We start from the raw sequence: 70331 nt of genomic DNA, 5'->3' as shown, positions 1-70331 counted from the left end.
AAAAGAGAGCGGGGTGAAGGGTATTTAGGAACTAACAGAAAGAGAATGGTTGAAAGCACGCTATCATTCGGCCTGCTGGGGGATCTATAGCAAAGCCTTGACTTAAGACAGACAGACAGCACTAAAGCAGTGTTACACAACAGACCACATGTACAGGCCTGGATGACAGGTGAGAGACTGAGGCAATGAATGTGATAACACAACGAGGATGAGGAAAAGCAGAGGGAAAGATGTGGAACATGAAAGGATAGGAGACAGAAAGAGGGGGAAGCAAATGGCAGTAAGACAGAAGAGCTAACAGAGGGAGGAGGGGATTTCAAGAAATGCACCAAATTATCCAGTTTATCACTCATGATGATACTTCAGCATAAAAGAAGCTGAAATGCAGAAAGATAGTGAAGGTGTCAGGCAAGAGAAAGAAACGCCATGATTTATAACACCTACATCTCTGTCTGTTTGTAAATGTGCTGGGGATTATTAACTACTGTTTATCCTCTTCTCAAACCAAATAACTGCCTGGGTATTAACTGTTGTTTGTGTGGAGTGGAAGAGAATGGAAAGCAATAGAGAGGGGGGATAGTTTGATTTGTATTTGACAGTATAAGTCAATAAAATGTTGTAATTCTTCTTTTGTAATTTTGTAAAAGGAAACGATAGATAGGTTGGAAGTGACAGTGGCTGATAAGGATGAGTGGAGCTAACATAGCTAACACACTCTGGAGTTTTGGAATGGGTTTTGTCTTTCGAGGGAAAGATGTCTTATAAAACTCAAGGTATTCTGTTGTTGTGACATCTCAGGCAAACTGCAAATTCAAGATGAGCAAACTAACATCATGAGCTCTTACAGAGACCCTAACTCGCTTCGACAAATTTCTCTCCATCTCTCCTACACAAAGCACTAGTTACGTCACTCGGTATGTGATTCTGACCATTTATTTCTCTCAACATGGAAGATGTATGTAGATTTCTCTCAAAAGGAAATCATTATATCCATTTCTCTACAAAAACACAGTGTCAAAGCCTCGTTCTCACTGCTAAAGAGGCAAACTGTTAAGGTCATCTCCTTCTCTGAGCAGGGAACTGTGGGTCTCTGTTTCAACAGGGAACTAGATGCCATTCTCCCCTTTTCTCTCCCTCAACAAAAGCTGCATGTCAATATCTCACTCTGTCACTGTTCGCCAGTCTGGAAATAGAGAGAGAATGGTGATGGCACCATTTAGAGCCAAGTGTGAATACACTCTGACATAAGGCCTGACAATAGAACAGGCTGTCTCTGTTTGCAAGAGACCTAAGATTAGATGGCGCAAGAGGAATTCCCTGCTGGAGAGATTAGTTCCATTGATGCTGCTTTCCACAGGGTATTGAGACAGACAGTGTGTGTGTGTGTGTGTGTGTGTGTGTGTGTGTGTGTGTGTGTGTGTGTGTGTGTGTGAGAGAGAGAGGACTCAATATGAGCAGTGGATGTTGGACAAGTTGCAGACAGCCAAGTCAAATCTCTTTCCGTATCTTTTACCCTCTGTCCGGTGTCGCTCTAGTCTCTGCACCTTCCCACCACTATTCCCGTCCGTCAAGTGGTGGGCACAATATGACACCTGTTTAATTCAATGTAATCCAGTACCTGCCTCAAAACAGTAAAGCCGGTCAGCCATCCTCTTATCAACTGCAATCTCCAGGTCCAATATTCTGGCCGACCACAACAACAAGCCACAGACACAGTCAGAGATATGAACCAAACCTTGCACTGATTTTTTAGCTCTAACAGAGGAAAACAGCCCATGGAGGTTCGACACTTTGAACTGAACTAAACTGATTTTTGTATGGTTCAAAACTGTATTTAATCCAAGAGAAAGCCTAATCTGTGTAGCAAAACTGACCTTGTTTGATTTCATCAAAATGATCAAACATATCAGCCTAATGTGAGAGCCACAGTCACATACCTAAGCTGTATATCCCAAATGGATCCTGTCATCCCTGTGCCGCAAGTATCCATTAATAATGTTACTATGCAAGTTGTCAACGTTTGTCTGGAGCAAAGGATTTCAAATCCATTTGTTGTATTTGGAGATTAAAGGTTCTAATCTCAATGGCACAAGCCTCAAATATGGAGCTCCAAAATAAATCTGTAGAGTGCTTCCCCAAAATAACACATTTATCATTTATACAAATAGCCACAAAACCACTGATAGCACAAGACAAGCAAGGTCATTACAGAGAGGGTGATACATGTCCTCGAGCAACACAATGGCATTAAATATATGTCCTCAATTCTCTATATTTCACAAATTTTAAATGACTTTAATTGGTTTAGTGATTTCTGAATACAATTCTATAGGTAATGACAGTGGCATTTGGTATTAAATAACTGCTACTGAATTAATGATATCCAATTGATGAATGACTCAAAATATGTCTCTCTTCCTGGCGCTCTAATCTCTTAATCTTGTAGCCTGATCTCCTGCTTGTGTTGGTAGTCTGTTTCAACCGGACTAACTGGTCAGATAACATATTTTAGTGCTGTCTAGGCATGCAGTGACCCCCCTCAACCCTGATGACCAAGTGCCCCAACCCTAAGGTGAACATGTTCAGACAATATAGGTGCTCAACCTTTAACGTATACGTGTATGACTATTTTCAAATGTAATGTCCTCCTCTTCTTGTTGTCATACATTTTTAGCTTTGCTGCATTGTTCTGCATTTCATCACAAGCTTTTAACATATACTTCTAGGTATTTAACTGCAAATGTATCTTTTAAAGTAATGACCATTAATCAGTAGAACCTGTGTTTCCACAAGACCAGTGGTTCTCTCCCTGTGATTTCTATAACTAAACATTTCCCTTCTGCACACTGACTTTCAGTTTACGTAGAGAACTCATTAGGAGGTCAGAGGTGAACAGCCACTTACCCTTCAGTTTCTCCACCACACTCTGCCCGGCTCTCTCCGCCACCCGCCCATCCTCCCTCTGGTAATGGTCATCCAAGAACTGGGCAGTAGCTTCCGACAGGTGGACCTTGCCCGCCACACCGAGCTGCTCCATCAAGTTAGCCAGATTGACATCATTTGACCACACATCAAACTTGAAGCGTTTCATTCCCAGGATCCCACACAGCACGGTGCCCGTATGGACGCCAACACGCATGCTGACGGTCTCACACGTCTCCTGGCAGAACTGCTCGATGGCCTGGATCATGCCCAAGCCCATCTCTACACAGCAGTAGGCGTGGTCCGGTCTAGGCTCGGGGCAGCCAGCTACACAGTAGTAGCAATCTCCCAGGGTGCTGATCTTCTCACAACAGGTTAGTTCACAGAGCCGGTCGAAACGTCCAAACAGATCATTGAGAAGGCCCACCAAGGCTGGCGCAGACTTATTGGCAGACATTCTGGTGAAACCCACGATGTCCGCAAAGAGGATGCTGACAGGCTCCATGCGTTTCATATTGAAAGGCCGGAAGATGATCTGCCCACGGGGGATGGAGGTCTTCTTGCGTTTGTGATAGTTGTGAGGGTGACTCTTGGGGTTTGTGGCACTTTGGGCTTGTGAAGCTCCACCACTTCCTCCTCCACCCACTGAGACAGCTGAGGCAGAGCAGGCACCAGAGGAATAACGCTTGCCAGAGTTCTCACCACCACCCTCATCATCACCTTGCTTCATCAGCTCATCTGCAACTCGCCGTGGCATGACCGAGTGGATCATACGCTCCTTCAAGGCCTTCTCCACCTCTAAGTCTTTGCCATGCATGATAGCCTGGCCCACTTTGAGGAAGGTGCTGCGGGACCGCACCTCAGACATGATGAACAGGTGGATGCCAATGACATGGGCACACAAGTGGAGCAGAGCTTTGGCCGGGCCCAGCCAGCGGAGGGTGTCTCCTTCCCAATCAGAACTTGAACCCACTAACCCTGTCCCCCATCCAGTAGTGTCATAACTCCTTTGAAGCAATGGCAGCCATTCTAATGCCTCAAATAATATAGAATACAGGAGCCCCAGCATCACCGAGGCATACAGACGAACATGGAGGACGCTGTATAACAACAACAAAACCTCCATGCAAAGAGAAAAGGTGCCCACAGGGGAGATGCAAGGGGTTGGAGGTGATGCTACTTTGTCTGGTGAGGGATATGAGGCATTCCCACCGCCAGCCCACTCCAGCTCAGAGTAGCCAGCAGTCTGTATCTGTGGAGCTAAGGTGATGGCGAAGGTGACCGCGATCAGGAGCAAGGAGGTTTGGTTGTACAGCCATGTGTAGGGCTGGGTAAAGGTGAACAAAAAAAGGAGCACCAGAAGGACTAAAAAGGAGGCAGTGGGGGCTAGGAAGGTCATGGAGTTGCAGCGGTCACTATTAACCCCAAAGTATACTCCCCAGAGTACAGCTGCCACTGCAAGGTAGAACAGAACATAACGGAAGCGCCGCTGTGTCTGAGGAAAGCACCTCTCTTGGCATGCCTCTTCTAGGATGGGGGAGTCAAACTTGGGGTCCCAGCATTGGGCAGCAGAGCGTTCAAACAGCGGCGGCGCCTTCCTATGCACCCTCGAAGAAGAGGTCGCAGCCGGTCTGGAGTCTGCTGAGCTGCAGCTGGAGGAGATACTGTATTTGTGGAGGTTGGGGTTCATTTTACTCACAGCCCCGTAGCCTCCAGCTCCTCCTGCTCCACTGTTGGCAGCCCTCAGTGGCTCATGTTGATGCACGTGTGGCGCGCTGTTGGTAATCCGCACGGTCACGGCGCCATCCCCGCTGGAGTCGCAGCTCACTTCCGTGCCATGCATGAGAAGCTGCCGGTGATGTTGCAGAGTGGCCATATTGACTGGTGTGACGAGGAAACGAAGGGGGGGGTGCTGGAGAGGTTTTAAATATTAATAATATCTTCTGGTGGCGCTCAGGCAATTAGACGCGGTGCGTGGGCGCCGTGTGTGCACATGTGGCGCGGAGAGGAGGCGGAGGCGGCGGCGGCGGGAGAGTGACAGACAGAGAGGGAGAGAGAGCAAAGGTGTTTGTTGAAATAATCACACTGCATGAATGGTGAGCACGGCACAGACGTCTTTGCTACGCACACAGCAGTCTGCACTCTCACTCACACAAGACGCGCCGTTCCAGTTTCTTGAGCAGTTCATTATCCGACCCCGGGTTTGCGTCAGTACTCACATTACATGTATCCTTCTCCAAAGGGGATCTGGGTTTGAGCCCGGCTGTCTCTCCAGCTGCGGTAAAAACACTGTCATCAGTCTTTCTGCCTCCTGAATTGAACATCCTTCTCGGAAAGGATAGTGATGCAACGGGGTTTTTTTATGCCTTCATCAAGTCAATCCTGACGTTACATGACTGGAAATGACCTCCTCTGGGTGTGCGCAATATCTCGATACTGCTGACATTAGAAAGTCAGACAGCGTCAGGAAGAAACGGACAGATTTGTCGTTGTTTGCGTGGAAAAACAGCGTTCAGGTCCAGGGCTTCATTGTATGAGCAGACACAGATGCAGGCTGTCAACAGCTGGCGTTGTGCACAGCAAGTGGCTACAAAAGTTCCACTGTCCCTCTTATCTCCACTACACGCGTGACAAATGGCCCATCTACACTTCCTGTCCCCTGTTAAAAACACCCAAAGAATCTCGTTATGAACAGCTAAGTAGTGCTAAAATAAAAATGTGTTAACAATCCTGCCATCATAAAGCATTCAAACGAGTTCCACAAAACTGATAATCTATCAGTCCTCACTTAAAATACAACATTCCCGTTTACTTTACATGCTGTGAACGTTTCACTTGCTGTGGGCTGTAACTGTTAATCCCGTTAATTAAAAAAGTGGCTGATCTGTAATTAAGGCGGCTTTACCTTCCACTACATCCCCTCTCATGCATGGCTCAGTGTGCTAAGGATTTGTATTTCTTATCCCCATACATTGTCCTCCCATCTTTATTCCAGCGGGCCCTTGAAAATATTCCAGACTGAGTTATTTTGGAGCCCTGTCCAGTCCAAGATCCAGATCATAAGAGGCCTGACAGGCAGGCCTATTCCCACGGATCCAGCCCCGTCCTTTCCTGAACTCCCTCTCCGGATCTCTACCGTTTATTCCCCCTCTGCCTTCCAAAGAGGGGGTCGGGGAGGGGTATGCGCTATTCAAAGACGCGTAATCCGAAAAGAGAAGCGCAGAAAATACCATCCGCTGGCTCAAATTAGTGTAGGTTTGCCTCAGCTGGGAGTGTCTGCAACTTGTTGCGCGCAGTTGGCAAAATATACAGCTATGAGGAACAGCCTCGGTCGGAACAGGCTGCTCTATAAATAGTGATGATCAAAACTCCTGCAATAACAACACCAACGGCGTGTAGCACAACACATGAAGGCTTTTCTCCAACTTATTCTGCGGATCAGCAGCAGCGCTTAATACAAAAATAAACGTACTTAAAAATCACGTCGTAAAAGGCGTGCAGCACGTCAGCGATAGGCCCCCTCTCGTTTCCAAAAGCTCCCAAACTTTTTTTTTTCCCAGGCCGTATTTCCTGCGTTTGGAGAGGAGACCCAGTTAGGAGTCTCTGGTTATTTGGAGCTGAGGCTGGATTTCCTCCCCTCGCATTCCCCCCAGAGCTAAGAAGTAGACAATCCCCAGAGCAACAAAGGAAACCTCTCGGAAAGCTCCTCGGTGGGATTATCAAAAACCGCCCCACAACCGGGACTATCTCCTTATCTCGACCAGGTCCTTCGGTCTGGATAGCTCTAGTTTTCGCTGGCATGCATGTGTCCAACAAACACAACACTGTGCGCTCTGGCTGTGGTGCGTCCTCTTCCGTCCGCCGCTCGTTGCCTCCCTCCCCCCCCCCTGATATAGCTCTCTGCTGGAGTTGGGGGCTAAATAAGAACAGACCTACAGCGGGAGCTTTGCGGCTGGTTTTCCGTCTTATCCGGGCGAACGTGATATCTCCACTCCTGTAGCCGCCACCATCTTCGCTGTGGCTGGGTCGGAAATCCTCCCCCAGCTGTTGTGGCGGTACGGGTTGGTGGGACCAGCCTGTCAAGCAAGCCACAGTTAAAAAAAACAAAAAAACACGGTTTCCGGTCTTGCCTTCCAATGAGATAAATGAGATAGTTAAATATTTTCATGCGTGGAAAGACATTCTTGCACAGTGTGAATACAGGAGAGCTTTAAAAAGGTAAAAGAAGCACCATTCATGAGGATCTGTCAGTTAAACCCCCCACAGGTGAAGCCAAACAGGGGATCAATAAACAAATACATTCGAAATAATAAAATATCTACATCAGCGGCGACAATGAGGGCAGGTGTGTCCGCCCAGGTAAGTATTTAATATCGCTCTTAAAAGGCTAACGTCAGCTAAAGGTCCAAGTGACGTCACATAACGCTAAGTCACGTTACCAGGACGATAACGTTACATAGCAACAACTCTTTTGCAAACTAACGGTAGCCTTACCCCCCCAAAAAAGTGAACTGTGTATTTAACAAACTGGTACCGAAGTGAAACACACTTTAATTTGAAGGCACACTCCGGCCTCCGGTGTCTCCCGGTTGTGTCTGCCCGCCTTGACAGACTGCAGCTCGGCTACGTTCAAGTCACATGTCAGCAACCGTCGTGACAGTGTCTTCTGTTAAAACCGTCACCACTGATGCTTTCTGTCTGAATTTCGTTGCTACTGTAAATGATTATCACACCCAAGAAGCACTAGTGAGTCAACCGATTATTAATAATTACTCTGACAGCCACAGGCCAGATGTGGAGCTGTGCTGCCATGACAGTCACAGAAGTTCTGATAAAACATGGTTTGTTGTTGAATTTGTTTAAAATATAATTCCGTGAAGCTGTGTCTAGTGTACACTTGTGTACTCACTAGTAGAGGCAATACTCTTTCAAGTAACCTGCTGTCTAAAACTTGAAATAAACTCTATTTTTAAGGTAATAGTTCATACATGTCAGTCTTTCCTATTTGCTGTAATGCAGCATCACAATACACTGGAAGGGGCATGTTTATTAGCTAAACTTTGGTGTATTAACATTAACTTTCAGCAGTACGGACCGGCTAGTTTGATATAACTGCCTCCAATAAATATAGGTTTGGCCTAAAGCAGTGAAGCAGGGCAATATGACATCACATGACCTGAATTACTCAAAAAAGTTCATTGTTAATGTATTTTCAAAATGTCATATGAAAAGTAATCCTTTACTCCACTTGCTGTTTCACCTGTTGTGATTACACCTCCCAAAATTGGCAAATGATACCACAACATAGCTCAGTTTGTCTGTCTGTGCCTGACTGAGGGAAGCAAATGTTGTTACCTACATCTGTCTTGCACTGAAGCATCCACAAAATATCAAGTATGCAGCTGAGGTGTGTTTTGTTTGGGTCTTGATTTGTTTTTCTGAGGTGATCTGGATCCCTCCTAACTCAGTTATGAGAGTGTTGAAGCTGTGCATGCGATCCATATCCATACCCTTGAGATGTAGACCAGTCTGATATGTAGGAAAAATATGGACTCTAATACAGTACTTTTTATTTGCATGTCTAATATTTCTGGAAGTGAGACTATTTTTAATTGTATTAGTTACCAGTGAAAGTGCTCTAAGTGTATTTGCCATGGGGTCAGGTTTGGTGGAAAATCTGTTGTAATTCTTTATCTCATACCAAAAGACAGATGGAAAAAGCACTTGCAACCAGGGAACAAATGTCATATGAAAGGAACTTGTCAGTTTGGAAAAAGTTTAATCTCCAAGGCAAAGTATAGTGGAGAAGGAAATACCATGACAAAGAAAGGGGGAGGGTTTACTCTGCTGTGACCTGTTACACAATAAGAATTATCCAGCGCAAATCGTGCAGAGGAAACACGAAAGTATTGTTATTTACTTCTAAGGTATGTTGACTAACAAATATTTAAGGTGATATATGCCTAATGGACCAGTGTAGCACCAGCGTTTCTATGGCCCACATCGTATTTTTAGCTGGAGACAGTGAAATGATTGTGATTGTGAACGACGGGTGAATAGCAAGAAGATAAAGAAGGTAACACAGAGTCATAGTGCTGAATCAGTATGTGTGTGTGTGTGTGTCGTCCTCCTTTAAAGAGGCAATAATGTTTAAACTTTGAATGCAATAAACCAAGTGAGTGTGTGTGTGTGTGCACATGGTATGTGGGTGGCGTGTGCATGTGTACGTGCTTATGTTCGAGAGCTTACAAGAGAGGCCTGTTTGTGTAGTTGATAAAGCTGCACTGATAACTGTGTTAACATTGTGCCTAAAACTGTCAGCTCAGCAAACACAGATTATACACAGAATATGAGCGTGCAGCATTTATTACATATGCACAGGTGCGTTCATGCCGTGCGGCGCCTGAGTGTTTGTGTCATCCTGGTGTGGTTGATGTGATATTTTACTGACCGCCGTGGTCGTACTTTTGAAAGCCCCTGTGCAATATTAGCATTTTTTTAGCTCTATGAATGGCAATATTTTTTTTTTAATGTATCTTTTTCAGAATATATTCATAATGTACATATGGATGTTTTTTTAAAGCAAAGTTTGAATTACTGTTCATTTTATTACTGATTTCAATATCTTATTGATTCCTTTCAAAGCAGTGAAAGGCTTGGCTACTACTTGCTCTATACATGCTTGTTAATCAGACTGAATTGCCATTTTTGTTTCACTGTATTGATCTCATTGAAATCTCAGAGGTCTGGAATCAGACTACCTGTATACCACTGAACCTTCATCCCCATGTGATCACACGTGGTTTTACATCAGCGGAAATATTTTAACTGTGTAAATCGGAAGGCTGGAATGAATTGAGCGCAGTTAAAGCAAAACATATATACAGATACATTTGTTTTAATATACATTGTAAAACCTAACAGTATGACATTGTAATCATATCAATACACAATCCAGTACATTTACTTCATTTGATACTTTAAAGTAGTGGGTCCTTGTCTCTGTTGAGTTGACACATTGGTGGGTATCTGATTTCTATGGGATCAGTCCAAAGAGTGTTTATGTTGTTCATGTGCAATGCCAAACTAACTTGAGACGGACCACCGCTGTCAAATACTGTTGGGTTTCACACACACACACACACACATACACTCCTCTTGGCAAACAAAAGGAATTAATTGAATGAATTCACACCAAAATTACTGATACAGAGATTATAACAAGATTGAATCATGGCATGAAGAATAATCATATGCTATGTAAAGGAACTGTGGCCCTTTTTTGATAAAATACGAGTTTAAAAGTATGGATTGGTATAGATAGATAAAACTGTTTTCTCCTTTTGTCTGTATTAAAAGTGAAACTTTGGCAGCTGATATGAAGAAATAAAGTTTCTTTCTACCATGCACTCTGCCATTTAGTCAGTCTGATAAACACATTGAATGGAGGCGCCTCCTGGTGGCTGTTTTTAGTCACTGCAGGAGATAATTAACCACCAGCTATAAAACAAAAACAGCACTTTTATTTGATTGTTAATGGGGTTTTGGGCTGATGTGTGCTCACCCAGCTGTCACACATTTAATCACGTTTGGAGTCCATACAATGCTGTTATGTATGAAAAAGTTAGCCTGCTCTATTATACTCTGAAGGTGCGGTTTCTCCAAGCCAGAGCTGTGTGTCGTGAGGAAGAGAGCTGGTGCTTGTAGCTAGTGTTTGGCCCACATTTCCCTGCATTTTGCAGCTAAACAACCAAATGATATGAATTATGTATTGTTTCAGTGGAAGAGATTTCATCTGTAGTGTCTTTGTAGCCGTACAAAGGAAACCAAGCCTGCAGATTTTCTTTTTTTTTGTTTACTCAAAAGAAATCATTCAAAAGAATGACAATTACAAACAGACCTAAAAGAACAGATTACATTTGTAAAAGAAATGCCCATGTGGTATGCAGCCGTGTTGAGGTAAAACTAGCAACTGTTCAGAGGGCTGAAAAGGCCACGCTGGCATTAAATACAAGCTTATATGAACAGAAAGCTATAATTAAATGATGGAGTTTTGGGGAGAATACAACAGTTGCATTCAGTTAATTCAGTCTCAGTGCAGCACTGAGAAATGTTAAAATAAGAATTGTTGCTATAGTGAACGTATCGTTCAATACAGACAAAAAATGGCCGTACAGTATACAGTATACAGTATGCAGTATACAGTATACAGTATACAGTATGCAGTACAGTGACTAAACATGGTTGAATCACTGCTAAATAAAACACTACGAGAGCACCCTTGTTTCTATTTTATTGTCCCACCATTGAAAATATGCGCCCTGATAACGACCTACACTGCTTTAACCGTAAAAACACAGCACTGCAGTTTGACTGAATCTTCAGACTTTGCAAACAACACGGAAGACAAACGTGCGGCAGCATTCACTGCATCACTGGAGGTGTACATTCACTGCCAGCATCTCTCTCTGAAGAAACAAAAAACTTGAATAAATAAAATGTACAAACTTGAAAACAGTGAGAAACAAGAAAACAGTCATTCTCAGATTTCATTAACATGAAAGGTTAGATAGGAAGTCTGTTTCTCCTGCGGACATTCATCACATTTTGCAGACGTAAATGGCTTCAGATGGAGTTGACTACAAGCCTCTTTTTCTATATTTTTTACTCTTTAGTAAAAACCTTAGTCCAAAATGTTCACTTGTCATTGTTTGTTTCGACCTACCTACATACCAGAAGGGTGTCAGACAGGACAGTACCAGAGATTTGTTATACAGCCATAGAAAACTATTTGTAAATTACAACAATGTGAACTGTCCCAGTGTAGTAGAGGACACCCTTTTGGTACGCTATGCAGGTAAAAACAAGCACTAAGAAGTCTTCTGACCCAGGTCAGTTTGGTACATCTTTTGCACATAGCCAGTCCTGAAGGTCACAGCAGTTGGGGATTATTTCAGGAAACCCATCTGCCTCCTCTGTTCCTCCTCCTGCACCCCTCTCCTCTGTTTTACTGCCTCCTCCAGCGATTCTTGGTTTTCTCCTCACACCCGGGACCCTCACAGGTGCCAGGGAGTGGAGGCGGAGGAGTTGGTGCAGCCTTCGCCGGGGCAGGCGTGTCCGCGGCCTTGCTGACGCTGCTGAGCAGAGCCGGGAGCTCGTGCGAGATGGCCCTCTCCATCTTCTCCAGCAGGCAGCCGCCTGTCCAGCTGCAGTGGTAGGAGAGCTGCTTGAAGCTGGAAACCGGGTTCACGCCGAAGAAATCCTGGTAGGCCTCCTTGTTGGGCAGGTCGAACTTGCTGACGTTGGTTTTGGCCAGAATAGATTTGAAGATGTAGTATTTGTCCGGGTCGTTGACGATGTCCTGGAACACCTCGTAGGGGTCGCTAAACCAGCCCAGCTTGTCATGGTAGGTCTGGAGGTAGCGGTCCACCAGCAGGGCGTGGATGCGCACACGGATGCCATGCTGGCGGATGAACGCGATCTTGTTCTCTATCTGATTCTCAATCACCTGCAGGGGAGAAGAGACAGAGAGAGAAAAGATGAACAGAAAGACACATAGAGAGGACTGGTGTTTCCACGACACTGAAAAGGCCACAATTATGAGGGACTTGAGAACCATCTTCACATCAAGTGCTACTTACACAAAGATAAATCTCAGAGATGTGTACTGCATGAGTTTTAGCCACAATTAGGCCTCTGTTTAGTATCTAAAAAACCCATTATTGTCAATCTGAATGTAGCTGATCTTTAAACAAGACAAGAGGTCACACCTGGTTGAGGTCCTCCAGGAGAGAGGTCTCCTCCTTCATGAAGAGCCCTCGGCTGGTGTCTGCAGTATATTCCTGAGGCCAGAAGGAACTGACGTACACCCGGGGAGGCTCTGTGGCGTTGATCAGGGGCGCCATGCTCCAGAACAGGGCTCCGTAGACCCTCATCAGGTCCTGGGTGGAAAGACTGTCGGCCTTGTTGAGGATGAGGCGAATCTGGGACTCGCGGCCCTTCATCTGCTTGAAGAGCATCTCCAGCTCTCCACCCACGTCCAGCTTAGTGGGGTCGAACACCAGGAAGATAAGATCGGCTCGATCGATGAACCACTGGCACACCTCATTGTAGGGGTAACCTGAGGGAGAGGAGGCAGGAGACACAATACATGACAGGACTAACGCTTTAGCTCGGGGAGACGTCCCGAAGCAGCCGGATCGCCGCATTGTTATTTGAACATTTCACATTATTGTGGTTGTGGTGTGTGTTTGTGTGTGTTTACAAGTGACTACAGGCTTATTAGACTGCCTGCCTGCCTGTGTGTGTGTGTGTATACTGTGTGTTGTGGTAGTCTAATGATACTGATGTCTGTTTGATGCTGCTGATCTCAGTCATTGATTGATTGATTGATCTTCCAGCTGCATACTGTCTGCATAAGCCTGGATTTAATGGGAGTGAATCATCCTGCCAAAAAGAGCAGCTATTGCATTTTCATTTTGTGGGTTAGTGTCTTAGTATCTTAGTGTCACAGATAATGAATACAGCCAGTATTCATTATCTGTGACACTAAGATTCTCCATTTAAGCTTTGATGTAAAAACGGTCACCTCTCTCCTGCTGCTTGCGGTTTTCGATGATGCCGGGCGTGTCGACGAAGGTGACCCTCTCCAGCAGCTTGTGAGGCATCTCGATGCCCACCAGACGCTCCAGGAAGCCTTGGCCGAACTTCTCCAGGGGCGAGAAGGACCGTGAGCTGTCTGCTGCCATGACGATGCCCTCTATGGTCCGAGACTTCTCACCGTGCATTATGACTGTGTACTCTGAGGTGGTGGGCTCAGCACCTGATGGAGGGACATATTAATTCAGCTTATAATTAACTACCTAACACGTAGATGTAATAGATCATTATTTTTATTAATTCTAGATTAAAAAGCACGATGTTTCTTGCTCATTCAGTCCAATAAGCCTTTAAAGCGACACTGTGTGTTACTTTGGAAACATATTATGTCTCTTACAAATGCCAAAGTTGAATTAATTAACAATAAAACACACCTGTGTTCAATTACGCCTTGTCTGGTATGACCTGGAACTTATGGTGGCTAATACGAGCTAATGTTAGCGAACTAACTAGATAGATATTGCCGTGTAACTGACATTACTGCATCACTTTGTTGACTTCAAGACTCTCAGACCAGAAGACATGTTTATTATTTCCTATGTGTGGTCCATCGCTTTCAGTCAGCTCACCACATGATAATGTCTTTAAAGTCATGGAAATATTGGGAAAAAAGGAAAATTTAATAATTTTGCGAAAGTTACATTTAAGTGAAAGCACAGTACGTGGTGAGTCTCGTGGTGAATAAACATGAAATGGGAGATAGTGAGCAACCTTATACTATATTTGTAATATATGGATATAATTATGAATCTTCATCACTACTCTGGTGATCAAGCTGTGTCACAAACAAACAGGTTTAATGGGAGCGAACCTGTGTAGAGTCCCTGTGAGGTGCCGTGAAGACCCAGCAGGTAGTTGATCATGGAGGACTTGCCGACACTCCACGGTCCCAGGAACAAAACCATGGGCTTAGAGGTGACCTCACCGTCTGCACAGTTTGTGACAAAGACAGACAGAGAAGGAGATGGCTTGAGAGAGAAACAGAAAATTAGCTTGAGAGCCACGTTGAGCTGCAATATCACCTTGTATCATACTGTTGAATACAAGCCTCCTAATTCATTACACTTAAATATATACTTAGAACAGCTCACGCGTGCCTTGTGAATACAGCACAGGTGATGTTTGTGAGCCTCTGTAGATCTCTAGATGGCCCAGAGCAACTTATCTCAACCAGGGCTGGCCACAATACTGTAATACTTTCCCCTGACACTCCATGCATCCTGATTGTGCACACGTCCTTCCATTCTGCACCACAAGGGGTCCCAGAGTCACATGGCACAGTTTGAAGAATCTTGATCCTGCTCCTTAGCACATAAATAATCCTCCCTGCCCTCAAGTGCGATGGAACAAAGTTGTAGGGAGTCTGGCCCACACAACGTTCCCTTTAATTTACAGCAGACAGAGTCCTCATTGTGCTTCTCTGTGTGCCTGGTTTGAATAATGTCAGGTCCTGGCTCTACTTCTTCTTAATTATGACTTTGTTTGTACTTCACTCTTTCTGTGCAGCTCCAGTTTATTAAACCATGTGCTGTGTAGTGTGGTGAACTGATAAAGGTGGTTAAGAGCTGTGAGGTGACGTGTTTTTGGTGGATAGTGATGTTGGCTACATTATGGTTTCTTACATGACATTTAAATGTTGGAAAATTAAAATGGTAAACAAATATCAGCTTACCTATATATTTACCATTACACAGAATAATAATAATAATCTTTATTGGACTTGGTGCTAGGTCATGGGAAAGGACTTGGAATACAAATTATCATACTGTTTTTTTTGATTTTCAATTTTATGTCACAGCATCTCACCTGAGCCACAGTGATAAACACACACACACAACTGTTGCTGATGTTGGCCTGCGAAGCCTGAGACACTGATATTTGCCTTTACAAACAAACCACTGAGAATTCTTCTGTGCGTGCTGCTTTATCCAGGCGTGGTCCCCAACAGGAAGCTGATTTACCTGTGACTTCATGCTGCCTGAGCTCATTGTACTTGTAGGCTTCCTCCATTGGCTTGATGGCAGTGTGGTAGATGTTCAACAGCTTCTTCATGGCAGCTAGAGACAGAGAGAGAGACAGAAAGTAGAGTGTGATAATTGGGATGTAATCGTGAGAAAATATTTTGGAAAAGAGTATTATTAATGTTCTTGCTACCATTACTGATTACAACAATTGCTTTGGCAGCACATGATGAATCGCCCTCATAAAGTTTATTGAATCGAGCTGAGGTGATTAGGAGACTGGCTCTGCGGTGCCACTTTGTCCTCTCTGAAATGAATCCGGTTTAAGAGAACAGAGAGGCTTTCATGCGTTACACTTTTGCACTGATTAATCACCTGCCTCAAGTCTGCACGCTCACACACACACACACACACACACAGTACACACACTCACGCAGAACAGCCCCAGGACCTGGACATCATGAAGCAATTTTCAGAATGGTTTCGGCAGAAAAAAAAGCCCCCAAAATTGTCTCAAACTTCCTTTCATTCACACGCAAACACATCTGTTTTTCTTTTCCATTGACAAAGTAGCTGTAAACATTCTGCTGCGTTTTCATTTCAATGCAGAACTTCAGGCATTTCCTCAGCAAAGGTCTGAGAGACATTTGAAACGGTGTGCAGCACAGCGATGTTATCATTGAACATCCAATTTTTGATTAGTAGGATGTGGGTTTCACGAGTTGAATGTTTTTGGGGTGTATATACAGTGTATACTGTATGTGCTGGTGGGGGCGAGGATAGTCTTTCACATGCATTATGCCCTTTCCTGAAAAATTCGGATCAACACCTTTTCTTACATTCGTTCCTTACCTGTGAACTCTGCTGAGGGTTCAGCAGCAGCCAATCGCAGTGTGTCCTCGATGTGGGAGCGGTCCCTCAGTGCCGGGCCTGCTGACACTTTTTCCTCATGTTCTGATTGGAGGATCAGACAGTCAGTCAACTGTTGAGGTCAAAAGCTCTGACATGCAGTTGTGCAGTTTTCTATGGCATACACTGACAATTAATGGCAATGTTGCATCTGGAAAATGAAGCACATTCTTTTATCAACGGAAGCTGTCAAAGACAATTAGTAAAAAGTCAGCTGACATGGTTACAACATATCTGTGCTCCCTGAGGTAAATGGTTTCCTGAGCTGTGAGTGACCAGACCATCTGGGCTCAGTAGAGGCCCAACTGTTATATCATGCTGTTGTCCATCTATCTGTCTATTCCTTTCCTCTGCTATTTTGGTTTGTTTATTTCTGTACCAGAGGTTGTTGCTAATTCCCCTTTAGCTACACACAGTGTCATATTCTGGGGGTTCGGCATGTCCGAGAGAGAGAGAGAGACAGAGAGAGAGAGACAGAGAGAGAGAGAGAGAGAGACAGAGAGAGAGAGAGAGACAGAGAGAGAGAGACAGAGAGAGAGAGAGAGAGAGAGAGACCTTTGCTGTCATTTCATGACCCATCAAAGTTAAATGCCCAGTGAAACTAGAATTATGAATTTTTCTCAGTTACAACTTAGAAACAACTGATGAAGTATGCCTTATTAGAGAGTAGTTAGCGATCCTTAAACAACACCTATGTTGATGTAAAGTTTCCAAATTCTTCCAGAATTCATGAATTTTGTATGTTTTTTTCCTTGTCTCGTTTTCTGTTGTTTTTGTGCTCCGCAGTTTCTCTCCTTCCTGTACTGCTTTTTTTAAAGGACAATTTGCATTAGCATTGAAATGTGTCTTACTCGCCTCTTTAGGATTAAGATTGCTTTTGTTTTCATCTCTTTTTGTTGGAAAACAGTTGTGATTTCTTGATATGTATGTTCTTCTTTCAAAACATAATAAATAATTCATGACAGAACACTTTCTATGATGTTTTGTTTTGTCATCTCAAACTCTGTTGTTATGTGTAGTTGATAAAATAAATAAATAAAAAATGTTTTGACAACCGATATTGGAGCAGTTCAGAGATCACACAATAACAATGACATTTCTCGTGATCACAAAACAATATGACCTAAACAACAGAATAATTTCATGCCAAGGTAACAAAGAAGCTTCTACCAGAAATATAACAATAATCCTTCCATATGTTACAAAGTCAGAGGTATGAGAAATTAATGTTGGGGGTAAAGCAACAAAAACTACTGTGGATATCCAACGCACTTTCAACAACCCATTGAGAAACAGATGGGACACATTAGATAAAACAACCTCCAATGACACTCACACTAATGAATGAAGTAATGACGTGGGATCAGAGGAAGCCATGGGGAACTGTTTTAAGACTCAGCCATCATCTTTTATAGCAGGTGTCGACACCTAGACACCAGATAATGGCATGCTTCCTTAATTACAGAGGCACCAACTGGATGGGGACAGACTGACTGTAACAGGATCCCTCCAGCTCTGCTTGTCGCTGCCTGGACTGTCGGACAGAATGAAGGCGAGACATTAACCTCTGGTGTTAAGTTACCTTCTGCTACAGCTTTACTGGTGAGGAGACAGGAGACAAACTACGGAAAAGTTAGACTTAAGAATAAACCCTAGATGACATCATCATTTTGTACCTTTGGTTTGAGACTGTGCAGGCTCCTCTGCAGTCACCACCTCCACTGTCGCTTCGACATCAACAGGTGCCTCCTCCACGGTGGTTTCCACTGGTTCCTCTTCCACAGCCACATCCTCTACAGATTCTGGTGTGGCCTCTTCTACAACAGGCTCTGGCTCCACTTGAGGAATGACTTCTGGTTCTGGTTCAGGCTCTGAAATGACCTCTGGCTCTGCAACCACTTCGATCTCAGGCTCTGCAGTCACCTCTGGTTCTGAAATGACTTCAGGCTCTGGTTCTGAAATGACTTCAGGCTCTGGTTCTGAAATGACTTCAGGCTCTGGTTCTGAAATAACTTCAGGCTCTGGTTCTGAAATTACTTCAGGTTCAGGCTCTGAAATGACTTCAGGTTCAGGCTCTGAAATGACTTCAGGCTCTGGTTCTGAAATGACTTCAGGCTCTGGTTCTGAAATTACTTCAGGTTCAGGCTCTGAAATGACTTCAGGTTCAGGCTCTGAAATGACTTCAGGCTCTGGTTCTGAAATTACTTCAGGTTCAGGCTCTGAAATGACTTCAGGTTCAGGCTCTGAAATGACTTCAGGCTCTGGTTCTGAAATGACTTCAGGTTCTGGTTCTGAAATGACTTCAGGTTCAGGCTCTGAAATGACCTCTGGCTCTGCAACCACTTCGATCTCAGGCTCTGCAGTCACTTCTGGTTCTGAAATGACTTCAGGTTCTGGCTCTGCAGTCGCCTCTGGTTCTGAAATGACTTCAGGTTCTGGCTCTGCTGTCCCCTCTGGCTCAGCCTCAGATTCCTCTCTCCCCTCTGGCTGTGTTTCCACTGGTTCAGAGTCTGTTTGTGGAAGTTCCGCTGGTTCTGCTTCTGGTCCAGATTCTGCCACCGCAGCCTCCTCCTCAGCTGCAGCCTCTGTATCCTCCTGGGTGTCTTCACCCTCTGGTTCCTCAGCTACTTCTTCAACTTCAGCAGCAGGTTCTTCCTCTTCTGCAACTTCTTCTTGAGGTTCATTCACTTCCTCTTCCTCATGAGACAACTCCTCCTCTGCTTCTTCCTCTCCTTCCTCTGTTTTCTCCTCCTCTTCCTCAACCTCAGCTACCGTCTCTTCCTCTTCAGAGGACGCAACCTCCTCCGCTACTTCCTCCTCCTCTTCAGCCTCTGCCTCAGCCTCCTCCTCAGATGTCACCTCCTCTTCTTCTCCCTCCTCCTGGGGAGCTGCCTCCTCCTGCTCTTCTTCTTCTCCATCACTGGTCCCCTCCTCAGTGGAAGCATCCTCCTCCACAGGAGCTGCTTCCTCCTCCTCCTCTTCATGCTCTGAGGTGGAAGCTGGCTCTTCTTCGGTGTCTAAAGCTGCTGGGGGTTTGCAGGGCTGACACATGGCCCTTTCCGGGGCCGGGGTGTCATTGGAAGAGCTCTGGCTGGCGTGCTCCTCTGTTGAGTCACATCCACAGGAGAAGAGGTCTCCCTCTGGCTGCTGGAGCTGCAGATGCACCAGGGGCTCCTCATCATGAATGGAGGACCCTGCCAGGAGATCTAAGACAAGAGGAGAGGAGGAAACGTGATTAGACAGAGATCACCTTCTGTGCTGGCGTCTAACATCTCAGGTTATGAAAACATTGTGAATGTAGTCTTTGATCAGCATTGTTTCACACCAAGACAAATAAGATCTTGGTGTAAAAATGCAGAATTCATCCCTGATCAGAACACTGATCATCACAGGCTTTTTAAAGGAAAAAGAAATCAGAAATAAACTTTAATTCACTAGAAGCCTGTTATATTCTAAGTGTAAACTAATAAAGTCTGGGGGGAAAGTTAAGAACTGTGTATTGAAGTAAGGATGTGGTTGAAATGTTTCCTTCAACAATACAACAACAATAATACAACAATATACATCCATGAGGCTGAAAAACATGAGACAAAACAAATGCATTCCTGACCAATCAGACTGCACGGTGTAAACCAGCTGGACATCTGCAGGCCAGTCACCTTTGTTTGTTACGTCAGTGCTCAGTCGCAGATCAGATGTTCAGCACCTCCCAGATTTAAGACTCGGATTTCAGCTCCTTGAATGGTGACACTAGCACGGACTATTTGAGGCCGACGCGCAGTGGACAGTTGTGTTGAGAATCTAAAAGAAGACAGCTGAGTGGACAGAGTGGCTTGGAATAGAATAACGTATTTATATTGATTGTGTACATTTATATTATTGTTGTCATGATTTAATCTAATTAATCCAAAAGAAGCCATTTCTGGGTTCGTACCGCATAAACAGGTCACATTGCTGCTTTCTTACTTGTACTTTTTGAATGTCTGTATATCTTTTTAACATGTTATTTTACAATTTATATTAAAATTTGATTGAGGACTTCCATTGACAATCATAGTCAGTGCAATGTTCAAGAGGCACAGTGACTTTTCTCTTTGTGGGACATGCACTTCTCTTATTTGTGTCTTGCAGAAAATATCAATAGTGCATTTATATTTTACGAAGTTGGTGGAAGGTGGATTATATGTGCAGTTAAGTACTTGGTATTATGTTCACAGCAAAGCCAAAGATGGTTTCATTCTTTCTCGCAAGCTGCTCGCACACACAGTCCAGATCACATCCAGGTAAACAGGCATCACCATCACTCAGCATCGTGTAGTAGATTATAGTTACTATGGCTTCATAACAAACACAGCTAAAACCGGGGGACTCCCTCTTCATCACATCACATGCGTACATGTACATTAGATACTCTTCACAACCACAGTGTACAAAGAGCACAAGGCCATGACCTCTATTTAATTATAACTTTAACTAACTAATTATATGCCTGTGAGGTCTTAAGACTGAGGAACGCATGGTACACAGTGTGATATGAGGCAGCTAAGTGCATGTCTGCAGTTCACGTTACAAGATGGGGTCAGCGTGTGGGATGAAGACTCGGAGCTGTAGGCAGCTGTCACGGGTTTTTCACGCTCGTAAGGCTTCTGGATCAACGCCCATCATGAGCAAACAGGCTAAGGAAGAAGCTAACACGTGCTCATAGCTTTAGATATTATTACACTGTTAAATCTGCAATAACTGCTTTTTGTTGGCCACCTAGGGGCAGCAGACACTATATTTGTTTTCTATTATTTGTAACGGGTATGGCATCACCAACAGCAACAGATCTTTTGAGAAACATGTTGCCTTGTTTTAGCAGAAAAGCACGTCATCATTCATCAAGAGCCCTCGTTCCAGAGCGTCATTGGTTACACCTGTGCCTTTCCTGCTACCACAAAATGTCAAATTAAAAATGTCTGCTGTGAAAAAGGCATACAGCAATGGCATAAAAACTGTGAGAATCGTGCCATCAGCTGAGCAACACATCCTTTGGGTGGCCTGCCATAGCCTGGTGCCAGACCTCTGAATCACACAGCTCCGATTAGTTCAGCAGAGTGAAACCAAACGCTAATTCATTTCTAATTATCAGGTTCGTCTCATGACAGGTTTAGAAGGGGACCCGTCTTTGATTTTGAGGGATGTACACCAAAATGTGAAACTTTAAATGGCTCAAAAAATAGCTGCCAAATAGCCAATAAACTCCACTGTTTCTAATAATATGCTTACGTAACATGACAAGGTGCATCACCAGATGGTTGTGTGTATGGAAGTTGCACAAACAATAGTATGGCTATCCGTTTTAAATGTGGATGTGAGACTACTAGTGTAAAGCTTTGAAGTTCCATCAAACCAAGATCAGCTGCTTCTGAGTCAAAATACATTTATATTTTGGGCTGCGTGGAAGGCTTAGTGCTCATCTAGCTATCCTAAATGATGCTAGCTGGACTCCGCGTACTCCCCTTTCACCGTACCATCCTCCATGACGACTTCTTTGCCCTATTTTAAGGCCCTGAATCAGACATCAAACAATTTTGTTCTCATGATATCGCTTGTCACCTCCTGTGTCTGGAAGCTTTGTTAGCTTAACACCTCCTGAGGGGATTGTCAGCGTTAGTGACCAGAGAATATCACGTTTATATTCCCAAAGCATCGACACTCTGCAAACTGTGAAGATGAAGACGTTTTGTTTCATAATGTTTCCTGCATAGTGATGATAGTTTTGCTCTTGGCTTTTACCAAAAAGTGACATTTGTGTAGTCTTATTCCAAGTCTAAGCAAAGGCCAAGGTAAGACTCTGGTTATGGCAGGTCACTGTTTTCTGTAATATGAACCAATGGACATCCAATGCTTGGCCAGGCCTTCACTGATCACAGTGGTGATGCTTTCAAATTGGCCAAAGAGTCCAAGCCTCAAATCAAAATCATCCAAGAGATAAAGAATAAAATCCAGCACACAAATCACCCCTACAGAAACGTGGAGGTTTAAAGGTCTACTGGTCTTTATCACGTCAGATCTGTTCTTTTAAGTGGCATTTTGACAGCTTCAGAGAGAGTTGATGTGACGTGATGATGCGTACTCCCTCGCTGTCACTGGCAGAAGCAGAGGCAGGAGGCTGTCCGGCCTCTGGCATTCATGAGGAAGGAGCTCGGCAATGCTGTTGTGATCGAGCCATGAGGGAGGTTTGGACGCTGTCCAAAGACATAGTGCTACAGCATCGTCTGCGTTGTAACATGAACAGCAGCAGCAGCCAAGATCCTGAAGCGAGTTGATGAGGAAGGGTTGCCAAAGTTAAGTGTCATTACATAACAAGGTCAGACCTAGTGACTATTTCCTGGTTTGTTTATGTTATATTTAATAAGGTAAATGTGCTAAAGGTTGTGTGATTTTGTTCCACATGAAATGTGTGCACCTGGAGAGGGTGTTAAATATGCACATGACACGAAATGTATAACAACTGATAAATAACGGAACCACAAGGCTTCTGCAATCATACAGGCTGAATTTAGTCTTGTGGTTTTCTCCACACTGCATGTCTCGAGATAGTTATGAAGACAAAGTGGAGGGATCGTTTTCTGCTGTGGTAACGGCTAAATTAAATTAAAGTTAACACAGTTAGGAAGATGAGAAAGATGTGGCAGTGGGGGAGGAAAATATGAAAGACAGAATATAGGATCTTTGAGACATATTCTGTTCAGATTAATATTATAAAGAGGGAAAGTTTTAGCAGCACAAAATTACACATTATTTGTGAAAAACTAATGAGCCTTTTCCCAAGTAGATTTTCTGTTTTTAATCACAATAGTAACATGGCTGTCGGGAGGCATTTTTTTGGCTACTGACCAATGAACTTTGGTACAGACATTCAAATGAGGATGAATCCTGGCAAATTTGGTGATCCCCTGACTTTACCTCTATCCACCATGAAGTGGTGGATAGAGGAAATGTCTCAACATCCACTGGAAGGACTGGCACAAACATTTGGTTCAGACATATTTCATCCCTGGTCAATTTGTCCAATACTTTGGTTTATGACCAAAAACATGGTTGATGAGAGCCGTGAGACTCAGCCAAAACAATAAAGTTCCAAAACAGTCATAATTTCTTAGTCATTTAATCCATTGTTAATATAAAAATATTGATTAGTGCAGCTTTAAAATGTGATATTTGATAGTGTTTTCTCACATTTCTTTGCAATACCACTGTTAAAATTGCCTCAAGCTTAAATAAAATACACGTCTATCTGACTTTTCTGGAAACTAAAAGTATGCTGTGTAATTATTTATGTGCAACTAACTTGAACATTGTGGGAATATCAAAGTATAGTCAGAGTGTGCACATCCAAAAACAGCATCGGGAGTTATTAGTGTAGTGCGCAGTCTTAAAGTTTGGTGTAATGTGCCTCTCTGGTGGTTCCTCACCCTGATGTTGCGGCAGTGAAGCCTGAGCAGAGCACCGTGATGTGGGGATAGAGTGAGACAGGTGCCTGGGTGCTGGATGGTACATCTCTGGGACAGAAATAGTCCCACAATGAGTCAGAGGGTGAAAAGAAGGAGGGATAATTCCATTCCTATTTTCAGGAAGTGTGGCGCTCTCCTCCTCCCTGCGATTGTCATGAGGCTGGCCTGCAATGCCGCTGCACTATTGCTCCCATTCCCTGCAACAGTGTGCAGCTGTGCGTGACTCAGTATCTCTTTAAAGACCAAGAACAATAAATGCATCAGCACAAATGCTGACGACAAGCACCCTGCTTACTGTGTAACTCGAGTACAATGGCCTCGATGAATGATGAGTTCTTCTTCTTTTTAGAAATCAGACAAAACAAAAGTGCACAGGAACACAAACGTGCAGCCAGCAGCGGGTTTGCATTCCTGGCTCATTTAAAAAGAACAAATCAGCATCCATACTAATTAATTGAGGCTATTTAGCCAAAGGTTAAGTGGTGCGCTTTCTAATTTCTTAATCTACACAACCAGTTTGATCTCTGCTTAGCACTGTAGTTATCACTATAGCTGCAGCACCAGTTTGCAGGCACATACACAGACAGTCGTTCTCTGTTGCTAATAAACCTGTAACGCTCACCTTTTCATGTCATCATTGCGCATGCAGTTTTTGTCATATCTCGCACTTTTTGAGATATGCCCACGCTCACACAAATCTGAATGGGGGTGTGTGTCGTCACTTCAGTTCTATAACTACTTGATTTTAATCCCATTTACCTCAACTTTTATTTGTATTTGATTTGTCTATAATGTAACTTTAAACTGTGTTTGGCTGCTGGACTCTGGTCCTACATGCCCTCTGCTGAGCTCTCTCATGCCTGTTTTAGCTGGGACATCCCCCCTTGACATGGACCCTGCTGACTGGAATGACAGATTAGCAGCTCTGCAGACAGAGCAGAGCGGGAGTGATGAGGCTTTATCGAGACATTTAACGCAGCACCGAGTTTAGCTTGGGACATGGAGCGTATTTCTATGACTTTATGATCGTCATTTCAAGCATCTGCTCCTTAGTACGTCTTTGTATGCGCATATGTACATGATGTCGATGTGTATGTGTATGTATCATTCCTGAGAGTCTTAAAGAGATGTGTATCAGTGCATGGCATTGGTGACCACAATATCTGGTGACTTTGTCTGACTGATGCCTGACACGTGACTACGGCAACTTGTAGAGGCCAAAATGAACCAGTGCAAGGACAGACAAGGGTATTCTCTGCCTCCACTTTAACCAGGCATGACAAGTCACTTAACAGTCTCTAAAACAAGCAGAGCAACAACTGTGATGTGTAAACCTCTATAGTTTAATCATGTATCACTCCTGGCAAAGCCGTCATTTCCGATTTGCTCACTTTAAACATGTATTCATTCATTTGACATGGAATGAAAGGTAAGCAAACATCGAGCGTCACAAAATCCCACTTGAGCACTGACTGAGTTACACACATGCACGCAACTGCTGTGAAGAGACAGTCAAACCGAAAATAGATCCAGTGGGAAAACTGATCATTTCAGCCAGCTTTTGCCTTGGCTGCAGCAGCGAGTGTGACTCTTTGTAGTGAGTCCAAGAACACTCTGTCAGTGCTGTCACTGTGTCTCTCTCCGGGGGCAGAGACAATAAGCAGCAGACAGGAAGAGTTTCCATCAGCTGGTGTCACACCTCTCAGCCCTGACTTTTTCCACAAAGATCCACACTGCATCACAATAACGTTCAGTTATTATCCACTTTGTCTGCGCAGTCGGCTGGGTTTACGCATGCAGTGGTGTGTGTAGATGTCGGTCAAAGTCTGAAGCGTATTTCAACCCAACTTTGGAATACAGGAAAGAGCCAATGGAGGCCGTATGAAACACTGCACATTTCAAAGACACAAACCTCCATCTGGCAGGAAGCAAAATGATCAATCAGGAAATAAATGGAACTCATTTAGCTGCACATTGATCGTCATTAAATCAAATGGCTCAACAACAAAAAAGATATTGATCTTTCAACCGTTCCTTGATTAATTACCTGTAAAATCATTGTCCACAGTCAACTCTCAGCAAGACATACAAAGCTCCATTTCCATTGCACACGCCACACCTGCTTAAATAAGTCCCCTAAAATGCATCCAACAGCGCTAAAACCCTACATATTTCACTCAAACCCCATCACCCTCCACGTACCTGCAGCAGACAGGGCCAGCAGAGACAGCAAGCAGCACACAGACCACAGAGACTTCATTTTGGCTGCCAGGGGCCTTCCCCTCATCTCCCATGGCTATATATACTGTTCTGGCTGAAGGTCAGAGGGCATGCCGTTGGAGGTGGCGCCTAGCAGCTGCACCCGTATTAGCCATTGTGTGTCAGAGCAGCTGCCTGGCCCAATCGGGAATGTTGAAAACAGGGAAAACGCAGAGTGGCCATGTTGTAGTCTTATTGTTTCAGTTTTATCACTAATTGTGTAAGAGCCATTGATTTTAAGAGATTCTAATAAGCATATCTGTGCAATTTTTAATGTCTGATTATCAATACCACCCAGTAGTGTATTCATTACTTTCTACACCGCTCAAATGATAAAAATGTATTTTTAAACTCACAGCTGGACATCTCTAGTAACTGTGCTCCTACTATAGGGATCAAAAGGAGGCCTGTGTGCCACCTGTTTACATGAAACGTGAACTCGAGGCTGCAGAGCATCTTCTCCTTGTGGCTGCCAAATGAGGAAGTTGCTCAATGTCACCACTTGGTGGACAAAATGGTTCAGATCATGCATTATTGAAGTAAACTAGGAAGCAGAGGGGTGTAATAAAAAAAGTACAAATTTTATTTTTTTTCATCTTTACAAAGGCCTGTTTACCCAAGTTTTTATAAACAAAATATAACAGCTTCTCATCGACCTGGACTGATGGGAAAAAAACAAAAATATAAATCACAAAAATATAAAAAATGCTTGTCACCAAAAATGGAAAACAGGAAGAGAAAGACAGATGAAAAGACAGAAAAGCAGAACACAATAAACAGCTGTTGAGTCGTGTCTCAGCAAAGAGTTTACAAAAAAAAAGGCAAAATAATATCTTCCTCATCATTGATTCAGGCAGTACAGAACAGCAAGTGCTTCATATCAAACATCTCAAATTCCACCAAAAGACAGCAGTGCTGCAACACAATGTACAGAAACATTTGGGGGAAACTGTTTAGCTGACCAATAACAAACCTCAGGCCAGGCTGTGGATTACCATTTGCCAGTAAAACACCAAACCCTTAAACAACGTTTCACAAACTAAATATGAGAATCCCCCCCCCCATGTTTGGCATGAGAAATACTAGTCTAACCAGATATAAAATTGATGTCAGTGAGTGAATAATGTCGCACACAAGACAGTTTCACACTGAACGCATCAGTCATGTGTTAATGAAAAAATAATAAACAAAATGTCAAAACAAAAGCCCCTTTAGACAAGAGAAAACAGCAATTAGTAACATGCATTCAATTGGCAACAGAACATATAAGAGATCAAAACACAGATACAAATCCAAATAAAAAGGAATGTTTACAGCATCATGTCAGCGTGTCAAATGGAGAATGACAGGAGGGAGGCTCCAAGCAGGGATTTCCAGTCAAATTCCCGAGAGAAATATAAGCAATGAAACATGAGGTGGACAGACTTGGTGCATTTTAGAGAGAGGTGGGGAAAATTGGGCAAAGATCTGCAATTCAGTTGAGTGCTTTTCATTAGAGTTTTGCACTTTTTGTGGCATTTGATGCACTGAAAATGTACACTGATCTGTCAGCACACACTAAAGCTGCTGATCCTCTTCAGCTCCAAAATGATGCGTTTTGGGTTGGAGTTCAGTAAGATGGGACAAGCATATGTCTCGAAGGTTTACTATTCATGTGAGCAAATCGCACAGCGAGACGACACAACATATGCTGTCATTTGTACTCGGACACAACTCCTCCCTGCCCTCTAAGCAATCCCAGGATGTTGAAATGACACATTTCATTTCGCAAAGAATTCAGACACACGTAATAAACGTGATCAAGTGATGAAGTGACATGTAGGGTTCGGGCCTCAGCAGAGCACCAGGATGACAAAGAGCACCTTGCAAGTAGAGACTACATTCTTTGAAACAAGCATGTCAAGTTTCATACATATACTGTAGGTGTAATGTACACACCTATCAACGGTGCATAGACAACTTCACCTCATGTATAAATGACACCAACAAATGTACTGAAGATGGAATTGCATAAATACCAAAAAACTCTAGTGCATAGTCACTGAAATCAACAAGCCAAGACCAGAAGATGGACTGGAAGTCTTTGGAGGAAAACCGGAAGCCTTCATGCAAACTGAGCGCGTGAATCATGTTAATCTGTTTCAATGAATTCATATACAAGGACTGAGTTTGATTTAGTCAAACTGTCGGAGATTGAACGTTAACACCAGCCACTAAAAATGCTGTTTGTGTTCTGACAATTGTTTTTTTTTTAGGTTAGGGGTGCAACAACCAGTAGAAAGTCTACACTTCGGCTTGCTCAAAATTAAAGTCAGACTTTTGCTAAATTCACCTCAAGGCCTCCGGTTCCCTGTGAAAACCTGACAAACCTCCAATTTTAAGTTGTTAATCTCAATATAACAAAATGTTCACCTTCGACATTCAGTAACCCTGACAGAAAGAAAAAGTTAACATGAAAAAACATTGAAACCAAAAGACGATCGATGTAAATTGTTCAACAGCTTATCTTTTTAAGGGCTTATTTAGATATAAAAAAACACAACCTTTTCTTTTTCAAGTAAATCAGACATAATTTCATTCAACATCTATCCTCAAATTAGCTTTGTGATCGAGTTTGAATTTTTCCCAAACTTTTTAATTTTAGAAATGCCTTCTGTTGTAGTTTAAGTTGGGTTTTGTGGCCACTGGCACCAGAATATCACCTAGCCAACCAGGGCTCAAAGAAAAACAAACTAATTAAGACTGGGGAAGAAATATATGCAACTCCAAGTCCCTTTTCAGATTCAAGAGCTGCTTGTTTATTGTGTCATTACATTCATCTCTCCATTGTACTGACTCCATCAATTTGTAGCACAAATAATACTGTCAGCGTGCCAGTGACGACAGGTAACTGTGATACTGCGACTCTATGTAGCACACATAAACACACATGACGGACGGACTGATGCTGAGAGCTTTTTACACGAGGAGACCCTCAAGTTTTCAAGTAGCCACAGACCGCCTCTGACATTGAAAAAACAGCCGCTAGAAATCCCACTGGGCCTCCTCTGCACGCTGACCATCCTATGTTTTCAATCTTCAGAGATTTTACAGTACGAGACTGACACAGAGCTTAACCACTGGATTTAAGAGTTTGGATAATGCCAAAGAGAGTTTCTTTTTTTGTTTTTTAAAAGTAGTCAAGCTCCTGGAGGGAATCTTACAGTGAGTAGGTATTTTGTTTGTGTGTGTGTGTGTGTGTGTGTGTGTGCCAGTTCATGGGGTGGATCAGTTCATTGAGCAGTCCTCTCCCTCTGTGTCGGTGTCTGTGTCTGAGCAGGCGGTGTCCATGGCGACGTGGGCGGGGCTAACGATGACCGCTCGCCTCTGCTCCTCCTCTGCGCTCGCTCTCCTCTCCTGAGTGCGTTCGATGTGCTGGATGGCCTGAAAGCAGAGGATGAAAAACACTGAAGGCTGCAGCAAATATTCAGTCCGCCGAGAGGAAATTCTTAGGTGAAAACACATATTTTCACTATGAAATCACAACTGAATTACTTCGAATATTAGAGGCTCAACAAGGACCCTCTATTCAAAGTAAAACAAACGCCTACCTGCACAATAGTGTCCAGGTTCTGTCTGGACGTGGACACAGTGCTGCTGTGGACAGACGGGCTCATGGTCACCACGGTGACGTGATGGTGGGGGTGCTGGGTTAGTGTTGGGGCCGGGACGATGACTGTGGGGTGGTGGGTTGGGGCAGGGGGAGTGGGGGGAGCCAGCACCTGAAAAACAAAATGTTTTATTACATCTGTGTGTATTTACATGTAACTGTTACTGTTGAACTCTGCATCATTTACAGGCCAGTGCTTTAAAAAGGCCACAACACCTCACTGCAAACCGCAGTGTGTTCACGTTTGGAAATTGCAACCTGTCAACTACTTTTTAAGCGTGTGTGTGTTTCTGACCTGTGGACTGTGTGTTTGTCTGTCAGCGGCGGAGTGGATCTGCTGCAGCCGTAACAGCGTCTGGCTCTGGAGGAGCGCCTGCTCCTCCTCCACCTGCTGAGTGATCACCTTCAGACGCTCTGGGTGCAGCTGGGTGTCCAGAGATCGCACCTGCACACAAACATAGGGATGTGTTTATTACATGAATTCATTACAATTTAAGGGCAGCTCAAAACATATACACGGCCTCTAAATTATTGCGTAAATATTCAAACAAAATGAATGAACTAAGGGTTATTTCTACACCAATGGTAGCAATGAACGCTAATTTGTACAATTCACATTAACCAATAAAAACGATACACAGGTACAATTGAAGATTGGTTGATAAATAACAATGAATGGTAATAAAAGTTTTATGCAGTATTTGCTTTACTATTGTGACTTCAGACAAAGTGCATCATGTGTATGAATTACTGCTCAGCTCATCTGTGAGAAATATCTCAACCCTGCATCTCCTCTACTGTTTACTTTCCTCTTTCACTACCTGTTTAAAGTTTCTGTTTGTCTTCACCACCTGTTCAGTCCCCTTTGTCTTAACCTGCTGTTCAGGTATATCCAGGATGTCAGCTTATCAGCAACTGGCTGGTGTACTGGTGAATCTGTCAACACCACCAGGCAGCTACCACCTTGTTGAGGTGACTGATCATGTATCATGTAGCGGACACATATACTGATTAGAAGCTGAAATGGCTGGTCAGGAACGAGAAATGAAACAGTAAATAACAGGGAAAAGGACACGGACCATGAAGAACGTGGTTCCTCCTTCTGTCTCACCTGCTCCTCCATCTGCATACGAGCCGAGCGCTCCTTGTCCAGTTGCTGTCGCAGCTCTAACATCTCCCTCCTCAGCTCCTCGACTTTCTCCTCCTCCAGCGTGTCTGGGGACCCGATCCCCTCATCCTTCTCCTCTGCTCGCCTCCTCTTAGGTGATGAGCCACTAAACTCCTGGAGTGACATGGAGGATTAAATGTAAAAACAGACAACGAGCATATTCACATATTTAAAACTTGGCATGTGGATGGGGGGGTGCTCCAAAACACAACCGTTTGTACACGATCTAAGGAGTTTCCACTCTATTTAAAAATGCCAAAGCTGCTTGTACTGAGTTGAACAAATGGCCAAGAAAATAAAACACCAGGTGAACCAACAGCGTGGTAAACTAATGAGACTGGCAAACAGACATGGCTTGGTACTGTACTGTCTTTGCCAACACTTGCAAGCTGTGCAAATATGAAATTAAAGTTTGGCTGCAACGATACTTGCATAGGTCAATAATCACTAAGATGATTAATAAATTGCCCTACCTGATATTTACGTGCTTCAATAAGAACGAAGCCTCACCATAGCCTCTAACACACTACCTGATGCTGCCACCTGCACCACATATCAACCTTACCCTGCATTACATGCCACACTCGAGCCAGACAGGGAAACGTTGTCCTCTGAAAGACCATATCTCTTTCAAGATTAAAAGTGCTAAGACAGACCCATCACAATACAGACGTCATTGTTGGGTAGTAATCCATTTGAAAGAATACATTTACCAGACAACAATTATTGAACTAAAGGCAGCATAATGTTAGGTGTGATGCAGCTTCAACTCTTTCTACTGTGCTTAAAAGGAGTGAACATGGTATAGTATGGTATACAAGAGTCACTGCTTGACACAATTATGACAAAAAACAATGGCACAGGCTGTTACCTGGATGAAACGTTTGAGCTGGTTGTTCTGTGCCAGGAGCTGTGTCTTTTCCTGCTCCAAGGCGAAGATGTAGTCGGACGTCTGCTGCAAGATGGCCGCCTAGCAGGGACGAACCAATAAGAAGTGAATAGGAGATCAGCGCATGGACATATAACTTGACAGTCTCACAAAACAATTCAACAATTGTGCCCAATCATTTAAAGCTTTGTCATGAGAGTGATCCTTTCTGTGCGTTGTCTGTGTTTTGCATGTTTTCTGCACCTTGCTGAGCTTCTCTCCGTCTGTGTGGGGCAGGAGCGTTTTGAGGGACTGGAAGCCTGCGTTGATGCTCTGCATGCGCCGGCGTTCGTTGCTGTTGGCAATCTCTCTGCGTATTCGTCTCTCCTGGTCCTGGGCCGTCTCCGGACTGAGAGGGATGTTGGCCAGGCTAAGGGAGGAAGGTCAAAGGAGAGAGGAGGTCATTACTCTGTCCATGAAGGCTATGTGTCCATTGAGACGATATAAGCTCCCCTAAATCAGCTAACAACACACACCTCTGAAGCGAATCTGCTATTCTTTGCGAAATAAATAATAACAATAAAATTTGCAATGAGCTGATCTCTGACATGGACTCCATAAACCTTTAACCTGGAACTTAACAGGCTGTAGTCCTGACCTCTATACATTCCTCAGTCAAGCTGCCAGGAGGTCTTTGAGTTTGGTTGAACTCAGTGGCCCCTCACACACCTCCTCCACATGAGTTTGGATGCTATGGAGGCAAAACCTCCTTTGTCTTATTTACTCAGGGGGAGAAATACGTGAACCATTAAGCCTTAAAATGACCATCGTGCCAGGAAGACAACAAACCTGGAGAACCAGATCTGGGATGTTTACGAAAATGAAAAAGGTCAGACGGAGGACACAGCTCACATGGCTCTAAATAGTTATTTCATACAAAAGATGAGTGTGTGGGTGTGCAGCCATGCTCTAATGTTCAGAGCTAAATTTAAACAGTCTGATTTGATTACAAACGGTGTGTTTCCAAGCCAGTAAAGTCAGCTTAACTAAAAGCTAAAAAGCAGAAAAACACACCTTAAAAAAGGAACATAAAAAAGACCTTCATCATCATCCGTGTCTCAATTTCACCTAACTTTGAGAGCCTTTGGTGCAGTTCTCTGAAATACATTTTAATCTACTGGTTATACCCCATTATAATGAACATACAAACAGACTGAGGAGCATAAGCAGTACTTAGGCTTACTATGGTCATTTCATCCCTCAAAAGATATCTATTGTACACATGCTCACTTAATGTGAGATGATCAAGGGGTCTAATGAAACCATGTGTGACAAGTATGGCGAAACAATTAAATGTGTGCTTGTTACATCCAACTATGTGTGTATATAGACATTCATGTTACACATATTAAAATATGTCTTATACTATTGCATGCTGACACAAATCTATCAGATCTTGGACCAGAAACCGCACAGAAAAACAAGCACATCTATCTCACACCGGTGAAAGGTGTCGGGGTTTTTAAAGTTTACAGATGAAATCAGCTGTTGTCAGCTGTAGCTGCCAGGAGCTGCGGACCTCCAACATGGCCGCCGGGGGGCGCGTCAGACAGTCTGGACGCTAGCAGCAGTGAAATGTGACTCCGCCAGCAGCAGCAGGCCCCCTGGCATCATGGAGAACAATGCTTCCTACCGTTAGCACTAAGCTAGCCAACACTCATTGACCTGCTACTGGCGGATGCAGCTTTGTGTTCACCGTTACACTCATAAGACGGCGTGTTTCGGTTGAACAAGCTCGTACATACGAGTGAAAACCAGTCAGTACATACACAACAGGGTTCGACAACGAGTGCGCTGTGGTGGCTAACTAGCTAGCCAAGCTAAGCTAATTGTAGCACACGACACAGCCATGGCTGCTGCGCGGACCATTATTTAACTACGCATATGGCATAGTCGAAACCCCATTTTGCGCACACGTATTTAACACACATAGAAATAAATCACACACACAAGTTAGTCGGTGAAAACACAAAGGAGTGTCGTTATAAACGTGTGATTTGGTGTATAGCAGCCAGGCGGCGGGGAACACGTTAACTACCACGTGGTTGGTGTTCAACTGGACGCAAATGTATCGATTTCACCTCGCTGATTTACATATTTCTAAGCTGAATGGCTGCAAACATGCCTTGTGGGCTCCTACATGTAATTCGGCCAGCAAATGTGATAACACAAGTCAAAGTATCCTCTATTTCCCCGCCGCCAACAACAGCAGCTGGCCAACAAGCTGCTAATTTCTACAACCACGCTCCTGCTGCCAACATAACGCAGCGAAGAGCTAAGAGCTAGCATGCTAACTGAAGTCAGACTGCATCACACACACATACACACACTACAGCCACATGAGGCATTATTTGTGCGAGCAGTTTCGTATCAACAACGAAAAATAGCTAGCTACACACCTGCAGAGACCTCCAATAACATCCTTCTCCGTCTTCTTGAAGTGCTGTAAAGAGGGTATCTTGTCTGTCGGCATCATGAAATATTCCATGCTTTCAAAGCCACCTTCTGTAGTCCGTGTTTTCTGTTTTTTTCCTTCCTCCACTGCTGTCCTTGTTAAAATATAGTGATGTGTGTTTTTAGCGCAGAGCTCTCTCTGTACTCCTCAATGGCACATATCTCAAATACAGCCTCAAAATCTGGCAATCTGAAGAATAGAGTTAGAAAAATAAAAGTAAGTTCAAGCTGTGTTGCTTCCCACAGCTGATGGGGTTCCCTCCAATGTGTGTGTGTGGCTTCTTGCCTCCGCCTACTACGTGTCTGTCTGTGTGTGTGCGTGTGTGTGTGCGTGTGTGTGTGTGTGTGTGTGCGCGTCTGCTGCCTCCGCCTACTATGTGTGTGTGTGTGTGTGTGTGTGTGTGTGTGTGTGTGTGTGTGTGTGTGTGTGCAGCTGGTCTGTGTGAGGCGGGAAACAGCTGGTTGGAATCAGAGCCCGTTTTCCGGAGAGCAGAACAAACAGACCCGCAAGAGTCACTGCAGAGCTGGAAAGCAAATCCTCATAGAGAAAATGAAAGCTAGCAGTGAACAAAAACTGCGTATCAACAAGGAGGGAAAAACTAGAGCTAACAGACATTAGAGGATGGGATAACATTATGTTTGATGGATAATTATAAAATAAAAAAAACACTACTACAGTTTACTGTAGCCACAGTCAGTCATGTGCATTGTTCACTTAAATTATTCACATAATAGTTTTTTTCTTGTCAAGGCTGGATTACCAGCAGGTAAAAGTGGTGCTAACCAGCATGTCCCTATTAGTTTAATTAATTTAATTGCAAATGTGTTTGTTAATACTGTAGGCATCACTAAATCACATTGAAATGTATAATTATTACCTAATTTCAATAGAGGCCCACAGCTCCTTTTTCATTTCAAGTTCACGTTAAAGTTTATGTTTGTTTGTCATTTCAGCTGTAACATACAAAAAAGGGGGGAAAAAAACAAGTTTCTTTTTGACCATAATATAAAACTGAGAATATGTGTGACAGAAGCATCAAGACAAACACATAAAACATCCACCTGTAAGGATATAACACCATGATATAATATAATACTAAGCACCACCAACAGTTACGCTTCACAATTACATTCTGCACATGAGTGAAGAGTGAATTTGAATACACAGTAGTGCTGCAATATTTAGTTGATTAATAATGTAGGTAAATGGCCATAAACCATGTGAGAAGTAAACAGTCCATTAAAGCTACTTATCATGCAAAACTATTGATCATTTTCTGGATACACCACATGTCAGGTCACTGGTTTCCTGCTTTTCTCCATTTTATATTAGTATAAATATATCTGAGTGTTGGTCATTTTAAGGCATCACTTTGGAGTTTGGCAAATTGTGATTCATTTGTCATAAAAAAGACTAAATAAATAATCGATTAATTGAAAATAATTACAATACATTTTGTGCAGATGCAATTTGCCATGCCCATTTTACACTTTCATCACAAAAGTTGGAAACTGAAAAATACATAATTTACAAACAATATGAAAGATTTCAGCTGGCAGTTTGCATAACAGCTGCTATGCAGGGAGAATGTGTACATAAAGTATCCAACATAAACAGTCCAGTATGGTGCAGCAGGTGGCAGTAACGTGCCATGAAAGCAAAAGCGGAAAATATTAGTCAAAAAAAGAGCTGAAAACGTGTAGAAGTGTAGGAGTAAAGTTGCATATGCAGAGATGCATAATAACCTGAGGGTGGAATAAAGGTTGGAATACATTTTGTGTGTAAAGGAAGTGATGAAGATAATGGATCCAGAATTGACAATAAAATCATTATTGTCAGTTGTTTACCCTGACTTGACAAAACATAAATGGCGAATCCTTTTCAGACCTGTTTCAGAATGACGAGACTCAGTCAGTAATGCCAAGTTAATTTAAATCTAAATTTAGAAATTCTTCATACTTGAAAGTTTGTACCTCTTGCATGCAAACTCCAAGTGAGAGCAGACTAACAGACCTGGAAATTAATCATCACCACCACCTTTTAATTAACCACAAATTATCCCACACTGACTTTCAGATTCACTAAAGCTTTGATCTGTTTGGTGCTCACTTAGTAGTTTGGTCATTAATTCACTTCCGCAGAGGCTGTGGTTTACAACTTAGGTTAAGTTCAGACTCATCACTTAGAGACGGCTGATTTCAAGAATGGCACGGAAAATGAATGAATTGTATGAATGAAAATTATCCTTAATATGATACTGTGGTTGCTCTCTGTTAACTCCAATGTGAAGTGTGTACAGTAACTGGTGCAAGGCATTCCTAAGAAACTTCATACATGCTCAATCAACTTCGTCTAAATAAATAGGTCAAGACATGTTTTTCTTTGTCCATATGCTCTCCCATTTGGACTACTTACTGCTCAGGTTACGCCACAATGAAAATACCTCTCAGACCACGAATACTGCACACTTGTCTTTTCCCACCGCTTGTTACTGTATTGTACACAAATTACATTCACAAGCTGGATTTCAAACAGACTTTCGGATTTTCTGGTTTGTTCTATAAGTATGTATGTAAAACCAACACACCTGAAGTAGTGTTTCTTAGGTTTTTATTTTTTCCATGCAATAAAAGTTTGCTATACAGACCATAAAAACAAAACTTCCTATATTGTACAATGATAGGGAGTACAATATAAATATTTATATATAAAGATAAATATTTGGCCCTTATTCTACCTGACAGTTAGAACAAACTGATTCTCTCCCCCTTTTCCCACATATCTTGTTTAAGTATGACTAACACACAGAGAAAATATAAAACCTTCCTCCATACACCTTGAAATAGAAATAATACAAACCTGATAGTAATCTATTCTTCTTACCCTATAAACTACATTTAGATATTTTAGTGTATCTAGTGTGTACAGTTAAAAATCTGCAGCAGAGTTCAGCTACCAATATTACATTACTACAGCTGAGCTTTAGAATTTCTTAATGATTCGAATTAAAGATACATTCAAGGATATCAGCTGCAGAGACAGTAGCACACATCTTCAATGGCAATCTTCATGATATAATGAAGCTTTTTTTTTTTTAAGCAATTAGTATAAATGTTAGCAGTGGGCTTAATGCTGCAGATGAGCAGCCTCAAACATCAGATACTCTACAGATTAGATTCATTACATCTTTAATCCTGTAAAGCCTTAATGGCTGTATTCTTAAAAACAGTCCGGTTAAGACAATATAATTGCAAGCCAGGCCCTTCCTTTGGCAAATAGAAACTCAGAATGCTTGAAGATGGTAATGGAGTATAGACATAACATGATAAATAAAGGGGAATGCAAGGGATAAGTGTGGCATGACAACCAAACAGTCAAACCATCTGAACGGCAGTTAAGTATGATTGTCAGGAGGGTAGTGCCCATAGATGGCGATAAAACCTTTCTACTTGAAGCTTAATATCATAGGCCTACAGTGTAGGCATTGTCATCCTTCATCTGTACCATAATGTGAGATGCTAAACGCCTTTGGACAGAGTTAAACGCACAAGTCTGATATTTTTGCTTTGTCAAAGTTCAAAGGTCACTGAGCTGACGGGGGGCCTCCGGTCGGCACTGATGGTCTGGTCCTCTTGGCTGCAGATTCCTCCACTACAAAAGTGTAGTTATACTGAAAACAAACAAAACAAAGTGGGTATATTCTTTGTTAGAAAAAGTTTATGTTCCTAATCTAAGAATCACAGAGCTGAAATTGAGAGTCAGATGTGACCCTACCTCATTTTCAATGTCTTGGAGAGACTTTATGCGAATGTTGTTTAATTGAGAGTTCAGTTGAGCCTGAGGGTGAGAGAGAGAGAGCGAGATAAGACAAAGAGAAACAAATACATCAATACATGCTTATATCAGAGGCTCAGTGTGATTGTATTGTTGAAAATGTCAAAACGTACCGTGCCGTTTGCATGGATATCAAACTTTGGGTGAAGGCTAAAGGGAACTCCATCCAGGGCTGCAGAGAGTGGAGGTAGGTAATATTTGAGAGGGCTGCTTGCAGTGAGAAATAGTAATATGTTTCCTGTGCATGAGGAAGAAACTCTTAGAGTACCTGTGTTTCCCTGGATACTGCTGTCAGCAGGTTTGTCCAAGTTGTCCTTGGTGTGGAGGCTGTAGCGTCTCTGGCTCAGTTTATGATGTGGCAGTGGAGGAGGAGGGTTGCTGCGGGGACAAACTGATAAATATTAACACCAAGAGCTAAACATCTCCAAGACACAAACCGTGCTATACTGTAGGGTTATATAACTGCATTCTTTCTTATTTTGACCTTTATTAAGGGAAACATAAAATGATGATGTTTTTGTCTTATTGGTCAAACTGTGATACTAATTTTGTGAATTATTAAAATGCACTATTAGACATTAAATACCGGTACTGTACCTGGGTCTGAGGGGCAGAGGAGCAGACGGCTGCTCCAGTGAGAGTCTGCGGATGTCCAGGCTGACACTGCGGGGCTTGGCTTGGGGCATGGGGCTAGAAAAATATCCCTTTCTGCACCACAACACGTAGCCATGGATGTCTCTGGGAAAAAGGCACATTTAATGATACATTCAGAACCGCATAACTACCAATTAAGTACTGAGTGCACAGTTGAAAGCAAGGGGTCTTTAAATAACTCATTTCTGAATACAGACCACTGTGTTTAGGTTGTGGGATTTAAGATATTCCTTGATAAACATTGCTACCAACCCCACATATGTGTAGTGCTGCAACATCATTTTGCTTTTGGCTGTAAGTTTGATATCCAACACAGCTGTGTCCACACTGCCCACTGGGACGACGCGCACACACACGCGCTTCTTCTTCGAAACAGAGGTCTCTGGACACACAAACACACACACACACGGAAATACAGATAACGTCCATCAGACTGCACATTAAAATAGCAGTGAGTAAATAAGACATCAAATATCAGGAATGTGTAAACAATTGTACGTGTGTGGCTTGTGTTGCTATATTTGTGAGGACCAATTTTAGCTTTAAACTATCGTAGTGAGGACATTTCTGCACTGTGAGGATATTTTGTACTCACTTGGTTCAAGGTGTTCTGCTATATAGCAATAACCGTGAGGAATAGAGTCCTTATCTGAAATAAGCTGAATGTCTGACACTACCATACCGCCTGCTAAGTCCTATAGAGAGAGAGATACAGTTTGTTTATGGAAGACAGTGCAGAGAACAAAGGGCTGGTGGGAAACATACATGATGTATTGTGGTACTGCAAAGACACAAGTAATATGGTTATTAAAAGTATGGAAGTGTCTCTCTGATGCGACATCTGTCTGCTACCTTGCTGTAACAAAGGTAATATCCAGACTTCATGGCAAAGCTGCGTGTAAAGTTCGCTGTTGCGCCGTCTTCTGTGATGCTGATCTGCAGAAGGGCAGAGAGATTAAGAGGAAGAGGGGTACACTTAGATATACCACATGCGACATCACAAACATGTCTGAGAAATAGGCAAGTAATGTGGCAAACTGAGGCATAAAGAGAGTGCCTGATGTTAGAGGTGGCCTAAATGTTGGGCTTTTGACTTGAGGGCGACGCTTCACTTCACTTAACTAATTTTCAGCTAATCAAAACACTAAACCTGACCTACTTAATATTTCCAACAAGATCTGATTGAACTTTGATTCTGGAGGTTGTTCCCATTTTCTTAGTATTTGACCCCGCTGACATACTGCATATTATAACTGTCTGTCTACATAAACTGAGAGAATATGGCTGGTCAAATTTTGGCCCCATCCATACATGGTACTGTGTTTCCACTGTGAGGTTGCATCAAGGATACAAGTTAAATTGTCAAGGCAAAAAATATCAATTCCCCTTCATTTTAATCTTAAAGTGCAAACGTCAGACCTTTTCTCTGTGTGCAATATATTGTACACATCTTTGTTACAAGCAGATAAGACTAACGCAACATTCTTAGCCAATATACCCTTTAGCCTTCCGAAAGAATTTAAGTTTTCTGTCATTTCAAGACTTTATGCACGCTGCTTGTGGTCACAGTGGAGTGTGTGGAAACACTTGGTGCCTGGTTGGTAGGTTTCTAAGTGGTTTAACATTGTTAGTCCGGTGTCAGCAATGTGTTATTGTACATTGACAGTTGTATAAACCTCTATATCTCTGTTCGTACCAGGTTAAAATCTTTGGGGCAGGTGCTGGTGTTGGAGGTCCATGCCACTGCTGTAATTGGCCGGACTCCCCCACGCTCCATCAAAGACATCTGAGGAAGAGAAAAATGTACAGTGAACAAGGTACAGGGTGTCTGGAAAGGGAGGACAACAATATAGCAGGATGTGTTTTAATGGTGGAGGCAAACATAAATGATGGATCCCAACATTTATAAAATCTTGTCAGTCTTCTCATTGCCAGGGGAGCTTTTTATACAGATAACTCTCTCATTGTCTGTCATTTCTTGTATGTACGAACATGCTTTCTCTGGGACTTCTTGGCATTGTGAGAGCCAACTTGTTGACGGAAAGTGAGGACTCACAAAAGTAAATAGGCTCCCATTCAGCGCAAGAATTCATGTCATTCCTCAGCTATATATCGTCTAGGACAGAAAGATCCTATTCATTCTAAACAGTCATGTTATCTCTATATTTTCAAGGACAGAAATGATTCAGTGCGAGAGTGCATCCCAACTACAGCAGTGAAGTGGCAGTTCCTCCTGGGGAGTTCTGCATTTCCTTTTTTTATGATATGTTTTTACATTTAACAGTTATTTTGCCAAGCACCCCTGTTCTGGTATAAAGTAGGGTTGGTTGATATGGATAAAATCCTCTATCAAGGTATGTGTTGATTACATACCTGACAAATCAAAGCACTACATTAAATTAATGTGAAAATCATATAAAAATGTCAGTATGGCAAAATCACTTACGGTAGACAAATGGTATATATTATTATATTACATATCCCTAGTAGAAACCATCACCACAGAAGTGGCCCTGAACCCTTTTTGGTTTGTGACTCCTATAAAAACAACGTATTTCTACTGGTGACCCCTGTTAAAGGTTTCAAAAATGAAAAATATTTCCCATTTAAATGTTTGAAATTTGATTAATTACCAAATTCCTGGACTGACAACTGCCTTCAGTTTTCACAAGACATAGTAGTTAAAAAACAGAGATGTAGATAGATTGATAGACAGTATGACAGAATCATTTTGAATGAACAAATGCCATAAGTGAGGGTTGATTTGTTTATTTACTTACATAACTATACTTACTTACATAATACCTATTGTTGTTGTGTGAACTCCATGTAGGCACCAGGGTGGAAAATCAATACCAGGCAGATGCAGGTAGCTTAAATCAATCCTGGCTGAGCTTTGACAGTTTAATTGCTTTACCAGCAACTTTGACATAATCATTACCACACTTCTGTCCTTCCTAAGTCGCAAGTATTGTAATAGTGTTATTCACAAGTATAACTTGAGTAAGTCACTGATAAAGACTGGTTTGGGGTCCTTTTCCATGTACTTATACAACCCGAGCATACCTTACAATTGTAACATTAGCGACCTTTCAATTGCCAAAACTTCGCTGCTCAAAATGTACTTAATTCCTTGTTTCACAAGTCGACTAATAAAATCACAGCAACACATACTTACTCTGTCTCTGTATTCACTTCTGTCTCTTCGAGGTGAAACTGTTTGGCAGGCGAACAACTTTTTAGTTAACAGCCGAAATTTCTTGGTCTTCCTTGTCAAAGCAGGAAGTACCGAATCCATTCTGACTCCAACTCCCATCAAACCACGGGGCACGACGTCAGGATTAAACAGTCGCGTCAACGCCGACTCAAGTCTGAACACAAGATGGCGGCAGAACAACAGTCAGCGAAGCACAGTCGTTGTTGTCCTGTTTCACAGCTTCCATTAAAAATGCGTCTGCGTTGCTAATTGTTTACACGAACTGTTATTTTTCATCATTTGTTTTTCCCCCCCTCCTTGTTTGCATTGTTAATGTACTCAAATAACGAAGGAAGAAATAAACATCTGCCTGTTTTAGCTCGTTCACATACATATAGGCTACTGCATAGGTGCGGACAGAGGGGTGCAGAGAGAAGGATCGATTCTCATTTACATAACAATGAGGGTGAGCAGGGCAGGCTGAGGTGGGGGAAAACGAGAGTGAGAGGACGATGATGAAAAAGGGTGACAAGAGGTGGGCAAGATGGGGAGCAAATGGAGACAACAGGGAATGAGAAAGAATGGATGAATTGTAGGGAACAGTGGGCTTTTAAAAGGGCAAGATGTGAGGCAAGACTGGCAGTGTAAACTGTGCCCACACACACTTCTGATTAAAGAATAAGGCTGGTCATATTATTTATTTTTCTTACTAATAACAAATCCAATGAAAGGACCAAAACCAACAATGAATTGATAACAAGTATGGTATTGCGTAGCCAGAGACCGATGTGGTTTATTCCTATGTGCTATCCTCCATTGTTGTTCAACTAAAAACACATCAGTGAGCCACAGCATTGCACTGGCATGGTATGTGGCATGCAGGCTCGCTCCATATAAAGACTTAAGTTCAATATGTCATTAGGAATAAGGCCCTTTGATAGAGACAACGCACACTCGTAACAGACACCCCTCTTAATCAGCTTTAATGTTGTGTGTACATGTGTGAAATTGAGAAAAAGACACTTGATTGGAACATCCAGAGGTGCTCGGGTCCCTGTTGGCATGGCAACATGCAGAGCAGACCACAGGGGATGGATGTGTGGGGGGGGGGGGGGGGGGGGGGGCTGGAGCGGGTGGACTGTTCCATCTCTGTGAAAATGGAAATCAGTGTTTATTCAGAGCATTTAACTTTATTGGCTGATTGGCCAATTAATGAGAATGAGCCAGCTGTAATCTGCTGAGACTGAAGCAAAAGGGAGAAGAGGCAAATTGCCAGTGAGTGCTTCTGTGCGTGTCTGGATGCCTGCACATCTGCGTGTCTGCTCGATGGGGGAGCATGCAACTGCCTGTGTGTGAATGGTGGTAGTAAATATGAGAGTGATAGACTGAGTGAGAGAGCAGGTTCAAATGCTCTGGTGCTTCCTACTATGCTGGGGGAATTCATTCATCTTTTCCATCAAGTCAGCCTCCTGTCTAGAGTGACAGCAGTAGACACACATGCATTGAGCTCATGTACACACACTTCTCAGAAGCATGAAGTCTCAGTCACATTGAATTGAGTAGAAAATGTAATCTATTTCCTGGCTATCACACACACACAGGGCTTCCCCACAACTTGTAGATACGTGTACTGAGGTACCTGAGAAGGAAGTGGTAAGCGTATGGCGTATAGTTTGGGAACTAATTGTATAAAAGTTATTCTGATTGAACACAGTATTATAAAGCTGACATAACATCATTATTGATGTCTGTATTAAAAGAAAAGACAGTTTGTATGATGACCTGCTGGCTTGATGCAGATAAAACCGAACTTGATGAAACGTAACTTCCTGTAGAAATATATATATATATGTTTCCATATAGACAATACTATACAGTAGGGGTGGTCACCATAAACTCAATAGTGTGCATCAGATATGTAGTCTCTAGGAACAGGGCACCTTTAGGTATTCTAGGACGTCTTAACACACAATAACACACACAATTAGCATTAGTATTGGTAGCATCATCATCATCATCAACAACAACAACAACAACAACATTGTGTCCATGGTGAAATTTCAAATCAAACTGCAGCATTTCCCGGAGCCCGCCGACATACTGATGGAGAGCTGCGCCAAAGCAGCCAAAAACATCCAGAACAAGGCCGGAATATAATCAGGGTTGCTTTCAAAATAAAAGCACTAAACGCACAACTTCTTAACTGTGTCTGTGTAGGTTTATGCAAGGTAGCAAACATCATTGTAAATTCCGTGGAGCACTCCACAAACCGCCTGTCCTCTAGTGGCTCTGCTCTATCAGACACATAACCCATTTTTATAACGTATCATCTTCACAATAAAGATGAGTAGGCTAGTGAATTAGAGCAAATATGCGATTGAAATGTCCCTGCAACACATAGGTCATGGGTGTCTGGTCCAGGGTGTACCTGCTGCTTGCCCAGTCGTGTGTATGTGTGCCCACAGTGCAGGCGACCCTGCACAAGATAAGGAGTTTAAATGGATCGATTGATGATGTTCAGAATCAGAATCAGAATCAGAAATACTTTATTGATCCCCGGGGGGAAATTGTACAGTACCGGTGCTCCCATTCCAGAGTAGAAAAACAGCATAATTTAGAACTAAAGGTATGTACAAAATATAAAAATAAGAAATAGAAAATAAAAAATATACACATTTACAGTATTTAAGTGAAGTGAGGTAAAAAAAAATATATATATACAGTAACAATGTATATATATGTATGGATGTGTTGCACTGTAGTGTATGACTATATATGTATTGCACTATACATGTATTGCACTTAACATTCACAATAAATAGTGAGGTAGTGTATGACAGGTGAAGTAGATACAGATACAGATTTCCAATGTTAATGTAGTAGGCTAATTCTGCCATTGCCAGGTGCTGACAGGTAGAAAAACGACCCCCTTCAGAAGGACAAACTGGACTATGGAACAATAAAAATGGCAGTATTAGTAATAATAGTAGTAGTAACAGTATTTTCACAACACAGCCACAAGCTTATTATATCTGTCTTCTGACACAGAATTACCATTACTTGGACTGATATGACCATTTGTGTGTTTTGGCATTGTATTGAGGCAGGCCTACATGCTGTCAAATCAACCTTTGGGTGAATATAAAACAGGCTTGTCCACTGATTTAGGCCAAGTCATCGCACATACGTTTGTGTAGGCTTTTATTTTGAAATGCTTGAGCGGAAGTGGCATTTTCTCATCCTGTGTACCTTGACAGTGGGCGGCATTGCTCTATGGTGTTTTTCTGGGAGGAGTGTGGCAGGGAGAGAAAACAGCAATAACTAACCTGGCAGTTTGAGACGTGGACGGAACCAGATAGATGAAGTTCCTCAGGAATACCGTGTTTTAGCTGACCCTGTCGGTTCACACTCTGAATAACCGAGGACTCGTGAATAAACAGAGAGAGCAGGCGGAGACGGCGACATCAAAGGGAGCAGATATCGCTGTAGCAGCGTTCAGACCTTTATTTAACTCACACGAGCCGAACAGCCTCTCAAAGCACGAGCGAGTTAGCTTTGTACCAAGCCAGTTTTGGTAATTGTTGGCGTTTTGTTGCTCATATTAAGCCCTCTCCCCGTAAATGCCGTTTGCATGTCTGACCGCTGAGATAGTCTACGAGTGCGTCTCGTTTTCTTTTGAAGCTTTTCTCCCCCTCGGAGCCTCCTGGTTTTGTCTTTTCAGGGGAAGAAAAGACTTGCGCACGCGCGTCGCGTACCGCTACTCATAAAAACAACAGTATCTTACCATAGGCTAATATTTGGTGAACCGTGCCCCCCCATGCCAAAGAAGAACCACAGTTTGAAGAGTTCTAGCGGAGTAGCGTTTTGTCGTTTTCTTCAGATAAGTAGATAGTAAGGCTGCTGCACTTCGGTTTTTTCCCCTTTGTTAATCAGACCGAGACAGGCACATCGCCCCAGCTGAGGAAACACGGCTCTCAGTTTTGAGACCTGTATGTTTTTTTGGAAAACTTTCCAACCTCTCGGTATTCTTTGCGCTGAAAGTTGGAGAAGGAGCCCCCTTTGTACTCACCCTCCTCCCATCTCTCCCTCCACAATAAGTGGCACATTGGAGGTATGGATGACCAGGCCCGCATGATGTTGGGTCATATTGGACTAAATGGACTGTCTCAGGAGGATGTGGGTGATCCTGACAACATAAGGAAACATCACAACCTCGGTCAGCCGCAGCAGGACATTGGTGACATCCTCCAGCAGATCATGGCCATCACAGATGAGAGTCTGGATGAGGCCCAGGCCAGGTAATAACATAGGACCAGTGAGGGCCTGATAGAAGACAGCACATGTTTAAGAGTTGGATTTGGGTCTGCACAGGGGTACATCATCATCACAGCACCCCCTCGAGCTTGCATGGTCTTACACACACATCACACACTGTAATACATTGTAATAACACCCCCCTCATCCTCAATTTTTGTGCCCCCTTTTTTTGTGATGGCCTTGGTGTAACCTCCATTACATCCCTGTCTCACTCACAAACACGCATACATTATCGTGCTGTCCTGTGTGCACGGTGTTTAGGCCTACTTTCATGACCACCAGAGATGGGAGGGGGGGGTGGGCTTTCCTCTTCTTTCCACATTTAAAATGTAGCTAGCCATTTGGGAGTTTGACCGCAGGGAGGGGGCTGAGTGAGGTGTTAGGAGTTGGTGTGAAGCTGCTTATCAGTTACATGATGAGAGGATCGATTATCACTCCATTTGAGCCAGTATCTGCTGAAAATAGCCCCTGTGACCCATCCCCTTCCTTCAACACACTACCACATTGGATTGTTCATAGATCTTTACTGTTTTTATAGCATAACATTTACCAAGCCATGCACATTACAGTAAAATCTGACTTGTGATCCCTGTGACACTGTGTCCTGGCCAGACCTGTGGGTCAGTGCTCTGTGGTGTTGAGCGCATTAGTTAGCATATGAGGGCTTGAAATCACAGGGTAACTCATGGGGCTGCGTAATAATTCAATATTAATTCAGTATTTTATCATGTTATCGTCCTACAAATTATATATGAAGACTTTGGTCTCAAGTTGCGGCTTGAACATCACTGATTTTGTACACATTTGCAATACTGTGATGCACACTGATAAGAGACAGTCATTATATATATATATTATCACAATATTGTGATAATACAGTACAAAAAACTATAACAATAGTTCTTATAGCTCACCATAGTATCTCAACACAGGCAATATTGCAAGACGCCATGTATAAATATAGTCATCTACTGCACGATACATCACAGTATCTGTAAGTAAAAATGAAAATATACTCCCAAAAAGGAAAATTTATTTCATTGATTTAATATTACTTACTATCACTCTAATGCATAATCTGTCTTTCTCCATCTGCTGATGTTGTCCTCATTGTTTCACACTTTTTTAATGTAACATTTCAAATTCTTTCACCTGCCTTGATGATTTCAGTGAGTCTTTTTTACAAAGCAGGAGTCAAACCTGTTCTGTATTTACCCACTGCCTTAAGAATCTTGGCCTCAACTATTATGGAGTTTAATAGCAAGTTGAGATAAAACATCATCTACAAAGCTTAACAGAGTGTGAGCATTTATAAATAGCCATAAACTGGCAAAAAAAAACAGCTGGAAAACAGCAAACTTCAGATCAAGTTGTGTGCAGGAGAAGAATGAAACATCTGTGCCTCAAGTAATGTAACAGAAAGTGTCCCAATACTGGTACCTGAGTGTCAAACAGTATGACATTATATTGCAGTATTGATTATTTGGTCCCACCCCTACTGCATGTGGACACAGACTTGTTCCCTCTTTAAGTTTTCAAAGTGTTTCTGCATGATTGTGCATTCAGTCTCTCCCTTTCTCTTTCCTCGCTAAGGTGAGTAGGTCCAGGTGAATTCGGCAGCTATGTGCTCAGGCCTGTTTTCAGTCAAAGGCTAAAACGCGTCTGGTTACACACTCATCTGATCGCAGTCGGTTCAGCACTGACTTGTCTACATGATCTATTGTTGATGGATGTCAGTGCCTGTAACCAATAGAATATAAAGTCTACCAAAGAGTGGTGTGTAATTCCCAACATCTGTCTCTCTGTCTTTCATTTTCCATAAAAGGAAACACGCTTTAAACTGCCACAGAATGAAGCCCGCCCTCTTCAGTGTCCTGTGCGACATCAAAGAAAGGACAGGTAAGTTGTCCATTTTATTCCTGGTCTTGACATCAGCCAATGAAGAAAAAGGTTGCATGTTGATGAGGATAAGCCTTTTTACTCTTTCAGTGCATCCATGATTGTAGTTCCTACATGTAACAATATGCAACAATTTGCATGTGTTAATCACTTTCTGTTGCCAATGTGTGGACGGAGTGTAACGTCACTTAAAAAATTAGACCCTCTCTTCAGCTCCATGTTCAGCTCCCCTACAGCACAATGTGCGACACGAGCTAACGCTAGCTTAGAAATGGAGGTTTTTAAGGGGAAAAAGATGTGTATTCATTTTTCATATATATTTTTAATAGTGAACCTTATGACGACACATCTGTGACAGAGAGACAGATAAGCAGATTGTATATCAGTCCAGCTACATCTTTCCAGCCTTAATTCATCTACTTGTTATTAATGCATTGTCTCTCTTGCTTTTATACTCAGTGTGTCGCACTCTCACACTTTCAGTGAGACTTCAAGAATTTGTGCCAGCAGTGAAGATGATGTAATGTTGAAGTAGTCAATACATAATCCTGCTTCATACGCAGTAGCAGGATGGTTGTTACAAAGATTGTATACCTAAATATTAGATCCTGACTTAGTTGTCCTCATTCACTCCCACCCCAGTGATTTTGATTTGTGTTTTACCTGAAAGGAAATCATCTTTATTTCGCTTTTGAGCAGAGAACTCCCTCCACTCAAAGCAGAGAAAAGTGTGAGCTACATAGCAGCCCCTGTTATTACCTAATTTCATTCACTTAACTTGGAAATGGGAAGCACGAGGCTGGCCACAGGAGGGATACAGAGTTTCCAAGGCAACTAGTTGTCTCACCTAGTCACTGTCATTCAGCTTTTTCACACTCTTAACAGCCTGAATTTACAGAATCGGTCACAAGGGAAAAAGAGAAAGGTGACAAAGAGGGAAGATGTATTAGTTTGGAGGAATGAAAGTCAGAAAAGGGAAAATCTTGTCATGATGGAAGAGTGATCAGATGATTCTTTCACTAAAAAAGTTGCTTTTGCCTGCCTGTTCAGCTCCGTTGTATATTCTCACCCCACAGCATTGACACAGAAAGAGCCGATCTTTGCCTTTTGGTGTGAATGGTTCAACATGGGTTATCTGCTCTGATCTGGGTTTTATGCATTTCAGTCAGTGCTTAGCTTTGTTAGGAAAGTGGGAACATTGACTGCTACTCCTCTGAGCCATAAACTCCCTCTCTTAATTGTGAAGATGATCTAAGGATAAGGCTGGTGTTATTCTACATCTTTTTATTGTCGACAAAAACCATGAAAACTTCAAAACCAGCAATGTGTTAGTCCATCTCTCAGTACTTTGTGATTCCCCCGCCCTGTCTGTGGCAATCAAACACAAGCACAATTGCTCCTACTGAAGATGTAAATCTTTTAAAGCAGCTGGAAGTGAATAGTGTATTTGTTGGGCACCATTTTCAGCAGTGGATTAATAAACATTTGGAGCTCAATGGCACAGAAGAATATACAGTATGTCAGGCTGTGGCTTCACAGACAATACCTTTTGGAAGGATCCATTCACTGTTGGATTTGGTCTTGGCAATATCTTGAACCATATCCTTTTAACATAATTGAGTGTTAAGTTATTGCATTAACTTCTAATAACTGAGCAATTAAACAAAGAAATCCTATGAAGTCAAGGATTGCCTGGCCACACCATCATCTTCCTTACTTAACCTGCAGGGTGAAACTCAACATCTAGGGACCACTTTTAACAATAAGCCATTATTACAAATATCAAAACTAAGTTTTTACATTGACACAGACAGTTACATATAACTATATATAGCTATAATTATATATAGAAACCATGATTGTGTGAATGGTGATGACCAATATTTACCCTTTAGCACTACTCTGGTATGAATGAAACCTTCGTCAGTATTTGGTTTTTCACACAGCATTTGGATGTGAAAAAGGTGACAGACAGTTGTTGTTCCACTCTACTTTCCATTGGTGTGTTGTTGTTCCTTCATACTGATTTGACTGGAAGTTTAGAACATATATTACTCCTTTCTCCCTTTGTCTCAGCCGAGCTTGTGCCACCTCCCTATTTCTACTGTCATTGTCTTGTTCTCTTCCTCTCTGTCCCAAGTTAGAACCATTAAAAATAACTCCTCACATGACAGCGACAGTCCAAAAACACTGCTGGATATATCTGCCCACTTCCCTGTCATCCTAGATCTGCCTCTCTTTTTCCCTCCTTCCTGACTCCTTCGTCATGCTATTCCCGATACAACTCTCTATTTTTAATCATCCATATGTTCTGGGAGTTTTTGAGAGCATTACAGCGCACAGAAAAGGACGAAGTAAGAAGTAAGAAAACAGAACAAATGACGAGAGAGGCCATGGGACACATAGCTGCAAACATGGGATGTGCAGACGGGAAAATAAATGAAAATAAAAAGGAAAGAGATAGAGGGAGAAAAACATAGCGAGGGAGGGACAGGTTGATGGATGAGTTTGAGGGAGAGGCAGTGTGTTTCATGGATTGGCAGACAGTTGATAATCTCCAGACCCCGGAGTCCTGTCAGCCTTCACTACAAACAGATTCTCAGCGGGGGGACAGTTTGCCACCCACGACCCCAAACTGGATTTCCTCAGTCAGAGCGCTCTGTTCCACTAGGCATCATGGACTGCCGTTCATCTCTTTATGATGTGCACTGTGTGTGAGCGTGTATGTGTGTTTGTACTCTCATCAGAGTCACTGGGCAATCTGGAAGGCTGGCACCAACTCTGGACTAATTATGAATTAATTAAGGGTAATGGGACCTGGCCCCCCTCGAATATAGTTTGTCTTTCCTTTTCTTTCATCCGCTCTGTCACTGTCCTCTCTTTCCCGCTTTTCTTATACACCCAGTTGCCAGTTTATCAGTTACACCTCGCCAAAAGTAATGCAGTTTAATACAACAGCCGTGCAATAACTCTTACCCTCATGAAGGTTTTGATATTCAGTTTTTGTTGAAACTATTTTAGGAGGTGTTGATTCAACTAAATGGTCATTTTGTCGGCTGTAGTTTGGTGCATTTTTATTGCATTATGCTAAGGGGTGTTTACAATATTTAATCTACCCTATACCTTGATATAAATGGAGTGGACAAAAGAATCACCTCTCAGTATAACACAAGTATACCCAATAACCTGAATGTATATTTTACTTTACTTGTTTCTCATGTATCAAGCTGTTTCTTTCAAGCCGCCTTTTTTCCAACTTTAATGTTCCATACATTTTCTCTCTTTTCCACTTTACACAAATAGTTGAACTCAGAAAATGTTGACTTACCAGAAAAGTGATGGGAAAGAGAGAAACTGAAATGAAGGAATGATGAGATGGGGAAAAGAGAGAGGCTGGGATGTTGGAAAGTATGGACGTGTAAATGGAGGAAGAAGGGAAAAGGGGGATGTAGAGCTCTACAAAGTGGTTTCTGAGAGACAGGAGGATTTTCTTTACAGTCTGATCTGTAGCCAAGGAAGGCACTCCTGCCATACACATTAGCTTTGTGTGTGTGTGTGTGTGTGTGTGTGTGTGTGTGTGTGTGTGAGTCAGGTGAGTAGTTGGATTATACTGTAGTCGGGTTAATCTGGCACATCAGTGTGTGAGGTGCAGTATACTCACACCCAGATGGAATAGTGCATCCATATTATACATATTAACCATATTACTGTACAGCAAATGTACTGTACTGTAATATGTTTTGGGAAACCATTAGTGTGTGTGATAGGCTGCCGATGGCCGAGTGTTAGTGTCTATATGTGTGTGTGTCAGTGTGGATGCTACTAGCCAGATGCGGAGGCTGTCATTGCCCTCGTTGCGGGATTATGAATGTGAGACGATCTCTGGAACTACCTTGTAATTGGCACCTAATTTGCATAACTGTGCAAATTAACGACCTCTCAAATGAGCTTTCATTTTTCACTGGGTCTTTAGTCGCTCCTTAAGAGCTGGCGTTAATTAACAGCTGTGTGTGCGTGCGCAAGGATGCTTGTGTATGTGTGTCTGTTTTTTTGGGGGGGCTTGAGGATGCCAAAGGAAAGCTGGCATCACTACCATAGCAACAGCTACCGTTTCTTCTTGATGTGAACCTCCCTCTTGTCAGTGTTTTCCATCATCTCTGTGTCTCTCTCGGCCCCTGCCTCTTCTTTTTCTCTCTCACTCCAGTTGCCCCGGTGTACAGACACCACTTATCTCCTCACTGCCTCCAACAAACAGAGCTGTAACTGAGGTTTCTTATGTCATCCAGTATTTATAGTCTCTGAAGTTCAGCTGTTCTGTCTGTACAGAGTGTATATTTTATGTAGAGTTGTTCTAATAGTATTACTCGGGTGTGTGGGGGGAAAAGCTTAATTCCTTTTGTAGGTTATTCTAATGTTTCACTATGTTTTCTATCATTACCATCTTATGGCTGTTGTCTGGGAAGAGACTGGGCTTGTTTCACGAGTGCCTAGCAGATAACAATTTATGATACTTTTATGGAAAGTTTTCAACTTTGTGTTTGAGGAAATTCTATTGAGGGACATTTGGAAAAAAGTGGGAGGAAGAAACAAAATGGAAGAATCTGAATATAATGTGGAAGTACTGAATGTGTTGTGGGTCTTGCATTTTGAGATAGCGCTCTCTGCTGGCTGTTAAGGGAACCCTAGTTGTACTCAAAAACACACACAAGTCCATCAGGTCCCTCAGTTTGTACACAATTTGGTGTTGCACAAAAAGTACGTTTGTTACTAATTGTGCTGTATACTGTTAGGAAAATGTTTTACATAATAGAAAAGAGAAAATATTTAGTGAACACCAAACTAGTTTTTTTGGTGATTCTTTCATTTCTTTATCACAGATTGGGTTGAACTCTGAATGGCCCAAGTAGTTTTCAATTCCTCCTTGCAGTACATCCAAAACTAGCAGTAGATGAGTAAGTCAGCAGGGTGTTGTGGTAAACAAACAAACATCTGGCTTTAACCATCTGCCCTGCTAACATGTCCTTAACATCTCCACAGCCCTGGGTATCCGAGGTGTCCAAGAAGAGGACGGTCCAGACCCTCAGATCATGCGACTGGACAACATGCTGTTAGCAGAGGGGGTCACGGGCCCGGAGAGGGGGGCCTCTGCAGCGGCGGCAGCAGCAGCAGCAGCTGCGGCAGCCGGAGGGTCACCTAATGATGGCTTACAACACTCTGAGTACAGAGAGAAGCTCGCTCAGATACGAAAGATGTACCACGCTGAGCTGGAGAAATATGAACAGGTGTGACATTTGAGCAAAAAGAATCACAAGAGGTTTTACTCTGATTTTACAACAGGAAAAGAGCAAAGCTACTGTGACACGTCATAATAAAAAATATACAGTTGTTTATTGTAATAATTACATAACAATTCCTGATTGCAGTTAATATTACAATTAAAATGATACTTGATACTTCACTCCATGTCCATTATCCATAACTGCTTATCCTTAGAGGGTCGTGGGGGGCTGGAGCTGATCCCAGCTGACATTGGGCGAGGGGCAGGGAACATCCTGGACAGGTCGCGAGTCAATCACAGGGCTGACACACAGAGACAGACAACCAGTCACGCTCACAGTCGGACTGATCATTCGTTATTTTAGGACAGCTCACCATATGACTGACCACTCACAACTGAGAACCAGAAACATGTTTTTTTCTGAATGTAGTATTTTGGTTTTGGGATGCCAGGGAAGCAAAATGATGGATCCCACCAGGGTTTTGGGTGCAGTTTGTGGCTCTTAAAAGTGGAAGGTTGGGTTAAGGCTTAAGTTGATTTGATTAAAACAAAAAAACAAAAATCATCTAATGCTTGAGTTTGTTTGAATTCTTTCTTTGACCTACTCACCCCTCCTCCCACGCAGGCATGCAATGAATTCACCGACCATGTGATGAACCTGCTGAGGGAACAGTCCCGTACGCGGCCCGTCTCACCCAAAGAGATCGAGCGAATGGTGGGAATCATCCATCGCAAGTTCAGCACTATCCAGATGCAGTTAAAGCAGAGCACGTGTGAAGCTGTCATGATCCTACGCTCCAGGTTCCTGGATGCCAGGTTGGTTTATTTTCCTGCCTTTAGTCTTCCAGCGTGGGGCAGTGTACCTACAACACTGTGAAGAAAGAGTGTTTGCTGGTTTTCTGACGGCTCATTGTTGAAATCTTCCTTTTGTGTCAGGCGAAAACGAAGAAACTTCAGCAAGCAGGCGGCAGAGGTTTTAAATGAATATTTTTACTCCCATCTGGCAAACCCCTACCCCAGCGAGGAGGCCAAGGAGGAGCTGGCCAGGAAGTGTTCCATCACTGTTTCTCAGGTCAGGACGTCAAAGGCACACTGGGGAAAAAGGGGACTTTGGAACATAAAGAAATTGCTAACACACATATAGTAATTTCCTGGCTTGCTTTTGACTTTCTTTTTACCTCTCTTAACTATCTGAAGGTTGCCAATTGGTTTGGAAACAAGAGGATTCGGTACAAGAAGAACGTTGCAAAGCTCCAGGACGAAGCTAACCTGTATACTAGGAAGTCAACTGCCAGTGTATCTTCACAGGCAAGCCAAGCCAACTCCCCAGCCACACCAAACTCAGGTATACACGAGGCACGTCAGCCTGGGTTTGACCTTAACCAATGGGAAGAGGTTATTTCTCAACACATCAGTGCAGTCAGGTAGGACTGCAGACAGATGTGTTCCTTGCTTTGAGCCTCGTATCCCATATTCCCCAATCCCTCAGTCACTGTGATGGTCTTTAGTTGTACCACTTCCCCCCCGGGTCCTCCTCCCTGCACTCCTCCTTCCAGTTTAGTCAGTGCTGACTTCATATGACCCCATGAACCATATCTAACTGCTAGTCAGACATGATTTAGAAGGCAGTAAGATGTCCTCACAGATTGAACATGAACAACACTCAGTGGAACACTTTGGGAATGATGGGATGAAGTTATCGTGGTGGGGCACCCTTTGGAGGCAATTTGTTAACGTGTGGAGGTTCACTCAGACTACTGGCTGCGGCTTCTTCACTTCGAGCCGCTGACTTGCTCTCAGCGGTGCGTTCAGTGTTTTAACGGAGTGCAAGTGGGCGTTTTTTGACAGCTGTCATTCCAGAAGCAAACATCTGGCTTTGCAGCTGATACCAAGACTGTATTAATCAAAAACGCCTGGACTGGACTCATATGTCAGGAAATCCTCAGTTACACTTTAATTTCGGAGTATAGATCATAACAAATGTTACCATTATATCTTTTGTTTCACTTCTAAACTCCTTAATGACTCGCGCCCTAGTTGACCACCTGGCTTGTTTATGCCAGACAGCCCTGTCTGGAAGGGCAGTATGTTGGTTAAAGTTGGGGTATTTGAATGTGTCCTTGATGTGTCCTTGATGTGTCCTTGATGTGTCCCGTGTATGCCGACAGGAGGATACCCAGCCCCGTGTTACACTCCTGATGGGAGGTAATGAGGACCTGCCTGGAGGAACTCTTTTCCCTCCTCACGGTCTCCATGTGAGTAGCTATGGTTACACACTGTTGCTATAGTTACACACTCTCCAACTGAGTAGTCATGGTATCCGCCTTTCCCTGTGATAGCATGTGGTGTGGTTTGACACGTTTTGTAGACCCTGTTGATGTAGTTCCTTTACATACTGTATCCTGCACTACATCAACAGCTGAACTCTAGATTGTTGTTGAGCATTAAAGGAAACAGTCACACTAGGGATGCTAATTTAGAATTTTTTTCTGACCAACAGCCGGCGCTCGTTAACCGTCAAGATTAAAATGTATTATTTAGGATGAGCCATTAACAAAATTACCATTAGGCCTATTTAAAATGGGGTTTTTTTTTCATAAGAAAGGGTTTATTTTTAGAATCAGAATCAGAATCAGAATCAGAATCAGAATCAGAATCAGAAACTGTTTATTGCCAAGTAACATACATTACAAGGAATTTGCTGTGGTCTGAAGGTGCTATTGTTTTGATAACAAATAAGTAGAATATAAAAGCTAAAATAACAATAGGAATAAAAATAAAAATAAGATAAGATAAATAACAAACAGTGCAGTGACCAGAATAAAGTAAAGTGTCCAGATAAAGTGTCCAGTAGGGGGTGAGTGCGTTAATGTAACGCAGTGGGGACAGGGGTGATGTACGTTAATATAACGTATAGCTTGTGGTAGTGTTCGGGGGGGTGTCAGTGAGAGTTTGTCAGGTATACACAACCTCAGTCCTGACTCGCGGACAGCTTGTCTACTGACTTTAATTTAGAAATAGCAACATGTCGACATGCTGTGGGGTTAGTCTGGTGCGTGCCGGAGAATACCCGCTTAGATGGTACCGGCGTAATATTTATTTAAATATATTACTGATAGTTAACGGTTAAATGGTTAATTATTAACAATGAAAGTGAATTCTGCCAAAAGGTATCGACTTCGCATCTTCCTTTTTACTTGTAGTTTGGTGCGTTTTTAGTTATTGTTGTGGAGAAGTGGCCAGAATTAGAAGAACCATCTACAACTGTAGTCAAATACGGGGAGAAATTTAGACCAAACCACAGATACAAAGAATCAGTCGACTTCAACAACATGTTTTCTGTCTTCAGTGAATGTATTAGTAGGTAATAGCTTGCTAATATGCATTATTATATTATAGTTTTATATATGGTGGATTTTTCTCATTTACATTACATTAACAATTCAGAAGTCCGGATACTGTGGAATTCTGGGAATAATGAGGTTATCTAAGCAAGCGTGAATGTGGTCAATAACAAAATGATTCTGCACTGAACTTCACAAATTGATATATTAGCACGGTCAGTGAATGTGAGGGTGTTTTCCTTCACAGCTAACGTCGTGTCCCACTCTGAACGTCTGTCTGTGCAGGTTGATGATGGCTGGCAGGACAGCGGTGATCCCCCCTCCCGTCTCCACCAACCCAGAGCACCAGGCAGCACGCACGCCGTCACCTCCAGCTGATGCTCCACCTTCCCTCCCCACTCCCGATCCTGCTCCTCAGACTAATACAACTCTGACAACAGACTGTAGGCTGACCTCCAGCCGAGCCACAAACAGACTCTACAGCATTTCCAAACCTCTGCAACGTTTTTCTTTAGTTTTGCTTTGTGATGCTGATCCTTTCCCCACATCTCTCCCACAAGTTTTTTTTTTTTTTAAACCCCTCCACTTTACAAATGTGTTGATACCTCTATTTTTTGGTTTCTTTTAACAATTACTCACCACATGTTCTTTCCATTTAAAAAAAAAAAAAGAAAAGAAAAAAAAAAAAAAAGATAGGTAAATGATGAAAATAATTTGTTTTTTTAAATGTACTGCTTCACCTGTGAAGGTTTAGGGCCTGAATGTGGCGTTGAACCCGATGTGGATTCATCATTTTATTTAAGAATATAGGAATTATAATTATTCTTAATTATAAGAATTAAAAGAAGAAATAGTTAGATTAGAAAAAAACAGGAAAAAAAGGACAAAAAGAAAGCATGTAGTTATTTTTAGATGTTAAACTACGATTTCATTATTCCTTTTTTCTTTTACGTTTTTTTAAGAAAAAGGTTGTCACTGAGAAAATGCATTGAAAGAGTACAACAAACACATCTAAATGGCAGAAATGACCAAAAATGAATAAACACATCTTATTACTTATTACATTTTTGTATCCTGTGGTGTTGCTTCGGACAAGAACTGGGTTTAAGTTTATTTGTATTTCTATGATTGTAAATACAATATTGCTTTAACAGGTAATTACGTTTCTTAAAAGCAACCAAACCAAAGAGGCTTTAACCCAGGAGATCAGGCTCAGTATGTTGTGCCCATATGCACACTTCAGATCTGACAGTACAGATGGGACCATGTGTGTTTTTAGTCATCTGTGCCCTCTAGTGTTGAGCAGTGCCACTGCATCTAATTGGCTTCTGGATATTTTTGAAACAACTGTGTTTTTTGTGCCAAACCCAGTTTACCGAGGAATGTTTCCTCCATAAACTGTCGATGCCTTTCTTTGTTTTCACTCTTTTCTTTTTCTAGTTAATCTTAAATGGCGATTGTCAACAAATCCTGAGACCTGATTAACAGAGAACAGGCTTTATATCTAACTCTTATTAGTCATTTATCTGCTGGAGGAGCTGCTGAGGTGGACAACTGCCAGGAGTATCTGATAATGTAGTGAGTGCCACACAATGTAATAGCTTGTTAGTGTGATACAATTATAAAATGCCCCTCAATTGGTCAAAAATGTAAAAAAAAACAAACAAAAAAAAAAACTGCAAATGTAATTATTGCAATAAATTGTGATTATGACTTGACAGGATACAATGTACGTATAGGATGATGATGTAATAATAATTACATAATATCCTGAGTCTTAGAAGGCTATTATTTAATTAGTTAAAACTACACTCCTGAGTCATAATAACTGCTCTATGTAAACCTGTAATGTTACATTATCCAGAAATGTGTTGTATTAACAGATTTCATTACTCGTTAAGATGGACTTTTTATTGCATTTTGTTATTCTGCAAACATTAAAGTCAACTGCTACGTATCCTTTTAAATGTCCTTGTCCTTCCCTGGAATGAGCATAATGATGATTCTGTGAGGACTGACGACTATTTCATAGTTCATATAATCGAGTTCTCCACATATTTATTTGATATTTTAAAGCATTATTTCTGAATATTCTCCAGCTTTACTTCAGGTGACTCACTAACATCCCAAATTCAGTGACAGAAAAAACAGGACAAAAAGGGCTGAGTTAACGTCCACACGTTAACAAAGGACGATTGTCCTTTGAGATTGTCCCGCCATCTGAATTCTGTTTCTGTTTCTTATCACTGTCAGGGATGAAATCAATGTGTCCATGTACTGTACTTTGAGTCCAGCTTTTGTATCCTGTAATATCGGTGACATGAGTTATTTGTTACGTCATCCAGTCATCCATTAGCTCAAAAAAAAAGAAAAGAAAAAATCCAAATAAGAATACGGCAGTGAAACGCTTCATACGTAACCAGCACTTGTGGACAATGTTTGAATAGAAGGGGTAAATGGTCAGTTGGGGGTGAAAGGTTGAAAGTGATTGTATGAAAGAGAGACAGACGCAGTGAAAGAGAAGGGAGAACGTGAGGCTGTTCTCTGCTCATCATGGATTTCTCACCTGGGCTTCTGGTCCTTTGCTCTCTATTATGTTCAGGTAATGAATCTGATTTACTTTGAACAGAGTAGCGTCTGTCATTTTTGACAGCTTTTCTGTTTATTTGCTTGGATGTCTGTAGAGATGTAGCCTATATTATTTTTGTACTTGAAAGGGTCACACAGACTGCTGCTCACATGCAAACCCTTTTTACTCTGGATAATCCACAGAGTTCACTGTCAACTGTTTTCAGTGGAGCTCATTTCTACGTAAGAAATAGTCCCTATTAAAGCAGTTGAAAGCGTGTTCTGTGGGTTATGAAGAGTAATGAGGACATTTCTGGAAAAATTGCTGTTGATTTATTTTTCAAATGTAATTTTTCAACGCTGTGAACTCCATAAACAAGGTAGAAATCTCAAAATCTAGGCAAATCATACCAAGACAATCTGCATGGCTACCATTTTTTTTGTAATTTCTGTAAAGGAATATAGTAATATAAAGTTTTAGTAAAGTGAAAATATTTAAATATTCCCCCTGACTCGTCTTTGAGAGCATTTTATTAGATTTTTGTGCTTTCTTGCTTTGACATCAAAAGCACTTCAGTTCAATCTGTGTATTTGCTCAGGCTGTTTGTTTTGGGGCTGCTGTTCGTTTACACAAAGGTTCACAGAGTTGTGTTGTACATGCGTGGTGTCACCAGCTCTCTCTTCCTGTGCAGTGGCTGGTCAGGCTCCTGTCGTCTCAGTGGAGCCCCGGGCTGCTACTGTGCGCCAAGGGGAGTCTGTCAGCTTCAGGTGCCAAGTGGGGAGCGGTGCACAGCCAATCCAACTGGAGTGGAGGAAAACCAATAATCAAGCATTACCAGGTCAGGAGTCATAGCATGGAAGCATAAGAATTGTTCATGCAATATCACCATCTGTGAAGTTTCACTGAATTCTGCTTTTTCCTTCTAGACAATGCTAAGATCGGCCCTGATGGCTCCGTGCTGACGGTTGCTAACGCCCGCCCTGTTAACCAGGGCCAGTACCGCTGCATCGCAGGCAACTCTGCAGGCCGCAGCACTGCCACAGCTGTGCTGAACGTCAAATGTGAGCTTGTCAATTCAGTTCGAAACTGTGGGCCTCCTGAAAGAATATTTTATCTGGGCTCCCATTTATCAAAAACAAAATAATCATAGCAGAATGTTTTTGTATTGCTCCCTACAAACACCACCTGAGGTCACCACCCACTAGTTACCCACTAGTGATGGCACTGTGTGTGTTTAAGTGCATCAGGTGTTATTTTAGAGTTGGTTTGTGTTTAGTTTATCTGTGTGTGACCTAAATCAGCTATAATCGATGTTTTGAGTGTGACAATGTGAAAACAACATGACAAAGTGACACGCTTTGTAGTGATGAACCTACAGTGAATTGCCACCTGAATCTGACACTCCCCTCAGAGCTAGGTATTGGAAGAAGAAGTAGGTAGTGACCAAAAACAGAGCTAAAAGAGAGTGAATATTGGACTTGCATTTGCCAGGTGGACACAAACACGACACAAGTGAATGATAATGTTGCTCCTGGATGTGTAAATAAGCAACTGTTTTCTAACAAGTTCACCATATCAGCTTAACAGGTGATGGCATGTCAGCGTTGTGTTCACAACTTGTTTCTGCTGCCCTCAAGTGGCCAATAAAATCAGTTATTGCAGGTTAAATGTGTCCTCTCTGTCAGTTGCTCCCAAAGTGCGGCTGACGCCAGCAGGGCCCCTGCGGGTCCGGATGGGTGACCCTGTGTCAGTGGAGTGTCATGCCACAGGCAGGCCACGCCCCAAGCTGACCTGGAAACGCCAAGGCTCCACCCTGCAGCTGGTTACCAGGGAGACAAATGATGTCAACACCATACAGGTGAAATATGAACACACGCACCAGTAATACCTTCAATGGTTTTTTTAAAGATGACAGAACATAATAACTTGCCCTCTCTTTTCTTAGTGGCCTGCAGTGCACCCAGAGGACTCAGGAGTTTATATTTGCCAGGCTGAAAACAACGAAGGCGTGACAGAGGTCAAAGTTGATGTCATTGTTGAGGGGGGGCTGGGAGCACCAGTGGCTTCAGTGGGCGCTACAGAGATGATGGTGGTGGAGGGACATACAGTCACAGTGGAGTGTCAGGCCAGTGGTAAGATGTTTGTGTGCTTGTGTGGGTAAATATCACTCAGCTCTGCTCTCACTTCTCATTTTTCCTTCTTTCTCTTCTTCCTTCCAGGTTCCCCTCCTCCTGTCATCACCTGGTCCAAGCTACGAGCACCGTTGCCATGGAAACACACAATGGTTGGTGGAGTTTTGACGCTGACCAGCGTGGGGCGCCAAGACTCAGGACAATACATCTGTAATGCAACCAACATACATGGCTACAGTGAGGTGTACACGCAGATAGAGGTGGAAAGTGAGTCGACAACACAGATAATAAACACAGATACTGTACGTCCAGATCCTTTGTCACTGCTCATTGAGAGAGTCTTGTCTTCTCCTCCATGCAGGTCCTCCGCACGCCACCTGCCTGCCTGACCAGGTGAGGCTCCGGCCTGGAGATGCCCTGCGCGTGCAGTGCCTTGCCCACGGCTCTCATCCCATTCAGTTCGAGTGGAGCCGGGTGGGCAGGGCGAGCCTGCCTCCAGGAGCAGAGACCACAAAGGATGGAGCGCTGCTCATAGCCCACGTTAAACTGAGTGACAGCGGGACGTACAAGTGTGTGGCCACCAACCACATCGGCTCCAGTGAGACACTGGTCAAAGTCATCATAAAAGGTGAGCTGGTGTTTTGGTTGAGGCGATTCAAAGTCCATCACAATAACTGATCTGACTTTCTCCTTCTTTGCATATTTTTACAGCTTAATCCGTTGTTGTCACACTGTGTCTGATTGACAAACCATCTCTGCAAGCCTGGTTTGTAGCCATCAAGACGGTCTAATGGTTAATACTGACAAAACAGAGAAAATGATATTCAATAGATTCATATGTTTTGACGTATTAAAGTGAAAGGTATCAATGCTGTTTAAACCTTTGGTTTTATTGTGCATATGAGGTTAATTTTGTACTTTTATAGAAAACTGATACTATTGCTATTGTTGCTCCTGTCTCATATGTGGCATTGGAAAGCTTTTCTCTGTGTGGACTGACATCTTACGCAATGTATGTGGGAGTTTCTTCTGCTGGAATGTCTCTCACCCTGTCTTCCTCCCTTCATGTCTCAAGTCTACACTGTTTGCGCTTTCGAAATTGAAAGGAGGGCACAAAACAAACAAAACCCTGATCTAATATAAAAGCCTTCATTATGCCATTAAATATAAAAAGAATAAATGTTCAATGAAAAATTATGTTGTCATGATAATGGTTTACAAAATTGTATGTAGTGTATCCGAATAAGGGACTGTACACAAATTATTAGGGGTTGTTGTACCTTTTCTTTTGGATGAAGGAAAGATAGTTTTCCTTTTTTGGAGGAGCGAGGGGGGAGGGTCTTTTTTTTTAATTTACCCTGGATTTACAGTATATTCTATTTCTGCCTTCCCTTGCAATATAGTTAATAGTTACATAAATAGTTAAATTGAAATAATTCTACCAAAAATATAGCTTTCGCGCAGCAGTCTATCATAAATAGTTTGTAAAAAAGGATCAAAATCAATGCAACAGAACCAGAGATATTGTTTTTATTCAACAGCCCACACCCCCGGATTTTTTTCATTTTCAAACTTGTAGTCTTCAGCCCCAACCGACGCTGAGCTGGAATGAAAAATTCCCTTTTAACCCTTTTAGATCCCATCCCATTCATTAGTTAGCTAGCTAGCAACAGCATGGTAATAATAATACACTTGGTTCTTTTTAGCTATTAGTGATTGAATGTTTCCTTCCAAAAAGTGGTGGCTATTTTTCCATGAAGATATTTAGATTTAGTCCAGGGGAGGTTAAGCACGCCTCCACACTAGTAATTTCCGTACAGTCCCTTAATGTTTAAATTGTCGTTGTCATTTTGCCATGTGAATGCCTTTACATCTGAGAGATTATACAACTGGTATCAAATCTGAGCATTACCAAAATCCTTTCTTTAACCACATGGTGGCAACATGTAGCTTTAAGGCACACACACACACACACACACACACACACACACACACACACACACACACACACACACACACACGTTGCCTCCAGGCCAAAGAAGAGCAATTTGAGCCCTCACACCCTTAACAACTGGCGGGACAGATGGAGTGCACAGTCAAGCTATTGTTTTCCAAATTAATACATGTCATCCCTAAGTTTAAAAAAAGCAAAAGCTCTTGGCTGATCGCTGCAGCTCTCTGTGTAAATATGGACTGTAAACTCCTCTTGAACAGGCAAAGTTCAGTTTGATCAGACAAACGTGTTGCAAAACGGAGCGCTGATGGTCGTGTTGTTGGAGAAAATTTAAAGCAGCTTTGACTAAATGAGGTGTTAGCTCGACATTTACGGTTTGTGGCTGCAGCAGAAGGTTTGGAAAGAGAGCTACCATTTCCAAAGCTGCTGCCAGAACGGAGCCTATATCTGCTGCCTGTGATTGTGGCCTCCCTCGTAAAAAACGCCCAGCCTCCACGGAGAAACAGGCTTTACCCTTTTACACTATTCCTCCCTCCATCTTTACAACCATCTTCAGAGCTGGGGAGGAAACATCTGCCCTCTGTCACCTCACTCCACCCCCTCACTTCAGAGACAGACTGAGGGAGGGACGATGAGGGAGACAAAATAAACGCACATCTACATGTATTTTTAAATTAGAACGATAAAGATCAATTGAGCTGGAACAGAGGGAAAAACAGTGAGGCAACTCTAATTCATTAAATCTGATCCCTCTCTCTCTGTGTATGCCTTTGTATACATGGACATATGGCCTCTAATGGAGTCTGATATAAACAGTGAGGTTCATGGAGTCCAGATGACATCCCAGAAAAGGGACGTGCGCACACACTCACACAGACAGTTTGTCACAATTTCAGAAGCATTACATTCGTTTATATTACAGTAGGAGTACACAACAGTGTCACATTTACTTTGGACCACACATTGCTTATGTTAGCCTTAAGAGGTGAGGAAAGAAAAAAGAAACAGGCAATCAGTCTTATAGCTGTATCAGCACACAGGGAGAGGAAAATACTCCCAAATATACATTTTCCTCTGCGCCACATATTCCAGGAATAATTAAAAACTGTTGCTGTGTTTGGACGACGACCAGCATGATGCCCCTGCTGTAATAATGTGGGGAAACCACATCATACAGGAACCAACGAGGTGAGAGCTTCCTCAGGAAGTGATAGGTGGAAGGAGGGCGCCTGACAAGTCTGTTGCTATGATTTCCACCTGGTGAACTTGGATAAACTGTGGCGGGGCAGCGGTTTGTAGAAACAACAGTTTCTTCAGGACATAGGAAGGCAAGCTGGTGGGGCGATAGGGAGCCGAGTTCCTGCGTTGTGTTGGCTGCAGAGCCAGGTTGATTACCAGAGTGCATAATGACACACGCTGCCTTCAATCTGAAATCATATGAAACTTCTAAATGGTGCGGCAGGAAACCACAACAATTTCCTCCAGATGCAGATCTCAGATGGTTTCATATAAATCTGCTGAAATGTTGTAATGCACAGAGTCAGTAATGAAAAAAAAAATATATAGCCAGCACAGTACTCCATGAATCCATTTCTTGCCTCCTTTCTGATCAGGATGAATAATATATGAAGGTACTTAAAAAACATATGACACAGCAATTTCTATCTTTTTTTTCATGTAAAATACTGGATACTTTCACTTCTTTATGCCTCTCAGTTTCTTCTCTGTTTCAGCAAAAACGCTCTAATAAACCGGCTGTACACTACTTGCTCACCAACAATCAGCAGACAGACAGTTAGCGACTAGCTGGTGAACATAGCGGAGCATTTAGCAGCTAAAGAACCAGATATTTCCCTCAGTAGTTGGCGGAGACCAAAAGCAGAGGAGAGAGAATCTTGGACATTCATCAGATGGACAATAACATGACTCCACATAATATAATAATAGTATATGTAATATGTCACTTAAAATCAATTAATGCAGGTTTAAAATGAAAAACAAAAGTGACAAGGAAGACCACTCTTTAGTCAACATGATCAGTACTCAAAGAGACAATTTCAGTTTAAATATTGAATTCTGTATTTTTTGTTGTTTCATAAACCTGAAGGTTGACTAATATAGACACCCAGAGGAAGGTTTACATAAATTTGTGTTGTAAACTCTTGGTTTTGCATCAGAGTGCGAAGTAAGAGCATCTACACTTTGCTGCTTCTGCTTTTTCGGTTCTCGGCTGTGAAGGGGTACATTTTCACACCCTTTCACAGCACAAGCAAGAGCTTCCGGCCGAATGTCTGAGTCGTGTTTTAATAGTTTTAACAGTAAAGCAACTGGCAAAGAGGGCTGTTTAAGCACGGTTTGCACATTGGTTAATGGAATCCCAGGACCATGATGTGGTTCCAGGATGTTCCCTGAAAAAACTGAAGAATCAATCAATTACTCTATAATTCAGTTGTCTATGGCGGTTTTAATGCTAAATGTTAATGTTAATTATTGTTACTTCATTAGTTATGGAATGAAATTCTCACTTTTACCATCCTGGGACGAACTCTGTGAAACCATTTTCAGAATCCTTTCAGGATAAAGTCTTCTGAGATTCAGACTGAAGAGTTCCTCTTCCTCGGCCCCAGCCACAACCACAGACTGACTTCAGAAGATACTGCACATTAACACAGAAAACACGCTAGTCTTAGTTTGATGTGTTTTGTAAATTCATTTGGATTCTCTATGTGTCTGACAGAGGTAGGTAAGGATAACAGATAATAACAGCCCTGTTGTCAGCAGCAGTGGCTGCCATGAAAACACAGCTGCAAAGACGCTGCTGCTGTTGCTTGTTGCTGAGCATCATAAACACAAGCCAGTGGCGGTGCGGCCTGAGATCGTGGCCGACTCCTCTTCACTTGAAACTCAAACCACGTAATAGGCCATCTAAATCCCACATAGTGCACACACGCTTTCACTACCCCGCTCTTCTTCCTGCATTGCTTTGAAGCAATGGCAGATTGAAGGCAAGCAGTCGCAGTCTCAAGATTTCAACCACAATTGTGGGTACGTACGTATGTGTGTGTGTGTGTGTGTGTGTGTGTGTGTGTGTGTGTGTGTGTGTGTACATGTATACCTTGCCTTCTGAAAGTATGTCACTGGTGTTTGTGGCGTCAGAAGGAAACCACTTGAGGTTCGGAAAAAGTTTGAGCAGCGCTTCTGGTTAAAAATATGCAGTATAAAAGCAGAAGAAAAAGGGAGGCGCACACAGAGTAAGTTTGGTACAGCATGTACTGTACATCACATGTTTTACTGCTTCTACTTGTTAAACCCAACAACATATAGGTTTTTGAGTGGTTTACACTGAAAACCGAAATAATACTTTTATTGTTAAGTGCTTTAAAAATACATTTATTCTGTAATTTGCGTTGATAAAACAACAGTAGACCAGTACTATTATTATTTTCTTTGCAGTTATTATCATTGCTATTATTGGGATATAAATCATTAAACAAATAGTTTCGTAGTGAGCCACCATTAATAATACCGACATATGAAAACAGATTTACTATTTGCTTGTAACATGCCATTTACAGTAATTAAACTAGAAAAAATAAAAATGAATGTGATGCTGAGTCAAGTCTGTACATTTTCATTTCTATGAGCAATAAGTTACACAACCTGCTTCCCATAACCTACAGGCAATCTACGACTTTTGGTTACACTTGTCCCTACTCTAATTTCATGAAGTTGTATTACTGTAAGGTAGGAGTTGATAAGTACGGAAAAGACATGGTGAAATAGAGTCCAATACGAAGTGATGACATACATGAAAAAAGAGAGAAGAAAAGAAGTGATCACAAAGGATGTGAGAGGGGGGGAAGAGGATGTGAGGAGGATAAACAGAAAGAGTTACTCTTTCTGTTGCCTCAACCTTATATTAATAAGATTATATGATCCCAGAGTTGGTGAAAAACCAGTGAAAAGCTCTTTTCCAAAGCTTGGTGTTTGTCTCTGCTCCCAACTGAGTCTCAGGATGTAAACAGCAACTGCGACTGTGTGATTATGATCCTTTACTCTTCTCTGTTTCCATATGGACACATCCTGTTTGTGTGTGTGTGTGTGTGTGTGTGTGCCAGCAGCTCTGGCCACTGACATTTAGTCATCCGTATTATAAAGTCTGATTCCACATTTATAACATTACACAGAAACTTTCCACCACACTACTTTGATACAACACTACTCATATGAGGGACGGATAAAGAATCTTTCTTCCAAAGTAACCCTAGATTTGTGGGCAGCTGAGGTATAGCAAGAAGTATATTTTACTGAGAAAAGTTGTCTGTAGCTGACAACAACTGATTAATATTTCTGTATATATTTATTGCCAACCCCTTGGGGATCAATCCAAACTCTCCCACGACCCATGGCTGGGTTGGGATCCTAACTTTGAAACCAATGATTTTTTACTTTGATGTAAAAGCACTTTCAGACTCTTCTAGTCTGTCAGGCTTAGCTGAGGAAACAAAACAGGCTGGTCCAGAGCACAGCTTCTAGATTGAACTTTATCAGCAATAATGAATGAAATTATAACATATTTTGCTAAAATGTAATGATTTACGTAATGGGGACTTGTGTTTTGTCCCCCAAAAGGAGGGCAAGTCCCCACAACGTGGCTGTGTAAACAGTTTTATGTCCCCACAACAACGCTCAAATGTTGCACCACCTTCAAAACCAGATAAAACAAGATACATGCTGCAATCAGGCTTTGTTTTTCTAGAAATGTTGATGTCCTGGAGATCTTCCTGTTGCTACATCCATGTATAGTTAGTGATAACCAGTAATCTAGAAGGAGATTCAGGGCTTGACAACTGAGCAGACTCCATCCCCAGATGAAGATACTGTTGAAAGCGTCTGTAGCCTCATTGCTCAATGTTGGTTGGATATTTAATAAAAGGATTAATGCGATGTAGTATTGCACTTCCAAAAAAACAGGCATTGCAAAAAAAAGTATTGTATAGGGATCCCACAGCGCTACTCAATGGCGTCATTCATTAGACTCCCACCCGTCCTAAATGCCCACCTCTTTCAAATCCTGCACCACCAATTTGTAATGCAGATTTCTCAAGCACAAACTGAAAAGCTTGTTTTCACAGGCTGAGAAGGACTCCTGGTAGAAAAAACTTTAATGTCATGTTAGTACAAAGTTCCTGATTTACAGCATTAGTGAGAAGTGGAGCCCAGTGTGTCAAACTGTGTCCCTGCCTGGAGCTGTCCGTGTCCACGTGATCTCACCCATATCTCATGATCTAACACTTGAAGGCATTACAGTATAACTTATTTTGATCTCAGTGATAGACACACAAGCACAAATGTAATAATGGATCTTACAAAGCTTAATCCGAAACAAAAGCTCGCACATACAGATTGGACGTCATGGACTTAGTTTAGGTCAGGACACAAACTTTGTTGGAGGAAGTGGAGAAAAAGCCTCCAGTTACATCATGTTTCTCAAAGTCTAACCTGCACAACATGTGCAACATGTCTGTGGTGTCGCAGGTTAGTTGCCCACAGATGGGCACTGCTCTGCCACTTTGTGTACTTGCATACATACGGTACTGTGTCTGTGTGGAAAGGCGGCCAGAGAAGTGATTCAGTTCAGCTCTTTTAATCAGGTGACAATAAGTCACACACTCATGCACACGTTAGGTTCACAACTAGAAATAAACCATAACCACACATTCAGCCTCCTCATAACTGTCTAATGGTCACTGCCATGTTAGTCTTAAATAACATTAAATAACACAGTATAAATCACATTATCCCTCTGACAGATTACATTTTTCCCACACAGTTTCTCCTTTTGGATGACTGATGGTCACAATGGGCAGACATCCATTAATGTTCACTAGCTGCCAACATGAGCACATACACACAGTCACACTGACAGATCCTCCCCATGTGGAAACAATGAAGTGTATGATCGTACAGTTACAGATACAGTTGTTGTTGCTTTTCCCAGCCTGACACCCGCTGACACACAGACATAGACAAACAAAGACAGATCGATATGTACACACACACACACACACACACACACACACACACACACACACACACACACTAATGCTTTGTTAGCAAGATGCATCTGCTTTTATTTAGCCTTTTGTTTACTAGACAAGTTGAGAGGACATGAACTTGAATTCTCTCTTCCTCTTCCTGCCGACATGTGCGGGTGGTTTGTCTGTCTCCATGTGTTTGCTGGTTTGTCTCCCTATGTCTGGCCCTCCGTCTGCGCCAATATGATGAAAAACGATGACGGAGAGTCAAGATGATGCTTAAGAAAACCAAGACCGAGAGAAACAACGAGAGACTGAAGGGAGGAAAAAGAGATCATGTCAGCTAGCTTTTGGCTCACTGTGAGCGAGCTGAGAAGGGCTGAGAAAACACAACCAGCTTGTTAATGTTTGTGTATGTTTTGCTCACTACAAACAGAAGAGATTTGCTGACCAGTTGCTTCCTATCTACACACCACTGCATGCAGCATGCACAGATAACCTCAAATTATCACCTACCATCTGTGTCCCATGCTTAAGACTTAAAAAATTAAAGATATGTGGTAGAGGTTGTTTTTATGTGCTGCATGGCAACCATGACAACTGAGATCATTTCAAACATCTGGAAAAAGTATGAATCTGAATCTCCTACACATACATTGAGTGTGTTCATATGTTCTTACTGCGCTCTCACTACTTTCCTCTCACTC

General features: G+C 42.4%; 6 protein-coding genes across 6 annotated transcripts in view; 2 read left to right on the top strand and 4 right to left on the bottom strand.

The window, feature by feature from the left end:
- The window catches only part of LOC139307079 (adenylate cyclase type 9-like), a gene marked incomplete at its 3' end in the record, with an annotated part of 26149 nt that extends 21301 nt beyond the window's left edge, over nucleotides 1–4848 (bottom strand). The window contains exon 1 of the mRNA XM_070930964.1: nucleotides 2905–4848. Coding sequence (XP_070787065.1) covers nucleotides 2905–4798 — 1894 coding nt within the window. The remainder of the gene's footprint in view (nucleotides 1–2904) is intronic.
- Nucleotides 4849–11900: 7052 nt separating this feature from the next.
- On the bottom strand, nucleotides 11901–16445 carry LOC139307090 (sarcalumenin-like). The gene is made up of 6 exons (XM_070930973.1): nucleotides 16395–16445; nucleotides 15543–15638; nucleotides 14393–14509; nucleotides 13511–13744; nucleotides 12693–13042; nucleotides 11901–12430 (listed from the first exon to the last, which is right to left on the bottom strand). The coding sequence occupies exons 2-6, from the start codon at nucleotides 15631–15633 to the stop codon at nucleotides 11930–11932; spliced, it is 1293 nt and encodes a 430-aa protein (XP_070787074.1). The 5' UTR covers nucleotides 15634–15638; nucleotides 16395–16445; the 3' UTR covers nucleotides 11901–11929.
- Nucleotides 16446–28983: 12538 nt separating this feature from the next.
- LOC139307091 (transcription factor AP-4-like) lies at nucleotides 28984–34639 on the bottom strand. Its single transcript, XM_070930974.1, has 7 exons — nucleotides 34354–34639; nucleotides 32159–32324; nucleotides 31898–31996; nucleotides 30970–31140; nucleotides 30181–30303; nucleotides 29800–29970; nucleotides 28984–29632 (listed from the first exon to the last, which is right to left on the bottom strand). Exons 1-7 carry the CDS (start codon nucleotides 34440–34442, stop codon nucleotides 29477–29479), a joined length of 975 nt encoding a protein of 324 aa, XP_070787075.1. The 5' UTR covers nucleotides 34443–34639; the 3' UTR covers nucleotides 28984–29476.
- Nucleotides 34640–37018: 2379 nt separating this feature from the next.
- Nucleotides 37019–42213, bottom strand: LOC139307086 (multivesicular body subunit 12A-like). Its single transcript, XM_070930970.1, has 10 exons — nucleotides 42076–42213; nucleotides 40594–40683; nucleotides 39750–39833; nucleotides 39493–39592; nucleotides 39150–39279; nucleotides 38841–38981; nucleotides 38512–38621; nucleotides 38357–38415; nucleotides 38184–38246; nucleotides 37019–38079 (listed from the first exon to the last, which is right to left on the bottom strand). Exons 1-10 carry the CDS (start codon nucleotides 42211–42213, stop codon nucleotides 37993–37995), a joined length of 1002 nt encoding a protein of 333 aa, XP_070787071.1. The 3' UTR covers nucleotides 37019–37992.
- A 3993-nt stretch (nucleotides 42214–46206) lies between these two features.
- Nucleotides 46207–57468, top strand: LOC139307082 (pre-B-cell leukemia transcription factor 1-like). Its single transcript, XM_070930966.1, has 8 exons — nucleotides 46207–46391; nucleotides 48236–48309; nucleotides 53347–53591; nucleotides 54213–54403; nucleotides 54524–54659; nucleotides 54785–54932; nucleotides 55756–55842; nucleotides 57217–57468. The coding sequence occupies exons 1-7, from the start codon at nucleotides 46207–46209 to the stop codon at nucleotides 55794–55796; spliced, it is 1020 nt and encodes a 339-aa protein (XP_070787067.1). The 3' UTR covers nucleotides 55797–55842; nucleotides 57217–57468.
- LOC139307078 (basement membrane-specific heparan sulfate proteoglycan core protein-like) lies at nucleotides 57224–62348 on the top strand. The gene is made up of 8 exons (XM_070930963.1): nucleotides 57224–57374; nucleotides 60192–60338; nucleotides 60427–60561; nucleotides 61186–61358; nucleotides 61446–61632; nucleotides 61720–61899; nucleotides 61994–62260; nucleotides 62344–62348. Exons 1-8 carry the CDS (start codon nucleotides 57224–57226, stop codon nucleotides 62346–62348), a joined length of 1245 nt encoding a protein of 414 aa, XP_070787064.1.
- Nucleotides 62349–70331: the final 7983 nt, after the last annotated feature.

The sequence above is a fragment of the Enoplosus armatus genome (assembly GCF_043641665.1).
Source record: "Enoplosus armatus isolate fEnoArm2 chromosome 2 unlocalized genomic scaffold, fEnoArm2.hap1 SUPER_2_unloc_1, whole genome shotgun sequence".
Taxonomy (NCBI): domain Eukaryota; kingdom Metazoa; phylum Chordata; class Actinopteri; order Centrarchiformes; family Enoplosidae; genus Enoplosus; species Enoplosus armatus.
The sequence above is the reverse complement of the archived record's forward strand: the minus strand, read 5'-3'. Positions and strand labels throughout refer to the sequence as shown.

What these genes read in the sequence shown, in the direction of transcription:
- LOC139307086 (XM_070930970.1), bottom strand. Translation starts at nt 42,213, where the DNA reads ATGGGAGTTGGAGTCAGAATGGATTCGGTACTTCCTGCTTTGACAAGG. An exon ending in CAGCACTACACATATGTGGG is followed by an intron (nt 38,982 to 39,149) that starts GTTGGTAGCAAT and finishes CCTTTTTCCCAG; the next exon opens with AGACATCCATGGCTACGTGT. An exon ending in TCCAAGACATTGAAAATGAG is followed by an intron (nt 38,080 to 38,183) that starts GTAGGGTCACAT and finishes GTTTGTTTTCAG; the next exon opens with TATAACTACACTTTTGTAGT.
- LOC139307091 (XM_070930974.1), bottom strand. Translation starts at nt 34,442, where the DNA reads ATGGAATATTTCATGATGCCGACAGACAAGATACCCTCTTTACAGCAC. An exon ending in ACGGAGAGAAGCTCAGCAAG is followed by an intron (nt 31,997 to 32,158) that starts GTGCAGAAAACA and finishes CGTCCCTGCTAG; the next exon opens with GCGGCCATCTTGCAGCAGAC. An exon ending in ACCTGGACACTATTGTGCAG is followed by an intron (nt 29,633 to 29,799) that starts GTAGGCGTTTGT and finishes CTCTGCTTTCAG; the next exon opens with GCCATCCAGCACATCGAACG.
- LOC139307090 (XM_070930973.1), bottom strand. Translation starts at nt 15,633, where the DNA reads ATGAAGAAGCTGTTGAACATCTACCACACTGCCATCAAGCCAATGGAG. An exon ending in CCGCAAGCAGCAGGAGAGAG is followed by an intron (nt 13,043 to 13,510) that starts GTGACCGTTTTT and finishes CCTCTCCCTCAG; the next exon opens with GTTACCCCTACAATGAGGTG. An exon ending in TCCTGGAGGACCTCAACCAG is followed by an intron (nt 12,431 to 12,692) that starts GTGTGACCTCTT and finishes TCTCCCCTGCAG; the next exon opens with GTGATTGAGAATCAGATAGA.
- LOC139307082 (XM_070930966.1), top strand. Translation starts at nt 46,207, where the DNA reads ATGGATGACCAGGCCCGCATGATGTTGGGTCATATTGGACTAAATGGA. An exon ending in AGCTGGAGAAATATGAACAG is followed by an intron (nt 53,592 to 54,212) that starts GTGTGACATTTG and finishes CCTCCCACGCAG; the next exon opens with GCATGCAATGAATTCACCGA. An exon ending in TCCAGGTTCCTGGATGCCAG is followed by an intron (nt 54,404 to 54,523) that starts GTTGGTTTATTT and finishes CTTTTGTGTCAG; the next exon opens with GCGAAAACGAAGAAACTTCA.
- LOC139307078 (XM_070930963.1), top strand. Translation starts at nt 57,224, where the DNA reads ATGGCTGGCAGGACAGCGGTGATCCCCCCTCCCGTCTCCACCAACCCA. An exon ending in TACAACTCTGACAACAGACT is followed by an intron (nt 57,375 to 60,191) that starts GTAGGCTGACCT and finishes CTTCCTGTGCAG; the next exon opens with TGGCTGGTCAGGCTCCTGTC. An exon ending in AGCTGTGCTGAACGTCAAAT is followed by an intron (nt 60,562 to 61,185) that starts GTGAGCTTGTCA and finishes CCTCTCTGTCAG; the next exon opens with TTGCTCCCAAAGTGCGGCTG.